This window comes from Ambystoma mexicanum, chromosome 10, assembly GCF_040938575.1.
Source record: "Ambystoma mexicanum isolate Mex_15411 chromosome 10, UKY_AmexF1_1, whole genome shotgun sequence".
NCBI classification, from domain to species: Eukaryota; Metazoa; Chordata; class Amphibia; order Caudata; family Ambystomatidae; genus Ambystoma; species Ambystoma mexicanum.
The window spans coordinates 1,389,890,295-1,389,962,383 of NC_090932.1; positions in this window are offsets into that span (position 1 = coordinate 1,389,890,295).

Consider the following 72,089-nt stretch of genomic DNA (forward strand, 5'->3'; position numbering starts at 1 on the left):
CACGTGGAAACCATGAAGCGGATACGGAAGCCAAGCGTATGGCATCCAAGAGTGAAACAATCATGGACGTGGAGGTGGCACGTACCCATGAAAGGATTATGGTAGCACAAGCCACACCCGAGGCCTACAGGCTCAGCTGAAGGAGCTCCAGGGGGAGGCACCTCAAGAGGAAAAGAATTTATGGAAGCGTCGAGGGTGCTCTTTAAGCCCCTCTGATGGATTGTGGAGGCCTAAAATCTTTGGCAGGAAATAAGAACATATTGATAAAATCTGCCTGCAAAGGGGGAGGAATAGTTGTGATGGATAGACAAGGTTATGAGAGGATGGTTTTTGCATTGATTAACACCAATCACTATTAAAAAATATGTGTGGATCCGACTGACAGACTTATGGGCATGCTACAAGAGCTTTACACCCAAGGAATAGAGGATGGGTTCCTCACATCCGAAGAGGCATGTTTTTTAACACCTAGAGAATGTCGGATACCGACAATATACGCACTGCCAAAAGTGCATAAAGACAGTGTTGATCCACCTGGGAGACCGATTATTTCACTGTGCGGCTCGGTTCTAGAACCAGCAGGGAAATACATTGAAAAAGCGATACATGATTTGGCGGAGGACTGTCCATCTTTTCTAAAAGACACAGGGGCCGAATCATGGAAAAAACGTGTGCCGAAAATCCCAGCGCAAGCAGGCGCAAGGAGGCGCATGCATGAGAAAGCAAGCGCACGTGCAAGCGTGCGATTCAAGGAAGGCGCTGTGCTACTTTCCCACTGGTTGTGCGCCAAATCCATGCATGGCGCACGCTAGCGCACACGTCTCCAAACAGCATGCATTAAGCGCACAGCGAAAGCGCACATAGCACAGCGCACACAACAAAAGTAGGCGGAACAGGGGGCGTAACACGTGGAATGGGGAATAACATGTGAAAAAGAAGGCGTAACGGGGGAAGTACTGCTGGGAACTACACGGAACGCCCAGACGCACGCGAACCACACATATTCATGGAATCGAATAGGGCAAACCCACGCACGGGCAAAGACACAGACAGGCCTGAACACGTCCGCCACACGAAGGCAGGCGGTAGCGTCCCTGCGCATTACAAAAGTGTGCACAAATAAATAGCACGCATATACTGAGTGGGGTACGTGTATTTCAGGGGTGCGCAGGAAGTTTTAAACGCGATTTCGGCAGGGTACGTGTATTTCAGGGGTGCGCTGGAAGTTTCACACGCAATTTCAGCAGGGTATGTGTATTTCAGGGGTGCGCGGGAAGTTTCACACGCGATTGGCCTGGGTACGTGTATTCCTGGGGTTTGCAGGTTTACACGCGATTTCAGCAGGGTACGTGTATTTCAGGGGTGCGCGTGAAGTTTCACACACGATTGGCCTGGGTACGTGTATTCCTGGGGTTCGCGGGAAGTTTTACATGCGATTTCAGCAGGGTACGTGTATTTCAGGGTTGCGCGGGAAGATTCACACGTGATTGGCCTGGGTACGTGTATTTCAGGGGTGCGCAGGAAGTTTCACACACGATTGGCCTGGGTACGTGTATTTCAGGGGTATGCGGGAAGTTTCACACGCGATTTCAGCAGGGTACGTGTATTTCAGGGGTGCGCGTGAAGTTTCACACGCAATTTCAGCAGGGTACTTGTATTTCAGAGGTGCGCGGGAAGTTTCACACGCGATTGGCCTGGGTACGTGTATTTCAGGGGTGCGCGGGAAGTTTCACCCGCGATTTCAGCAGAGTATGTGTATTCCTGGGGTTCACGGGAAGTTGTACACCCAAAAGGGCAACGCCCGGGCGCGATACGTAACAGACGCGCTTATGCGCTAAGGGCCTTTGGTCCAATGAAATCGCTTACGTGTGCTGACGCGCTTATGAGCTAAGGGCCTTTCCTTGAATTACACGCTGACGTGCAATTTTTTCACGTGCCAAATCACTCCGTATCAAGCTGGCCATGTGAAAACACACGGAAGACCACGCTCCTGCCCTGGAGGCCATTTTCCTGCCCCCCACAGAGCCCCGAGCACGCTCCCACCTGCCATCTGCTGCTGCCTAACTGCCTGCTGCCCATGTGCCCTGCTATTTGGTGCCTGCACATCAGCCATCTGCAGGGGTCCAGTTGCTGTGTCCACCCCTGCTGGAACAGAAGACTCCCGACTGGGATACCATCGCTCCACAGCCCAGCCTCAGGACCCAGTTGCCCACCCACGCCTGCCTCAGGGGTCGCCATGTCAGGGCAAACACCATCTGAGACCACTGGCGACCCCCAGCCCGAGGGGCAGAGGGCCACCAGCTTCAGTCAGAAGGAAGTTGGTGTCCTGGTGGAGCATGTCCTGGGGCATTATGATGCCCTTTCGGAACATCACGCGCCAACAAGGAAGGACGGGATAGGATCAGGGACGACTTTGTGGTTGCCATCAACACGGAGGGGGTGGCAACCCGCAACATCAAGCAAGTCAAGAAGCGCTGGGAGGACTTGAGGTCCAGGACCCTCAAAAAGGCCCGCCGCCTCGTGGAGGGGGGCCGGGGCAGCATGAGTACCATCCAAATGAGGGTCCTGGAACGCGTAGGCCCAGCGCTCCACGCCCAGATCCTTCAGAGGCAGATCTGTCTGGAGTTGAGCGGTAAGTGGCCAAGCATTGCTGTGTGAGACAGGGCATGTTGCAGGGTGCTGGTTGTCCGATACTTGCCTGTATGTGTGACATAGGCCATGTACGTATGTGTGTGTGCAGGGACATCATGGTCATGCATGTGAGACCAGTAATGTGTGAACCACATGGTAGGTGCATGTGTTACAATGCAACATGCGGAGCAGCATGCGGAAAGCACACATTAATGCATGCCTGTCTCTGTTATTGGACATGGATGGGGTGTGAGAGATGGGTGCTGCGGTCATGGACATGTATGGTGTCCATGTCTGTGTGTCTGAGTTGCGTGTCTGTGACTTCTAAATGCCATGGATGCATGACACATGTCTGTGACAATGTTCAGATTCACTGATGCAGCCTACTCATCCTTGTATCCACTGGGTCTGGGGTGTACGAGGCCAGACGGATGAAACTACGGTGAAGTGTGTGCATGTGATAGGCATGACCCATGATGCATGTGAGTTTCAAACCAGCATTGTAGGTTTCAAGAGTCCCTTGGACATGTATGCTAATGTTCATTGCATGCGCCATGCCTGTTACTGCATGTGTTCTGCTTGCACTGACCCATGTGTTGTGGAGGGACATGATGGAAGTGATATTTGACAGTACCACTCATCTGCTATTGCTTCCTGTCTAGGGGACCATTGTACAGTACCCTGATGCTTGTGTTCTATGTCTCCCTCTACACAGCGGCAAGTGATGAAGAGGGCGGTGACGGCGCTGTGGAGCAAAGCGGCAGGGATGCCCCCACCGGCCGGCGATGCAAGGCCCAGTCACCCTCCCAGAATTTACCATCGTCCGGGAGTGAGGGGACTGGTGCTGCGTCTGCCACTACAGCTGCAGCGGAAGGGGTGGGTGAGCCCCCACAGGGGCATGCAACGGCGGAAGACGGTGTGGAGCCATCCAGGTTGGTGGTTTCCACAGAGGAGGAGGAGGCCGCTACTGAGCCGCACATGGAGCCTGGTGGTGGTGGTACCACTGGTGCAAGTGGTGCAGTCCAGGGGCAGGAGGCAGCACAGGTCGCCGTGGAGGGGCCTGTGCATGTCACTGTCCCTGACACTGTGACTGCACCACCATGCACCAGCAGGGATGCCCCATCCCAGGCCCGTCCGCAGGTAGGGGGGATGTCCATGTCATCTGACACTCCTCTATCTGCGGACGAGGGGACCCCTGGCCGTATGGAGAAGGTCCTGATTCGTGTAGCGTTGCGCACGCGTGACATTCGTGATGACGTGCATGCTTCCCGGAGGGAGCATGCACATCATCACGAAGAGCAGCGTGCCAACGTGGCCCAGTTGGGAGTGTCCATGGTCAGGGGTTTTGTACATGTGTCGGCCACTCTGGCAGCCCTCTCCTCCTCTGTGGAGACTATGCGCCAGTCGTTCTCCATGCCGTCTTCCGGCCCAGATGCCATCAGGGCCCCCTGTGGACCTGACCTGACCAACGCAGCCAGCTCGGTGGGGATCCAATCCCTGCCACAGTCGGGAGTCAGAGGTCCAGCAGGGGTGGACACCACAGCAACTGCACCCCAGCAGATGGAGGATGTGCCGGCATCATTGGGCAGGGCACGTGCATGACGGCGTCGGTGGATTCCATCAGCCTGGATGCCGTCGTGCTGGCAGAGGCAGTTGTGTCGGAGGCAGCGGCAGGTTCAACGTGGGAGGCATCATGGCTCTGGGCCATCTACATCAGAGGGGCAGGCATCGGCCGGAGGGCAGGAGGACCCTGGAATGGGAGTGTCTTCCGTGTGGCAGCGGTTGGGCCAGCAGATAGGTGCGGAGCGGCGGCGGGTGGAGGAGGCATGGCTCACAATGGTCAGGGCAGAGAACTCCATGCACAGGGCGCTGAGGCGGGCTCAGTGCCTCGAGGGAATTCACAGGGAGTTGAAGGTGGACATGGGGTTATCCCTGCGAGACCTTGGGGCCAGAGAACAGGCCCGCCTCCAAGACATTGAACAGGAGTTCGATGATGCCCTGGCCCATGACATCAACAAGTGAACCGTTGGACTTGCCCGCCGCCATTGTATATAGTTCATTAGTGTTAAGTTTAATTTCTTTTTTCTTTCATTTGGGGCGCATGAACTATGCCCCACATTTTTGTATATAGTTAGTAATTAGGTAGATTTCATTGTAGGTTTCATTTATGTCGTTGGGCTCATGGACCCTGGATATGCTATTTGTACATAGTTTTACAGTGGATTTTTCCCCTTCATCTTTTCTTTTTCTTCACCATGGAGCAATGGATATTACGCTCTTCTTTCCCTTTGGATTTGCTTTGTTGGACGGTGACTTTGGACACATTTTCATTTGGATTAATTTGGATTCTCATTTTATTTATTTATCATTTTTTGGGACATGCTGCATTTTGATTATTATTGGCATTATTGTGTGTTTTGATTTCATTCCCTTCATTTTGACTTTAATACATTTTTGTTTCTTACTTCAATGTGTGGTCTTCTCTCATTGGTTTCATGCATGTCACAATGTGGGTTTTCTCAGTCATGTGTTGCCATTGTGTGGGTCTGACAGACTTGTACTCATGCGCATACTGCTTATTTATGATCTATCATGTAATGGGATTTCAATTTGGTGTGGATGTAAAGCTTGGTTGGGTGTTTGGACTGGGGTGGCGTGGGGTGGGATTTGGGTGGTCATAAGAGCCAGGGATCTAGATTGTGATGACCTGTTGGCTGGGGCACATGTGTCGGGGCCTGCTGGCAGGTGCCCCTCACTGCTGGGGGGTGGGGTGCTGGGGGACATGAGTGGGGGCCTGCTGGCAGGTGCCTGTCAATGCTGGGGGAGTGGGGGTGCAGGGGGAAATGAGTGGGGGCCTGCTGGCAGGTGCCTGTCAATGTTGGGGGGGTGGGGGTGCAGGGGGATATGAGTGGGGGCCTGCTGGCAGGTGCCTGTCAATGCTGGGGGTTGGGGGTGCAGGGGGAAATGAGTGGAGGCCTGCTGGCAGGTGCCTGTCAATGCTGGGGGGGTGGGGTGCAGAGGGACATGAGTGGGGGCCTGCTGGCAGGTGCCCCTCACTGCTGGGGTGGTGGGGCTGCTGGGGGACATGACCAGGGGTGCAGGGTAGTCCCCTGTGGTGTGGGCTGCCTTCAGGGGCCGTGGAGGGGGTAGAGGGGACACCTGGGAGGACCCACACTACCAATTTACGTGTAGGACTCCCCGCGCACCCCCGAAATATGCGTTCCCCGCTCTGACAGCAAAATCGCATGTAAAATTTCCCGCGCACCCCTGAAATACACATACCCTGCTGAAATTGCGTGTAAAACTTCCCACGAACGCCTGAAATACACGTACCCAGGCCAATTGCGTGTAAAAGTTCCCGCGCACCCCTGAAATACACGTACCCAGGCCAATCGCGTGTAAAACTTCCCGCGCACCCCTGAAATACACGTACCCTGCTGAAATCGCGTGTAAAACTTCCCGCGCACACCTGAAATACACGTACCCAGGCCAATCGCATGTAAAACTTCCCGGGCACCCCTGAAATACACGTACCCTGCTGAAATCGCGTGTACAACTTCCCGCGCACCCCTGAAATACACGTACCCTGCTGAAATTGCGTGTGAAACTTCCTGCGCACCCCCGAAATACACGTACCCTGCTGAAATCGCGTGTGAAACTTCACGCAAACCCCAGTAATACACGTACCCCGCTCGCACAGGGCCAATCGCGTGTGAAACTTCCCGCGAACCCCAGTAATACATGTACCCCGCTTTCCATGCTGGTACAGGGTTAGCGCAGCCCTTTGCGCTGGATTGGGGATTTTGATGGCTTTTCCCTGCGCGAGGGGCGTTCTTGGGGGCGTAACTGGCGCTGCTGCAGGGTCGCTGCGCCACTGTGCACCACGGCTGGTTTTGGTAGCTAAAATCCATGAATACGCTGTGCGCGGATATGGATTTTAGCGCACGCGGCTGGCGCAGAGATTCGCACGCGCACACTGTGCGCCAGCCGCGTGCGACACTTGTGCGCTTAATTCTATGAATTACCCCCACAATGCCCACCATTAACCACTATGAGGGACTGAATGTAGGGGGGAGTCAAATGTTGTTGGTAACATTGGACATCACCACCCTTTATACTAACATCCCCCAGGATGAGGCACTAACAATATCGAGGAGAGGCTGAATGGACGTTTGCGACCCCATGGGATACCCACTCACTTTGTACTAAACCTATTGGAAATTGCTTTATGTAACAACTTTTCCCAGTTCCTAGATGATATCTATATTCAGAAACACGGCACTGCAATGGGAGCAGCTTTCGCCCCTGCTTGGCCAATATATATATGGCATTATTTGAAAACCAGTTTGTGCTTAACAACAACCATTTGGGGAGTAATTTTCCCATTGGAAACGATATATCGACGATATATTCTTCATTTGGACTGTCACGCAAGAACAACTGAAGGCCTTTATTTTCTGGCTAAATGAGCAGAAACCGAATTTGACCTTCACAGGACACTGGGATCCAGTGCAGTTACCATTCTTGAACTTAATCGTTGCCCAAAAACAAGGCTGTATATTTACATCTCTATACAGAAAAGAAACCGATCAGAATAGTTTACTGGAATATTCCAGCCAACATCCACACTCCCAAAAGGACAACTTACCTTACGGCCAATTTCTTAGGCTACGACGGATTTGTGCGAATCTGGGGGACTATAAACTTCAGGCCAACCTGTTGGGCTCTAGACTGTTAGAGAGGGGATACCCACGTAAACTCATTAAGAGTTCGGCAAAACGGGCACAGTGGACACCGAGGGAACATCTTTTGAGCCCAAGGGAGAAGAAGACGAACACAGATCGGTTGGTGTGTGTAACAACCTTTTCACCACAAACAACACAGGTAAAAAATCTCATCAAAAAACATTGGAATCTTGTTACTAGCACAGGTTGTACTAGTGGACTACCTCGGTTTGCTTTAAAGCGGTCAAAAAACCTCGGGACCATTTGGTCCACTCGAGGCTGCAAATGATTGGGACCAACTTCGCACAGAACAGCTTAAAAGCCGCTTGTAGTAACAGCAAAGAATTTTGGGTCATTATCCATATGGGAAATGTAGTGTATGGCATCTAACCACAAAAACTACAAAATTCAAACATGGCACATTTAATTGGCAACTCCGTCAATTTACAAACTGTGCATCTAGCAATGTCATCTATGTGATACGGTGCCCCTGTGACCTACTATATGTAGGGATGACAACAAGGAAGGCATCCATCCAGATCAGTGAACACAGGTCACGTATCCACACGAAATGTAGGACCGCACCGTTGGTACAACACTACATAGCAGAAAATCGCACAGAAGAGGACATACAGTGGACAATAATAGACCAACTGTCTCCCGACAATAGCCAATATTCCATGCTACACAGGCTAACTAAGTTGGAGCAGAAATGGATTTATCGTCTTAATACTCATGAAATTGGTCTCAATGAAGAGATTCAGTGGGCACTTCTAATGCAGTAAGAGGGACATTTGCAACTGGGTCACGGAACATTTGTATACGCATGGGCTCCCCTAGAGTGCTTTGGGTGAGCTCTGTCGGATGGGAGAAGATCGTGCCGCAGGTAAATGGTGCTTGGGCACCGCATCAGTATACAAGACAACAAGACAATATGCCAATTTGAATATAATCATCAAAGCGGAACTGGCGTTTCGATTTGTGTCAATAGGTAGTACCTGCCATTTTGAGCAAACACAGCAGGCTCTATAAATGCCCAATGTAAACGAGGTGGCTGACAAACAAACCTGGGCAGTATGCGAGTTTACCTCTTCTTGTCTTGGAAGACTTGACGCTGGATTTAATTACTTATAACTATATTAGATCTGGTCATTTGCAAATTTGTGATTGATATAGTGCACCAACTTAAACAGAATTTGCTATTTTTCCCCGGCTCACCTTTGGGTGAGGACGGGAAAGCTCTCGGTGGAAGGAGCATGTACGCTCTTCCCAGATCTGTTCTGGAAGCCAGCGTCAGCTGAAGAACTCTCTGTGTTCACAAACTAAACGGGCCCTTCAATTCAAACAGAACAGGTTTGATGGAACCTTACAACACAGGAATCTACCCAGAGGTGGCTCTGTGAACCCACCCCCAGAATCAGAGACGCAGCCTATGCAGGGGGACGTGTCGAAAGTAGAACATATTCAAAGCAGCACAACGGACGCCGAGTCTTAGGAACGGAGAACAGCAGACACTGAGGGAGAACACTGCACGCGTGGCAGGGGTGTTTTTTGAACCAGGACTGAGAGGTAAGACAAAGATAATGGCACTCGGTACTCGAACCGAGATGCCATGTTGGGCGAATAGACATCCAGACAAAAATGCATAATTTGGAACACCCAAGCAGCGGGGGCAATGTTAGACACTACCCAGGATTGTGCACCGTGGCTGCAGACCGGATGGGCGCCACCCAGAGGGTAACTACCGGCTTGCTGCCCCGCTGGGAGGTTCTCCTCCAAGATGCCGTCGGTGGCCGGCGGGGAACGGCGGTTGCCATTGGATCTACACGCCACTATGAGAAGGGGGATGGGAACAACTCCTGCTTACCTATTCATTACTAATGCTTTTGCCCCCTCTTTTCCTTTCCTCTTTTCTTTTCTCTTTGTCCTCTTCTTCCGGCTCCCCCTTCTCTTTCTTTTCACTTCTCTTTTTCCCTTTCTCTTTTTTTCTGGCAAGTAAATCTTGGGGACACACGCAATAAGGATCAACAAATACTTGGGAGAGACCCGCTTGGAGGAACACAACGAATGGGCCCAACACCTTATGGAGTCAGCAACCATGCTGAACTAACAATTGTGGCAGGGTGACTCCGTTTTCGAAGAAACAGGCTACTGCCAGAAGGTAAATAATGACGATCAATACATTCAGAAAATGTTTACTGGGAAAGAGGATGGAAAGCACTATAGGGCAACATGAACATGAGGGATACACAGAGAGGAAATGTAATATGGCGATTGTTTTTGATATCAACAGACGGAAATAAATTGTCCAGAGGGCAGTCTCAGCAGGCACTGCCAGCCAACATAGATACATCACACGAAGCACATCTAATTGAGAACGCCTTGGACCCGAGTGTGCTCAGGCTCCTTCCAGCCATTCTCCCTTTTGGGTAAGACGTGGCACTAGGTATTCATTGACATCTTATTTCTGATTAGTGGGATTCGAAACAGGAAGTGATTTTATGGTATACTTCGGGGGAATTTGAGATCTTTTTTGGGTGTGTTGCCTCCGGTAGGGTGGTGAGGGGGCTACCCAGCACAGTTGTTAGCGACATCACCTTTCCAGAAATATAAGGAGAAAATTCAATCTCCCTTGCTCAAATTAGGGTATTGCTACCCAGATTAACCATGCTCACAACGATGGAGAAGAATGGCTTTAGACAAATTGTGGTATGATGTGTTTTTAGACATTTAGCATATAAGTAGCTATGTTAAGATTTTAAAACACTTTAGAAACATGGCCAAGAGTGATTTGTATTTAAATTATTGCTTATGTTTTACTCCTTTGTTTTGGGGTCTCTCTGCCTGTCCCTCTTGTTTGGTTAAAAGGCCTCCACAGAAACACAGGTTGACCTACAGAAGTGTGAAACTCTGTCTGAAAATGGAAAAGAAGTCATATCTTGAACATCTAGATGACACGCATTACATATTGAATTGAATTATGATAATATGAACTGTTTTTTTTGGTATTCTAACAATGTATATGTCCTGATGAGGTGCACCAGATAGAAATATCACATGTCTATTGTGGTGCCCGAAACTCAAGTAGACAACACCATAGAGCCCACTTTGCTAAGTTGGGCCTCTTTGAGTTTCAGTAAAAGATATAGGCAATTGATAACATGTTCATAAGTAAGCTTGTTTGAACATTTGTCCTGTTTAACTTTGTGAAAGGAAAAATTGTCTGCAATTACATAACAACATTGGAGCCCTAATAGTTGGGTGTTCTACTTTTAGAACAGAGTGATTAAAATTGCGGTTCTTTGCTCAGTACGAATGGTGGATGGTATGAATGTGGATGAAAGTGGATGTGAGTAAGAATGGGTGAAATGTGATCACTGTTTTTGATATGATATGTGCTTTTTCTAGATGTGATATGTATATTCTTAAAATTGTTTTTAATATATGAAATGTCACTGTGTTACATGCGGTTTTTCTATAAATGGATGTTTTATAATGAGCTTTGAACAATAAATGTAAGAAATGAACTCCAAACATACTTACTGTGATTTGTCTACAATACATGCCCTTTTGAGTAGGGCGATCCTTTTGGAAAGGATGTTTGTCAGCGTCTTTACGCATGAATTATTTCATAAATGAGTGGAGGGGGTGCACTTATCTATTGATAATTGCAATTTTTGTATAGGATTGTGGAGGCAAGACAGCACTGGTAAACCACTAATGCCTGTCGCCCTACTGAAGGTAGCATTGGAGCAATTACACTACCCTATACATATGACAAAAGAAAATCACGCTGCAACGCTCGCATGAAGACTGGTTTACACCAAATTTAGCAGAGCATGTTGCATTTTTCATGGTGAACTGCATTATCTGCCAGCAATTCAGCGATGGCACACATTAAAAGTAATGAGAGGAGTTGACATGATTCAAGTGTGCAATGGGTACAGGTATTTAATTTTGGTGGTGTGTCCATTCTCTAGATGGATAGAAGCAGGTCCCTGTACACACCCAGACTATACCTGTGCTGCCAAATTTCTGGTGAGGGAAGTGTTCCCTAGATGGGGGGTGTGCGAGGTAATGAGGTCAGATAATGGGGCCCACTTTGTCAATTCAGTGTTCGAGCAAATCAGCTTGTTGCTTGGTATAAAGCACAAGTTCTCGTCGGTGTATCATCCAGAGGGAAATGGCATATGTGAGAGTCTCAACAGCTTGCTAAAAGAGAGGATAGCCAAGTTGAAGCTCACATTAAAAAATGGATGGCTGCACTGTCTACCACTGGCATTGTATGCACTTCGGAAACCAACCCGGTTCCGACCATCATCTCACGCCGCACAAAATAGTCACAGGCAGAAGAATGAGGACCCCTCTTACCCCCCAAGATAGAGCTAGATGTGATGCCCAGCCAACAAAAGAGGTCTTTCGGACAGAGATGCAGGATTACTTGAACTGTATGACATCCAGCATCTCTGTCATTTCAGGCCAACTACAGTGACGGCAAAAAGGGTGCAGCGCAGTACAAAACACAACAGGAAGTGCTGAAACAGACACCGTGCAAAGCCTATGTGTGCCTCTCGTCTTCCCTGGTGATGCTGTACTTATAAGGAACTTTACAAGGAAAAAATGGGACGAACCAAGATTTAATGGTCATCGTGGAAGACTGCACTCCTTCAGCTGTCAAACTCCATGTCAGAAGGGCATGGCTCTTCCTAAATGACATTAAACCATGTGTTGGAGAGAGCCCTCCAACTGCATCTAACCACGAAGAAACCACAGAAGACGGGGAAGAACCACAGCACGTGCAGACAAGATCCATGGCGAGGAAGAAGGACGCATGAGCAGCAAAATAAAGGCAAAAGAACTCTGTTTTAATTGTGGCTTTTAAACAAGACATTTCCTCAAACCAGTGAAAGGTGATTAAGAACAATAATACGAACACTCTGTGCATCACAGGTGCAGGGTAAAGAAGAGAACTACACATACAAAGCCACAACAATGTTGATAAAACAAACTTTTGAAATCACGTCACGCGCAAGTAGTATAAAGAATCAAGACTCTGATAGACTGCAAATAAGACATTTCTGAGAGATTAACACAGCATTGTGAAGCAAATACTGTCGAGACTTTTGTGCACAGAACCTATGGTACCTCCCAGCAGAAATCTCAAGTGGGATGTGCTTACATATTTCCATTTGGTGGTGATATCATAGCCATCACTCGTAGAGAGAGAAACCAGTGTCACTGACTTTATTCAAGATTCTGCCAACAAGAAAGTAATCTGCCAACTGCTGACTGTCATCGTGGAAGCCTTTGCCGAGCTGCCAGAGCACAGCGTAAAGGTCACAAATGCTTCCACCACCGGCAGACATTGAAGAACTCACCTTCACTCTGTTCTTTCGAATATCCACACAACAGGAAAGTGCAGAGACTGTACCAGTCAAAAGAGAGACCTGTAACCCTGAACCCAGCAAGGCAAGACGAATGTCGTTATCACCAGAAGACAGCCAATATGCATACCATGTCTTCTTTCACCTCGTTGAGAACTTTCCAGAGCTAGTGGGAAGACCAGCCAACGTTAGCGTCCTCACGTTCCTCGGAGATCCAGTGAAAAGCACTCAGCTAAACATGCTTTTGCGTGCCATCATAACCCAGATCAAAAACAGTAATGTCCATCGACTTCTACGGAGAGCCTATTTTCGCAGAGGGACAGATCGAGGAAACAGAGAGACAGTGATATATCTTTCCACCATGGGACGGATCGAGGAGATAAAGACACAGTTCATCATCTTTTTGCCGAGGGACAGATTGAGAAGAGCAGAAACGAGAACTACACCATCTTATTTTTCTTTTGCATTTTCTATTTTTTCTTATTTTTTCTTATTTTTCCATGTTTACTTTTATTTTTATTATTTGCTTTTATTTATACGACATTTTATTTTTGTGTGATTTTTAGCAGTTCCATCTTTTCATTCTTTCGCATTGAACAGGTTCCATCATATCCTCAGGACGAAGACAAATTCGAGGTGTGCACTGGGACTTTACCTACTATAGATATGCATAATGAATGTGACGTGCCAAAGATGCTAGCCTAACCTTTTTCCATAGTCTAGCAAAGGAACTGTACTCCGTATCCAGAGACTACTGTCATCACTCGTAAGAGAGGGACACTCGAGAAGCACTCGTCACTTTAGTAATTCATGAACTCTTGAGCAGCAAAATCAGCGTAATAAAAAGAAGTAAACGCTGGAAACAGACTCATGTTCGAGATGGGGGCCCGGAACAGTAATTTGGGTTCACCGCCGACAGAGGGGTGCCCCTGTTGGAAGGAAATGCTGCCAACTGTCCTATAAGTCTATAATGTGTATATGCGTAGTAATTATCATTGTGTTTCTGTCTTTGACTATCAGAATGTCATGACCCTTGCCCAAAACCCCCTCTGGCAAACCCATTGGCCAGGTGGAGTCAGGATTCGGCCCTCTAGAGCCTGGCATCCTCTTCAAAAGCCCTCATAGGGCCAGTCCTGGCGCCTATGGCGCCAGGCTCATACACCATGAAAAACAATGTGCTTGGGAAATACTTTATTGTATTGTCAGCCAACATGGAGGCATCCACATAGCTTGGTTCCTAAGAACCAAGATATGCAGTCTAGTGTTTTGGGTGTGGTAGCCTAGGGACTACTTTACCTGGACTATTTTGTTGGGGCTATTAAAATCACACCTGAGCAAGACAACACGCTTCTCATTACTTTGCAGCTTGCAACGTGACGCTCACCGTGTCCAGCTATTCTCTCGAACCTCGGAGAAGCAGAACCTGCAAGGAGACAAAAGGAATATCATTAGCAGCAGCATCTTACCTGCAGTATTCATCTTTAAACACTTGCAGCTACTGAGAACAGCTTCCTCGAAAATGCACGCCTCCGGGACAGAACGACCTGAAAGAGGAAGATAGAGGCAACATTAAAGAAAGCAGTAGAGACATTTACAAATTACGAACTGCCCAAAAGGCTTACCTGGCTGGTCACCTCTCGGCTGGCACCACTCCAGACATTCCACTCATGCTGAAGAACACTGCGACCTACAAGGAAGGAAAACACAGGTTAGCAAAGGCAAGACTTCGCAGCGCTGCGCATAGCGCTTACTTACTGCATCATAGCTCTCTTAATGCGCCATCATTTACCGGTGGGGCTCAACCAAGCCAGTTTGCCGCGCTAGAGCTCTGCATACCTAAGGGAGAAAAAAGAGACATTTTAAACAAAGAAAGGCATGCAGGATAGCAACAAAACTAAAGAACAGCAATAAGACCTACCTGAACAATATCAAACGGGCTGGCGTCAGTGAAGTAACTGGACCGCACTCACCCATGAAAGACAACGCGCCCCTGCAAAGAAGGCAGGATGGAGAGCACGCCTAATTCTACCACACGGTGAGGAGAGGGTGCCAGAGGGACTGAAATCATACGGGGTGGAGGGAGGATACTTACCACAGTCGGTCAGTCTTGAACACAGTCCTCCTGTATTTTCAGGCAGAACCTTCCCCGCAGACCACATCAGGGCAAAGCTGAGAAGCATACCAGCGAGTAACCATGCTGTGTGGCATCCCTGTGGTTACCAGGTGAGTGTAACAGAACCCGAAGCCTACCATAACAAATCCACCTGGGCGCCATTGAGACATCAGAAATGGACCAATTGGCCCAATTACTAGGAGAGCATCGTGCTGAGGTTCATTCCGCCCGATAAGAGACTAATGCCCTCCAGAGAGACCTAATAGTGACCAAAGAATGCACTGAAGAGATTAGCAGGCAATACTTGCAATCACAGGCAGGACAGACGCCACTACCTGGAAGCAATCCAACGATGCAAAACCCTGCCATACCACCCACTCCGGTACAGATCACGTTACCTGGAACAGTGCCCCTGGCACCACTAGAAAGGTTCTCAGGCGACCCACGGAAGTATGCAGTATTCATCAATCAGTGCCGCCTTTATTTTCTTTGTAGGCCTGGAGCATTTCCAAACGACCAAGCTCGGGTAGCTTTTGTCTTATCATACCTGAGTGGTAGTGCAGCAGATTGGTCGGTGCCGTTGGTAACCCATGACGATCCTCTATTACATGACTTTGGGGGGTTCCAGAGAAAAATGGAAAAACGTTTTTCTCGCCATACCCAGGAACAAGTAGTAGACAATGAACTCTTGTCCCAACGAATGGGGAATCAGTACATTGCTACCTTCAACAGACTGGTTGCCGAAGCTAGGTGGCCAGAAAACAAAAGAACCATGTTATTCCATCGAGGCTTATGAGGCGAATTAAAGGACGTCTTAGCCCAGGTGGTTGATCCACCCAGAGACTGTGCAGAATTCATAAATCTCGTCATGCAGCTAGACCACCGGTTGCAGGACCAAAGCGCAGGCCGGTCTAAGACGGACCCTCGGACCGTGTATGTTCGACCAAGGGAAAACACACCCGTGTACCTGAAAATGCTGTAGAACCCATGCAGATTGGAGGGATACGGCCTCCATTAACAAAACAAGAGCAGGACAAAAGAAGACAACAACAACTTTGTTTGTATTGTGGGAAACCAGGACATTTCCTGAAGGACAGTCCGGTAAAACCCCCAAGAATAACAGTCTGGGCCACAGAGAAGGATGAAGCTAAGGAATTGGAAAACTACCAAGCTCGACAAACATAGATGTCAGTTTGTCGAGTGAGAAGAAAGAGTTGCTGACCTCGCACTTTGCAATACCAGTGATCTTAATTATCCACCAACAGTCATCAAGAATGCATGCCGTTGAAGCATACATCGATAGCGGAGCAGTTGGAAATGATATTGATCAACTATGGGCAAGGTAACCACTGTGGATGGGACAGAAATCGCTTCCGGACCAGTAGCCCAGTGCACAGCCAGGGTAACCTTGCTTGTCCAGGACGGACATCGGGAATCTATTTCATTCGATCTCATCAAGGCACCTCAGTTCAGGCTAATACTTGGGATGCCATGGTTGGTTGCTCACAACCCTTTGATAGACTGGCGGACACGAAAATTAACCTTCTCTGGTGACTGCTCCCCTGCCTGCTATTACCAAGAGGAGAAACCCGACGTCTGTATACCCATGACTCCCGGAGCGACAATATCAACCCTGGGAGCAACTAATACCTTGCCAAGTGAATACCATGATTTCCAGGATGTTTTCCGAAAGGACCAAGCCAATACATTGCCGCTGCACAGGCCCTATGACTGTCAGATCGACCTTGTCCCTGGTGCACAAATCCCTTGCGGCAGGATCTACACTCTCACAGAAAAAGAAAACCTTCATTTGAAATCCTATTTAGACCAGTACCTTGCAAACGGATTTATCCATCCTTTGAAGTCCCCCGCAGCCAGTCCTTTGTTCTTCGTACCGAAAAAGGAAGGAGACTTGAGAACCTGTATTGACTACCGCGCATTGAACCAGATCACCGTGAAGAACCGCTACCCCTTGCCACTATCCCTGAGATGCTAGACCAAGTTAAAGTTGCCCAGATTTATACCAAATTGGACCTTCGAGGAGCGTACCACCTGGTCCGAGTCAGAAAAGGAGATGAATGGAAAACCGCCTTCCGTACTAAGTACGACTTGTTTGAATATCAAGTCATGTCCTTCGAGTTATGCAACGCTCCTGCGGCATTCCAATATTTCATGAATGCCATCTTAAGGGAGTTAATTGATGTGTGTGCCTCAGTGTACATAGACGACATCTTAGTATACTCAGCCTCGGAACAAGATCATGTCAGGAAGGTTCGTTCAGTCCTCACCAAGCTCCGTCAACATCGCTTGTTTGCAAAGCTTGAAAAATGCTTTTTTCACTTCACCGAAGTAGAATTTCTTCGTTTTATCCTTACTCCAGTAGGCATCAGAATGGACGTGCACAAGGTAGATGCCATTCTGAAATGGCCTTCACCGACGTCTCTGAAAGGGGTACAAAGCATGCTGGGCTTTGCGAACATCTACCGCCGGTTCATCCTAGACTTCTCTGAGGTTGTGCACCCAATCACAGTACTATTACGAAAAAACAATAAAAAGTTTGCTTGGACCGAAGAAGCAGAAGAAGCCTTTCAGGAACTTAAACAAAGGTTTACCTCCGCTCCAATCCTGCGACATCCTCGTCCAGACCTCCCTTATGTCGTTGAAACTGATGCGTCCAGTCTCCCAATGGGGGCTGTCCTTTCACAGAGTGACCTGGAAATCGGCCAGCTACATCCTGTGGCCTTCTGGTTGAAAAAGTTCTCAACTCCAGAGATTAATTATGCCATCACGGTCAAGGAACTCCTGGCTATCAAATCCGCCTTTAAAGCCTGTAGGCACTACCTTCTGGGGGCCAGACACACCATTACAGTCGTCACAGACCACCGAAACCTGCAATATCTCAAAACAGCCAAGGCCCAGTCCTCGCGCCAATTACGGTGGGCCCTTTTCTTCGCCGTATATGATTATGTAATCACATTTTGACCAGGAGTCAGAAACGGAAAGACGGATGCCTTATCTCGCATGGGCATAGAGGAAATAGTATATACAACTCCAGACCCAGTACCTATTATACCTGAAGACAAACTCTTGGGTATCACAACAGCCTTAACACAAGCAGAACTACGAAAAGAAATCCAACGGACAATGAATCCTGATGCCTACCTCGCATGGCAAACTCAAGGAGAACAATATACCATCAAGGACCATCTACCCTTTTTAAGGGATCGCCTATATGTACCCAAGAAGGAATTACAACAGCATATTATTTCAAACTATCACGATTCTCTGATCGAAGGGCATCCTGGGATCGCCAAATCCCTAGCTAAGGTGAAAGAGAACGTTTGGTGGCCTACCTAGCGTAAGGACACCATTCAGTATATTCAGTCCTGCGGTGTCTGCGCACAAAATAAATCACAGAAACAAAAAACCATCTATTCCTACAACCATTGGACATTCCTCCAGTTCCATGGCACACTCGTTCCCTTGACTTCATCACTGATCTACCTCCAAGCCAAGGGTTCAACACCATTCTTGTAGTTGTGGACTTATTCTTGAAGATGGCCCATTTTATTCCTCTCAAAGGCCTCCCAGACGCAGCAACTTTAGCAAAAGTGTTCCTGGAGGGCGTGGTTAAGCTACATGGCTTCCCTTCGGTTCTGGTCTCTGATCAAGGCAGCCAGTTTGTTTCAAACTTCTGGAAAAAATGTTGTGCAATGGCGCAGATCAACGTTCGGCTATCTACCAGTCACCATCACCAAACGGACAGCCAAGCCGAGAGAACCAATCAGACACTCGAGCAATATTTACGGTGCATGCTGCACCACGAACAAAGGAATTGGAAAGACCTAGTATCGATAGCCGAATATGCATATAACAATTCTTTGCATTCAAGCACGGGACAAACACGCTTCTATATCCTTTATGACAGACATCCACGTACCTCTGAACAAGACCTTCCAGCCAGCTTGGAAATGCCAGCGGTAAAGACTCTACACAAAACCATTACTCAGGCTTTCAAAAGAGCAAAGGAACACCTTATTCATGCCAAAGAAAAACAAAAGAGATTTGCCGACCAACACCGGAAAAAGGCCCCTGATTATCAAGTAGGAGACAAAGTTTGGTTAGCCGCTAAATTCGTGAACCCGGACCTTTCATCCCAGGTTCATAGGACCCTATACCATTAAGGCAATTATCAACCCAGCAGCCGTGAAAATGGATTTACCACCTAATCTACACATCCACCCGGTATTCCATGTGTCCCTCCTGAAACCAATGCAACCCGGCACACGGATTGGGACACCACCTAGTGTTTTGGGTGTGGTAGCCTAGGAACTACTTTACCTGGACTATTTTGTTGGGGCTATTTAAACCACACCCGAGCAAGACAACACGCTTCGCGGTACTTTGCAGCTTGCAACGTGACGCTCACCGTGTCCAGCTATTCTCTCGAACCTCGGAGAAGCAGAACCTGCAAGGAGACAAAAGGAATATCATTAGCAGCAGCATCTTACCTGCAGTCTTCATCTTTAAACACTTGCAGCTACTGAGAACAGCTTCCTCGAAAATGCACGCCTCCGGGACAGAACGACCTGAAAGAGGAAGATAGAGGCAACATTAAAGAAAGCAGTAGAGACATTTACAAATTACGATCTGCCCAAAAGGCTTACCTGGCTGGTCACCTCTCGGCTGGCACCACTCCAGACATTCCACTCATGCTGAAGAACACCGCGACCTACAAGGAAGGAAAATACAGGTTAGCAAAGGCAAGACTTCGCAGCGCTGCGCATAGCGCTTACTTACTGCATCATAGCTCTCTTAATGCGCCATCATTTACCAGCGGGGCTCAACCAAGCCAGTTTGCCGCACTGAAGCTCTGCATACCTAAGGGAGAAAAAAGAGACATTTTAAACAAAGAAAGGCATCCAGGATAGCAACAAAACTAAAGAACAGCAATAAGACCTACCTGAACAATATCAAACGGGCTGGCGTCAGTGAAGTAACTGGACCGCACTCACCCATGAAAGACAACGCGCCCCTGCAAAGAAGGCAGGATGGAGAGCACGCCTAATTCTACCACAAGGTGAGGAGAGGGTGCCAGAGGGACTGAAATCATACGGGGTTGGAGGGAGGATACTTACCCCAGTCGGTCAGTCTTGAACACAGTCCTCCTGTATTTTCAGGCAGAACCTTCCCCGCAGACCACATCAGGGCAAAGCTGAGAAGCATACCAGCGAGTAACCCTGCTGGGTGGCATCCCTGTGGTTACCAGGTGAGTGTAACAGAACGCGAAGCCTACCATAACAAATCCACCTGGGCGCCATGGAGACATCAGAAATGGACCAATTGGCCCAATTACTAGGAGAGCATCGTGCTGAGGTTCATTCCGCCCGATAAGAGACTAATGCCCTCCAGAGAGACCTAATAGTGACCAAAGAACGCACTGAAGAGATTAGCAGGCAATACTTGCAATCACAGGCAGGACAGACGCCTCTACCTGGAAGCAATCCAACGATGCAAAACCCTGCCATACCACCCACTCCGGTACAGATCACGTTACCTGGAACAGTGCCCCTGGCACCACTAGAAAGGTTCTCAGGCGACCCACGGAAGTATGCAGTATTCATCAATCAGTGCCGCCTTTATTTTCTTTGTAGGCCTGGAGCATTTCCAAACGACAAAGCTCGGGTAGCTTTTGTCTTATCATACCTGAGTGGTAGTGCAGCAGATTGGTCGGTGCCGTTGGTAACCCATGACGATCCTCTATTACATGACTTTGGGGGGTTCCAGAGAAAAATGGAAAAACGTTTTTCTCGCCATACCCAGGAACAAGTCGTAGACAATGAACTCTTGTCCCAACGAATGGGGAATCAGTACATTGCTACCTTCAACAGACTGGTTGCCGAAGCTAGGTGGCCAGAAAACAAAAGAACCACGTTATTCCATCGAGGCTTATGAGGCGAATTAAAGGACGTCTTAGCCCAGGTGGTTGATCCTCCCAGAGACTGTGCAGAATTCATAAATCTCGTCATGCAGCTAGACCACCGGTTGCAGGACCAAAGGGCAGGCCGGTCTAAGACGGACCCTCGGACCGTGTATGTTCGACCAAGGGAAAACACACCCATGTACCTGAAAATGCTGTAGAACCCATGCAGATTGGAGGGATACGGCCTCCATTAACAAAACAAGAGCAGGACAAAAGAAGACAACAACAACTTTGTTTGTATTGTGGGAAACCAGGACATTTCCTGAAGGACTGTCCAGTAAAACCCCCAAGAATAACAGTCTGGGCCACAGAGAAGGATGAAGCTAAGGAATCGGAAAACTACCAAGCTCGACAAACATAGATGTCAGTTTGTCAAGTGAGAAGAAAGAGTTGCTGACCTCGCACTTTGAAATACCAGTGATCTTAATTAACCACCAACAGTCGTCAAGAAGGCATGCCGTTGAAGCATACATCGATAGCGGAGCAGTTGGAAATGATATTGATCAACTATGGACAAGGTATCCACTGTGGATGGGACAGAAATCGCTTCCAGACCAGTAACCCAGTGCACAGCCAGGGTAACCTTGCTTGTCCAGGACGGACATCTTGAGTCTATTTCATTCGATCTCATCAAGGCACCTCAGTTCAGGCTAATACTAGGGATGCCATGGTTGGTTGCTCACAACCCTTTGATAGACTGGCGGGTGAAAATTAACCTTCCCTGGTGACTGCTCCCCTGCCTGCTATTACCAAGAGGAGAAACCCGACGTCTGTATACCCATGACTCCCGGAGCGACAGTATCAACCCTGGGAGCAGCTAATACCTTGCCAAGTGAATACTATGATTTCCAGGATGTTTTCCGAAAGGACCAAGCCAATACATTGCCGCTGCACAGGCCCTATGACTGTCATATCGACCTTGTCCCTGGTGCACAAAACCCTTGCGGCAGGATCTACGCTCTCACAGAACCAGAAAACCTTCATTCGAAATCCTATTTAGACAGTACCTTGCAAACGGATTTATCCATCCTTCGAAGTCCCCCGCAGCCAGTCCTTTGTTCTTCGTACCGAAAAAGGAAGGAGACTTGTGAACCTGTATTGACTACCGCGCATTGAACCAGATCACCGTGAAGAACCGCTACCCCTTGCCACTATCCCTGAGATGCTAGACCAAGTTAAAGTTCCCCAGATTTATACCAAATTGGACTTTCGAGGAGCGTACCACTTGGTCTGAGTCAGAAAAGGAGATGAATGGAAAACCGCCTCCCGTACTAAGTACGACTTGTTTGAATATCAAGTCATGTCCTTCGAGTTATACAACGCTCCTGCTGCATTCCAATATTTCATGAATGACATCTTAAGGGAGTTAATTGATGTGTGTGCCTTAGTGTACATAGACGACATCTTAGTATACTCAGCCTCGGAACAAGATCATGTCAGGCAGGTTCGTTCAGTCCTCACCAAGCTCCGTCAACATCGCTTGTTTGCAAAGCTTGAAAAATGCTTTTTTCACTTCACTGAAGTAGAATTTCTTTGTTTTATCCTTACTCCAGTAGGCATCAGAATGGACGTGCACAAGGTAGATGCCATTCTGAAATGGCCTTCACCGACGTCTCTTAAAGGGGTACGAAGCATGCTGGGCTTTGCGAACATCTACCGCCGGTTCATCCTAGACTTCTCTCAGGTTGTGCACCCAATCACAGTACTATTACGAAAAAACAATAAAAAGTTTGCTTGGACCGAAGAAGCAGAAGAAGCCTTTCACGAACTTAAACGAAGGTTTACCTCCGCTCCAATCCTGCGACATCCTCGTCCAGACCTCCCTTATGTCGTTGAAACTGGTGCGTCCAGTGTCCCAATGGGGGCTGTCCTTTCACAGAGTGACCTGGAAACCGGCCAGCTACATCCTGTGGCCTTCTGGTTGAAAAAGTTCTCAACTCCAGAGATTAATTATGCCATCACGGTCAAGGAACACCTGGCTATCAAATCCGCCTTTAAAGCCTGTAGGCACTACCTTCTGGGGGCCAGACACACCATTACAGTCATCACAGACCACCGAAACCTGCAATATCTCAAAACAGCCAAGGCCCAGTCCTCGCGCCAATTACGGTGGGCCCTTTTCTTCGCCGTATATGATTATGTAATCACATTTTGACCAGGAGTCAGAAACGGAAAGGCGGATGCCTTATCTCGCATGGGCATATAGGAAATAGTATATACAACTCCAGACCCAGTACCTATTATACCTGAAGACAAACTCTTGGGTATCACAACAGCCTTAACACAAGCAGAACTACGAAAAGAAATCCAACGGACAATGAATCCTGATACCTACCTCGCATGGCAAACTCAAGGAGAACAATATACCATCAAGGACCATCTACCCTTTTTTAGGGATCGCCTATATGTACCCAAGAAGGAATTACAACAGCATATTATTTCAAACTATCACGATTCTCTGATCGAACGGCATCCTGGGATCGCCAAATCCCTAGCTAAGGTGAAAGAGAACGTTTGGTGGCCTACCTGGCGTAAGGACACCATTCAGTATATTCAGTCCTGCGGTGTCTGCGCACAAAATAAATCACAGAAACAAAAAACCATCTGGTCTCCTACAACCATTAGACATTCCTCCAGTTCCATGGCGCACTCTTTCCCTTGACTTCATCACTGATCTACCTCCAAGCTAAGGGTTCAACACCATTCTTGTAGTTGTGGACTTATTCTTGAAGATGGCCCATTTTATTCCGCTCAAAGGCCTCCCAGACGCAGCCACTTTAGCAAAAGTGTTCCTTGAGGGCGTGGTTAAGCTACATTGCTTCCCTTCGGTTCTAGTCTCTGATCGAGGCAGCCAGTTTGTTTCAAACTTCTGGAAAAAATTTTGTGCAATGGCGCAGATCAACGTTCGGCTATCTACCAGTCACCATCACCAAACGGACAGCCAAGCCGAGAGAACCAATCAGACACTCGAGCAATATTTACGGTGCATGCTGCACCACGAACAAAGGAATTGGAAAGACCTAGTATCGATAGCCGAATATGCATATAACAATTCTTTGCATTCAAGCACGGGACAAACGCCCTTCTATACCCTTTATGGCAGACATCCACGTACCTCTGAACTAGACCTTCCAGCCAGCTTGGAAATGCCAGCGGTAAAGACTCTACACAAAACCATTACTCAGGCTTTCAAAAGGGCAAAGGAACACCTTATTCATGCCAAAGAAAAACAAAAGAGATTCGCCGACCAACACCGGAAAAAGGCCCCTGATTATCAAGTAGGAGACAAAGTTTGGTTAGCCGCTAAATTCGTACGCATCAAGGGAACCCGGCCCGTTCATCCCAGATTCATAGGATCCTATACCATTAAGGAAATTATCAACCCAGCAGCCGTGAAAATGGATTTACCACCTAATCTACACATCCACCCGGTATTCCATGTGTCCCTCCTGAAACCAATGCAACCCGGCACACGGATTGGGACACCACCTAGTGTTTTGGGTGTGGTAGCCTAGGGACTACTTTACCTGGACTATTTTGTTGGGGCTATTTAAACCACACCCGAGCAAGACAACACGCTTTGCGGTACTTTGCAGCTTGCAACGTGACGCTCACCGTGTCCAGCTATTCTCTCGAACCTCGGAGAAGCAAAACCTGCAAGGAGACAAAAGGAATATCATTAGCAGCAGCATCTTACCTGCAGTCTTCATCTTTAAACACTTGCAGCTACTGAGAACTGCTTCCTCGAAAATGCACGCCTCCGGGACAGAACGACCTGAAAGAGGAAGATAGAGGCAACATTGAAGAAAGCAGCAGAGACATTTACAAATTACGAACTGCCCAAAAGGCTTACCTGGCTGGTCACCTCTCGGCTGGCACCACTCCAGACATTCCACTCATGCTGAAGAACACTGCGACCTACAAGGAAGGAAAACGCAGGTTAGCAAAGGCAAGACTTTGCAGCGCTGCGCATAGCACTTACTTACTGCATCATTGCACTCTTAATGCGCCATCATTTACCAGCGGGGCTCAACCAAGCCAGTTCGCCGCGCTGAAACTCTGCATGACTAAGGGAGAAAAAAGAGACATTTTAAACAAAGAAAGGCATGCAGGATAGCAACAAAACTAAAGAACAGCAATAAGACCTACCTGAACAATATCAAACGGGCTGGCGTCAGTGAAGTAACTGGACCGCACTCACCCATGAAAGACAACACGCCCCTGCAAAGAAGGCAGGATGGAGAGCACGCCTAATTCTACCACAAGGTGAGGAGAGGGTGCCAGAGGGACTGAAATCATACGGGGGTGGAGGGAGGATACTTACCCCAGTCGGTCAGTCTTGAACACAGTCCTCCTGTATTCTCAGGCAGAACCTTCCCCGCAGACCACATCAGGGCAAAGCTGAGAAGCATACCAGCGAGTAACCCTGCTGGGTGGCATCCCTGTGGTTACCAGGTGAGTGTAACAGAATGCGAAGCCTACCATAACAAATCCACCTGGGCGCCATTGAGACATCAGAAATGGACCAATTGGCCCAATTACTAGGAGAGCATCGTGCTGAGGTTCATTCCGCCCGATAAGAGACTAATGCCCTCCAGAGAGACCTAATAGTGACCAAAGAACGCACTGAAGAGATTAGCAGGCAATACTTGCAATCACAGGCAGGACAGACGCCTCTACCTGGAAGCAATCCAACGATGCAAAACCCTGCCATACCACCCACTCCGGTACAGATCACGTTACCTGGAACAGTGCCCCTGGCACCACTAGAAAGGTTCTCAGGTGACCCACGGAAGTATGCAGTATTCATCAATCAGTGCCGCCTTTATTTTCTTTGTAGGCCTGGAGCATTTCCAAACGACCAAGCTCCGGTAGCTTTTGTCTTATCAGACCTGAGTGGTAGTGCAGCAGATTGGTTGGTGCCGTTGGTAACCCATGACGATCCTCTATTACATGACTTTGGGGGGTTCCAGAGAAAAATGGAAAAACGTTTTTCTCGCCATACCCAGGAACAAGTAGTAGACAATGAACTCTTGTCCCAACGAATGGGGAATCAGTACATTGCTACCTTCAACAGACTGGTTGCCGAAGCTAGGTGGCCAGAAAACAAAAGAACCACGTTATTCCATCGAGGCTTATGAGGCGAATTAAAGGACGTCTTAGCCCAGGTGGTTGATCCACCCAGAGACTGTGCAGAATTCATAAATCTCGTCATACAGCTATACCACCGGATGCAGGACCAAAGGGAAGGCCGGTCTAAGACGGACCCTCGGACCGTGTATGTTCGACCAAGGGAAAACACACCCGTGTACCTGAAAATGCTGTAGAACCCATGCAGATTGGAGGGATACGGCCTCCATTAACAAAACAAGAGCAGGACAAAAGAAGACAACAACTTTGTTTGTATTGTGGGAAACCAGGACATTTCCTGAAGGACTGTCCAGTAAAACCCCCAAGAATAACAGTCTGGGCCACAGAGAAGGATGAAGCTAAGGAATCGGAAAACTACCAAGCTCAACAAACATAGATGTCAGTTTGTCGAGTGAGAAGAAAGAGTTGCTGACCTCGCACTTTGAAATACCAGTGATCTTAATTAACCACCAACAGTCATCAAGAATGCATGCCGTTGAAGCATACATCGATAGCGGAGCAGTTGGAAATGATATTGATCAACTATGGACAAGGCAACCACTGTGGATGGGACAGAAATCGCTTCCGGACCAGTAACCCAGTGCACAGCCAGGGTAACCTTGCTTGTCCAGGACGGACATCGGGAATCTATTTCATTCGATCTCATCAAGGCACCTCAGTTCAGGCTAATACTAGGGATGCCATGGTTGGTTGCTCACAACCCTTTGATAGACTGGCGGGCATGAAAATTAACCTTCCCTGGTGACTGCTCCCCTGCCTGCTATTACCAAGAGGAGAAACCCGACGTATGTATACCCATGACTCCCGGAGCGACAGTATCAACCCTGGGAGCAACTAATACCTTGCCAAGTGAATACCATGATTTCCAGGATGTTTTCCGAAAGGACCAAGCCAATACATTGCCGCTGCACAGGCCCTATGACTGTCATATCGACCTTGTCCCTGGTGCACAAATCCCTTGCGGCAGGATCTACGCTCTCACAGAACCAGAAAACCTTCATTTGAAATCCTATTTAGACCAGTACCTTGCAAACGGATTTATCCATCCTTCGAAGTCCCCGGCAGCCAGTCCTTTGTTCTTCGTACCGAAAAAGGAAGGAGACTTGAGAACCTGTATTGACTACCGCGCATTGAACCAGGTCAACGTGAAGAACCGCTACCCCTTGCCACTATCCCTGAGATGCTAGACCAAGTTAAAGTTGCCCAGATTTATACCAAATTGGACCTTCGAGGAGCGTACCACCTGGTCTGAGTCAGAAAAGGAGATGAATGGAAAACCGCCTTCCGTACTAAGTACGACTTGTTTGAATATCAAGTCATGTCCTTCGAGTTATGCAACGCTCCTGTGGCATTCCAATATTTCATGAATGACATCTTAAGGGAGTTAATTGATGTGTGTGCCTTAGTGTACATAGACGACATCTTAGTATACTCAGCCTCGGAACAAGATCATGTCAGGCAGGTTCGTTCAGTCCTCACCAAGCTCTGTCAACATCGCGTGTTTGCAAAGCTTGAAAAATGCTTTTTTCACTTCACCGAAGTAGAATTTCTTTGTTTTATCCTTACTCCAGTAGGCATCAGAATGGACGTGCACAAGGTAGATGCCATTCTCAAATGGCCTTCACCGACGTCTCTGAAAGGGGTACAAAGCATGCTGGGCTTTGCGGACATCTACCGCCGGTTCATCCCAGACTTCTCTCAGGTTGTGCACCCAATCACAGTACTATTACGAAAAAACAATAACAAGTTTGCTTGGACCGAAGAAGCAGAAGAAGCCTTTCACGAACTTAAACGAAGGTTTACCTCCGCTCCAATCCTGCGACATCCTCGTCCAGACCTCCCTTATGTTGTTGAAACTGATGCGTCCAGTCTCCCAATGGGGGCTGTCCTTTCACAGAGTGACCTGGAAACCGGCCAGCTACATCCTGTGGCCTTCTGGTTGAAAAAGTTCTCAACTCCAGAGATTAATTATGCCATCACGGTCAAGGAACTCCTGGCTATCAAATCCGCCTTTAAAGCCTGTAGGCACTACCTTTTGGGGGCCAGACACACCATTACAGTCATCACAGACCACCGAAACCTGCAATATCTCAAAACAGCCAAGGCCCAGTCCTCGCGCCAATTAGGGTGGGCCCTTTTATTCGCCGTATATGATTATGTAATCACATTTTGACCAGGAGTCAGAAACGGAAAGGCGGATGCCTTATCTCGCATGGGCATAGAGGAAATAGTATATACAACTCCAGACCCAGTACCTATTATACCTGAAGACAAACTCTTGGGTATCACAACAGCCTTAACACAAGCAGAACTACGAAAAGAAATCCAACGGACAATGAATCCTGATGCCTACCTCGCATGGCAAACTCAAGGAGAACAATATACCATCAAGGACCATCTACCCTTTTTTAGGGATCGCCTATATGTACCCAAGAAGGAATTACAACAGCATATTATTTCAAATCATCACGATTCTCTGATCGAAGGGCATCCTGGGATCGCCAAATCCCTAGCTAAGGTGAAAGAGAACGTTTGGTGGCCTACCTGGCGTAAGGACACCATTCAGTATATTCAGTCCTGCGGTGTCTGCGCACAAAATAAATCACAGAAACAAAAACCATCTTGTCTCCCACAACCATTGGACATTCCGCCAGTTCCATGGCACACTCTTTCCCTTGACTTCATCACTGATCTACCTCCAAGCCAAGGGTTCAACACCATTCTTGTAGTTGTGGACTTATTCTTGAAGATGGCCCATTTTATTCCTCTCAAAGGCCTCCCAGACGCAGCCACTTTAGCAAAAGTGTTCCTGGAGGGCGTGGTTAAGCTACATGGCTTCCCTTCGGTTCTGGTCTCTGATCGAGGCAGCCAGTTTGTTTCAAACTTCTGGAAAAAATGTTGTGCAATGGCGCAGATCAACGTTCGGCTATCTACCAGTCACCATCACCAAACGGACAGCCAAGCCGATAGAACCAATCAGACACTCGAGCAATATTTACGGTGCATGCTGCACCACGAACAAAGGAATTGGAAAGACCTAGTATCGATAGCCGAATATGCATATAACAATTCTTTGCATTCAAGCACGGGACAAACGCCCTTCTATACCCTTTATGGCAGACATCCACGTACCTCTGAACTAGACCTTCCAGCCAGCTTGGAAATGCCAGCGGTAAAGACTCTACACACAACCATTACTCAGGCTTTCAAAAGGGTAAAGGAACACCTTATTTATGCCAAAGAAAAACAAAAGAGATTCGCCGACCAACACCGGAAAAAGGCCCCTGATTATCAAGTAGGAGACAAAGTTTGGTTAGCCGCTAAATTCGTACGCATCAAGGGAACCCAGACCTTTCATCCCAGATTCAGAGGACCCTATACCATTAAGGAAATTATCAACCCAGCAGCCGTGAAAATGGATTTACCACCTAATCTACACATCCACCCGGTATTCCATGTGTCCCTCCTGAAACCAATGCAACCCAGCACACGGATTGGGACACCACCTAAGCCCATACTTGTTGACGGAGGACCAGAATTGGAAGTCAAAGATATCTTGGACTCTAAATACTCTAGGACCAAGCTATACTATCTCGTTGATTGGAAAGGATTTGGACCACAAGATAGATCCTGGGAGCCCAGTGAGAATATCCACGCATCACGTCTAATCAGGAAATTCCATCAGAACTTCCCAACCAAACCTAGGCAAGACAGAAGGAACACCATGGGAGGGGCTTTAGGGGGAGTGCTGTCACGGCCCTCGCCCAAAGCCCCCTCTGGCAAACCCATTGGCCAGGTGGAGTCAGGATTCGGCCCTCTAGAGCCTGGCATCCTCTTCAAAAGCCCTCATTGGGCCAGTCCTGGCGCCTATGGCGCCAGGCTCATACACCATAAAAAACAATGTGCTTGGGAACTACTTTATTGTATTGTCAGCCAACATGGAGGCATCCACATAGCTTGGTTCCCAAGAACCAAGCTATGCGGTCTAGTGTTTTGGGTGTGGTAGCCTAGGGACTACTTTACCTGGACTATTTTGTTGCGGCTATTTAAACCACACCCGAGCAAGACAACACGCTTCGCGGTACTTTGCAGCTTGCAACGTGACGCTCACCGTGTTCAGCTATTCCCTGGAACTTCAGAGAAGCAGAACCTGCAAGGAGACAAAAGGAACATCATTAGCAGCAGCATCTTACCTGCAGTCTTCATCTTTAAACACTCACAGCTTGTCATGATCTCTGCTTCCAAAAGGTCAGGGTTTTCCCAACTCCTTTGGAAGCAGATCCATAACCCAGATTCCGAGTGCCAACCAGTCCCAATTGGGACCTTTTGGACCCAGTCCTGGCGCCAGTGGCACCAGGCTCATAAATATGCCCAGTCCCAGCGCTGGAAGCGCCGGGCTCATAATGCTTGGGTGGACTTACCTGCAGCAGACCATGCTGCTTACTTGCCTGCCAGTTGAGCCTCTGATCCTCTTCTGTTTGGAACTACTTTTCCTGTTGGGTGGGGCAGGAGCCACTCCCTAGATTCAGAACACTGGAACTCTTCTGGAAAGCAGGAACTCTTTTCTTACCTAGGCGTGGCTGTGGAAGGAGACACCTAAGCACTACAGGAGGCTATTTAAACCACACCCGATGGATGAATCTTGCTTTGCGTTATTCTGCATCCTCTGCAGCAGAACGCTCATCGTGTCTTCTGCATCTGATCCTGGGCCTAAGGAAAAAGGCTTACCATCCTGAATCCAGTCTTCAGCAACACCTATAAAGACAAGAAAGAACAGGTTAGCATTACGGTCTTCAGTGACAGCTCTTCACTTACCTGGTCCATCGGCTGTCACCAACGCCTCGCGCTGCATTTCGGCATCTGAAGGACAAAGGCTTACCTACTCTTCGTGCGCTCCGGAGGTCTTCACACTGCATTCCGGCATCTGAAAGACAAAAGCTTACCAACTCTTCGCACGCTCCGGAGGCCTTCGGCGCTGCATCCCGCATCTGAAAGACAAAACAAGGTGCATTTAAAGACATTGGGGAACTTTAATACTCACGTGCCATTACTCCTTTCCACATCTAACCCAGTGGGTATTCCGGCACCCTGCAGCCGCTCCGAACTTGTACCTGCAAAATAAAAAGACAGTTAGAGCGCATCGTGAAGCAGGCAACAAGCGCTTACTTACGTGCTTCCAGGCGCTTCTATTCATCACACGGGCTCCATCTTCAACTCACTTCAGCCCGTCATCCGCCATCGCCGGAACCCTGCAAAACAAGAAACATCATTACTAAAGACTTTAAAGACATTAGAATTACTCGAAACTTACCGTTCGTGCAGTAAACGACGGACAGCGGTCCTCTGAAGTCAAGAGGCCTGCTCCCCTTATCCAGTGAAGAAACTGGTTACAGCACCCTGCCCCGAGGCAGATGGAGAGCACGGCGTTCACTTACCTAAGGTGAGAGCGTTAAACTTTGGGGTTCTACAGGAGAAGAGAAAGGGAAGAAGAGAGAGACATTCAATAACCCAGTTCCTTAATCCCATATTTTCTATCTGCAGACATCTTACCCTTCAAGTCAGACATACAGTGCACAGAGGTCCAGCCCAAAGAGCCAGCCGTGTGTTACACATCACCTTTGCAGATACGGTATACGCCCAGTCAAGACCGGCGCCTCTTCGGGAATCAGGTGAGCGTTACACAGCTACTGAGAACAGCTTCCTTGAATCTGCACGCCTCCCGGACAGAACGACCTGAAAGAGGAAGATAGAGGCAACATTAAAGAAAGCAGTAGAGACATTTACAAATTACGAACTGCTCAAAAGGCTTACCTGGCTGGTCGCCTCTCGGCTGGCACCACTCCGGACATTCCACTTGCGCTGAAGAACACTGTGACCTACAAGGAAGGAAAACACAGGTTAGCAAAGGCAAGACTTTGCAGCGCTGCGCATAGCGCTTACTTACTGCATCATAGCGCTCTTAATGCGCCATCATTTACCAGCGGGGCTCAACCAAGCCAGTTCGCTGCGCTGAAGCTCCGCATACCTAAGGGAGAAAAAAGAGACATTTTAAACAAAGAAAGGCATGCAGGATAGCAACAAAACTAAAGAACAGCAATAAGACCTACCTGAACAATATCAAACGGGCCGGCATCAGTGAAGTAACTGGACTGCACTCGCCCATGAAAGACGATGCGCCTCTGCAAAGAAGGCAGGACGGAGAGCACGCCTAATTCTACCACAAGGTGAGGAGAGGGCGCCAGAGGGACTGAAATCATATGGTGGTAGAGGGAGGATACTTACCCCAGTCGGTCAGTCTTGAACACAGTCCTCCTGTATTTTCAGGAAGAACCTTCCCCGCAACCACATCAGGGCAAAGCTGAGAAGCATACCAGCGAGCAACCCGCCTGGGTGGCGTCCCTGTGGATGCCAGGTGAGCGTAACACAGAACTGCATTTGTTACCGGGGCGCGAAGCGTCCCAATTTCAGTGCACCTGCCTGATAATGAACATCTGGGTCCCACAAAAGGACCCAGACCCTATATAGTTATCACAGTCCCAAGAACAGTTGATGGTAAAGTTAATGAACTAAAATTGAATGTAATTAGCAGCAGTACATACACACTCGAAGTGAAAAATGAAGAGAAAAGCTGGAGACAGGGTCAGCACGGAGTGAATGAAAATATAGTGCTGACCACTGCACGCACACACACACACAGGAGGCACACAAACCAGGGCAAGTGTCTATGGCAACAGGGCCTCAAACAAGGGCAACAGAAAATGAGAAACTGCCTACTGAGCGAACATCCCCAGAAAATAGTGGAAGTAGCCAAGAGGAGCCAAGTGAGAAACCCAAGAGAGAAGGCATAGCAAAATCCCTCAAAAGAGCAGAAGTAACCACAAAGGAACTCACAGAGAAAACACAATTGCTGATGAATCAGTTGTTCCCGTTCATAATTAGAGCAAAGAAACTACACGTGGAGCTGAGAAATAGAACTACAGAGACTATAGCAGCAAGCACACCAGCTCCAACGCAAGGATTAAGAACCTGGCCTACAACACTTCCACGCGTTGGAAGTTGGTGAGCCAATGGTGGTTAGAGGAAGTCTATAAAAGACTACAAAAGGGAAGGAAAGGACACACAGAACCTTCTCCTACCAAAGCAATACAGCCAAGGCAACCTGCTCCACCGAGACACCCAGAGTGGAAAAGCAGCACAGATGCATTTAGAGACATAGGGCCTCATTACGAGTTGCCCGGCATGCCGGAATGAGCGGGTCCATGCACGTATGAACCCGCTAATAGCGGGTCATTACGAGTGCACGAGCACGCACGTTCCCCCATGCCGGTAGTGGCAATACCGCCATGCCGGTAAAGGGCCTCCAAGCCCCCTATACTGGCATCGCGGGACCCGCCCATTGCGCTACCGCCTCACACTAACCCGTAAATACCGGCACGGTAATACCGTCATGTTATTACCGTGTTCGCAAAAAACAAACCCGGAAATGACGTCATCGCGCAGGAACGGGAAATGGGCCGGCGGCCATCTTTAAAAACACAATCCATTGCCATCCTCCATTACTACCACTACACCCATGTTGTTGAGTGCCAAAACACAACCAGGATGTCAAAGGCCACCGGAAAAAGCACACAAAGGAAGAGGAAGCAGCGCTTTTCAGATGCTGAATTGACAATGCTAGCGGACACCCTACAACAGCATGCTGACATAATCCGAAGCACAGACCTGAAGCATGCGGCCCAAACGCGTAAAAAACAGGTGTGGCAGGAGCTTGCGCAGAGGGTAACAGCAGTGGGGAGCACCCCAAGGAGTGTCCGGGATTGCAGAAAGCGCTGGGACGACCTCCGCCTCCGTGTGCGGAAGATCCTTGCGGAGAACCGGAGGGCCGCAAGGCGAGAGGTGGTGGCACACACTCCCCTGTTAAGCTCACCACATGGGAGGAGATTGCAAGTGGATTAATCGACCCAGAATCCATAGAGGGGATCGGAGAGCAGGAGTTCGGGGCAGCTACTACAACAGAGGAAGGTGAGTGACCATCACATCCACCAATAACAAAACATGATGTGACACAAGAGAGGTGGGAGTCCGATTAGGCAAGGCAATTCCTTTACCCAAGGCAACATCAACTCACCAACAGAATACTGATTGCCACCCCCTGCACCACACGCATGCTGCGTGAAATATGTAAACCCAACCGAGGTGCAACATGACCCATCCATGCCCATGTCCCCCCCACACCTAGACAATCCATTGCCACCAGCCATGCAATCATTGCCAACATGTCCCCTCAGTACACCAAATGCCACACAACAAAAATGAAATCATGCCTGAATGTATCAAGATATTACACTGCAACAAATCACAGCTGCTATTTGGCAATCTCACTGATGACCTGCATCTCTTCTATCCCCCAGGCACCGATGAGAAAGGTGGAACCCAGGACAGGGGGGCAAGCACATCCAGTGCACGCAAGGGGACCAGTGCCACCGCAACCCCCTCCTCCAAAAATTTGCCTGCGACCACTCCCAGTGTGCCACGCAAGGCATCATCTCTGCAGGGTGCACCTGCTGCGATAGTGCCAGCTGTACTGCCGACCACCACGGACGTCGTGTCCACAGAGGTGGTCGAAGAGGCCGAAGAATCTTTGGGATCGCCCAGCCCAACACCCATTGGCAACCCCTCCTCCCCTGCGGAGACAGAGAGCCTGGATGACCCATGTCTCCATGACTCTGACCTAGGAGATTCGGACATCGGCATTTTCGCAGACGACAGTGCCCAGGACGAGGGCCCCAGGCAGGTGCCTGCCACCACCCAGCCTTCCACCACCATGCCTTCCACCACCCTGCCTTCCACCACCCCACCAGCCACCGGTACATCTGCGACAGAAACCCCCTTTGAGGGCCGTCTGTCAAGGATGGAGGCCCGCCAAGACGAGATGCTGCAGATTATGCGGCAACAGGTCGTTGCCGGTAATGAGGCCATGAAGGCCATAGCCACGGCCATTGCTGCAAATACAGCTGCCGTGGAGGCGTCCACGTCTGCATTCAGGCAGTGCATGGGGTCACTGACCGAGGCCCTACTAGCCAACATAAGGCAAGTGCAGCAGCCACACCATGGGTCTGCAAGGGGATTGACAATTGACATCTCCACCACGTCAACACCTTCCACCTCTGTTCAATCAAGCCCTGTGCGCTTAACGCGCAGGAGCGCACAACGCATGGCCATGGCACCCCCAGAACCAAAAGTCGCCAAAAAGTGACTTTCTGAAAAATGGAAAAAATGTGAGGAGTAACATTGGTGAAGGCAACACTGTTTGTTGCACACATGGGGACATTTGGGATCTGTGGGGTGGGTGAGGGAGTTTGTTGGGGGATTGTGGGAGGGGGGAGTGGGCACAGTTTTGCACTTTCATATGATACACAAGTTTTCTGGAGAACAATCCATGGCTGGACATTGTTATTTTTGGTGTGCATCCATTTAATGTGTTACAGTGTTCAGTGTCCAAATTACAACATTCCCTTTGTGCATGTTCACATTGGCCCAGTGTCTGACTGACAAAAGTCATTCATGGTCCCTGTGTCTTAAAAGTATTCGTCAATTAGTGCTTGGCATACAGAATGGCCGTCCCGTGCATCACGTACTGGCAGGGGGGCTCCTTCACCTCCGTCTCCATCCCCTTCATCCTCACCCGGGCCATGCATGTCAATGTCAGGTGGCAGTGGTACATTCCTTCGGACGCACATGTTGTGCAGCATGACACAGGCCATGGTGATTTTTGCCACCTTCTCAGGCCTATATAGGAGTGCCCCACCAGACCTGCTTAGGCAGCGGAACCGCACCTTCAACAGGCCAAAGGTCTGCTCAATCACAACACGGGTACGAGTGTGCACACGATTGTACTCCTCTTCATGGCTGTTCTGCGGGTTCCGCACAGGGGTAAGTAGCCACGGCCTCAAGGGGTATCCTCCATCACCTGCAAGCAGATACAAATAGGTGTGTGTCACTCTGAACTGACACCTTCAGGGAGCACGGTCATGGCAGCAGCTATTAGGTGTGAGCATGCACATGTCCCTGTACGTGTACCAAATAGTCACCTATATGGAATGTACACTGTAAAGAGGTGTGGAACACTGGAATGGGTTGAATAGATGATGCAGGGTGTAATCATGCATGCTGAGGCAGATGTGCTGTGGCAGTGCGACAATGTTTAGCCTCCAATTCATGCTGTATACTCTTTACTATGCATGGTCACACTGGCTGCATTGGCAAAGTTGCCATCCTATTCAGTCATGCATTGCTTGCCATCACCATGGTGCCCCGGTTGTGCCTCTTACTTATTGTCATCCATTTGCATTATTTGTGATATGTGGCCCAGTGATGTGTCATTTTCAGTTTGGCTGTGTCAGGTGAGGAGTGTTTAGCTCTGCATTCATTCTCTACTCACTGGCTATTGCCACCCAGGTGTACTTTTAACCCCCCCTTTCCCACCCTGGTAAACTATCCCCACCATTTCCCACCCTGGTAAACTACCCCCCCCCCATTTCCCATCCAGGTGTACTATATCCCCCCTTCTGCATCCGCACACATGAGTACCCCACAGCATGGCCATGGGCCTGTTGTGCAACTCACCGAGCAGCCAGTCACGTGGTCCAGCATGTCGCTCCATGTGACGGGGTAGTGTGGAGTTGCGCAGTACCATGGCATCATGTGTGGATCCAGGAAATCGGGCGCAACAATGGGTGATGATCTTGCTGGAGTCACATACCATTTGCACATTGATGGAATGGTATTGCTTGCGATTGCGGTACACCGCCTCTATGGCATGGGAGACTACCAATTCCACATGGGTGCAGTCGATGGCACCAACACAATTGGGCATGCCTGCCAGTGCATGGAAGCCTACTTTGATTTCGGCTATCTCTTGGCCAGTCCGTGGTAGGGATATGTGGGTGCTTGCGTGCTTCAGGAGGGCATCCAGCACTTGGTTCAGCATGCGTGAGAATAGTGGTTGTGAAATGCCATGCAGCTGGCCCACTGTGTGTTGGTAGGTGCCTGTGGCCAGGAAGTGTAGCACAGACACCACCTTCAGTAGTGGGAGGATGGCAGTGCATATTTGTATGTGGCTGGCAATGTCGTTCTGTATCATGTCCACTATGGTGGTGATGGTGTCACTGTCCAACCGGTACAGGGTATGGATCTGCTCAGGTGTTAGGTTGAATGGGCTGGGTCTGGTGCGATGGATTGGTGGCTGCCTACGAGGCGCTGGTGGCTGCGCTGGTGGTAATTGCTGGGCCTGTCTCACCCTCCTTCTCCTCCTGCGTCTCCTCTGTGCTGCCTGTTCTTGCTGCTGTAGTTGTTGTTGTTGTTGTTGCTGTTGTTGCTGTAGTTGTGGCAGTATAGGCATGTCCTCCTGCGCCATGATTGCAAATGCTAGTGGTAGCATTTTGGTGTAGGAAGGGGTGTGGTGTGTAGGTGTGCTCCTTTTGTACTGGGCCACTCTTCATTGCCTACACCTGTGGGGGGGGTTGTGGTGTGTGGGTGTGCTCAGTTCATACTGACGCAGCCTCCTTTGACTCCACCTGTGGGGATTGTGTGCACCTGTGGCAGCTGCCTTGTATCTTGGTTGCTGCGGGTGGTCCGCGATGCCTGTTTTTCCGGCATCATGCAGCCCGCTGTTACCGTGTTCGCGATGCCGGTATTTGCATGTTTGCGTGGGTTGTGATTGCCCCCTATTACCGGCATGCCGGTATTTACTACCTGAAGAGGCGCATGTACGCGCCTATGCCACTATTAGTGCCACTGTAAATAACGGTGCCGTTAATACCGGGTTTGCGGGTCAGAATGCTACGGAACGTTAAATGATGCCGGTATTTACATACCGACATCATTTTTCCCTTACCGGCATAACTCGTAATGAGGCCCATAGTCATAGCAAACTACAGAAAAACGCTGAGGATCAAGAGAAGCCCGCATGGAGATAACAACGAACTCAACGATTACCTGGACAGCAATATATGGTACCAGCATATGAAGGAAGTAAGATGAAGGCAATCAGAAGGAGAATGCTTCGTCTGTGCACTCCTACCGTACAGCATGGGAAAATCCAAGATCTTCGTGGCTGTAGAAATTTATGTCCCCACAGCACACTGTATGTAACACGTAGCAATGTGCAACACCAGAGGACAATTTATGGGAAGAGACGCCTCACTGATATGGGCCAACGAAAAGGATTACCCAGATGAAGATGGCTATGTCCAGGACATTAAAACAAGAAACAGGGCGCACACCATGAATCACGTGATCAGGTACGAGAACCCTGGTGTCAAAGGGTCAGGGATAAGATGGGAAATAAACCCGAGACTGAGGTCCTTGGAGCCTGCCAAGAAGCAATAGAGAATTTGCAGAGGTTATGCAAACCTCTATGGCCAAAGTTGGTAAAGCTGCTGACATGGGTCCAAGACAGAAGAGGACCCCTGCAAATAGTACCACTGGAAAGCCCAAAACTATGCTTCATAAGTAATGGCACGAGGAAGATGGGAGAGAATGTAAACTGCGGACGAATCTTTGAGGCCCCAGGAATGACACAAGGAACCGCAGTCATTATGGACCATTACTGGGCATGTGGATCCAAGGCATACATAAGGCTACCGAAGAACTGGGGAGGCATATGCACACTGGTGAACGTCCATGTTCCCGCACTAGTGATCCCAAAAAATGACCTGAATTTGGACAGTTTCCCTAAGGCAGATGCCCATCTCAGAAAAAGGAGATCTGTTGAACTAGTATCCAGGATGAAGAGAGAAAATTACTTTTCTGCCAAATCAGAAGAGGCATTCCATGCGATCCCGGATGAGCACAGGCTGTTCAGCCTCACCTCAACAGTATTCACAACACTACTCCTGCAGCACATCCAAGTTGGAGTGAATGCTAAATGGTTGCAGATAACCAGATGGGAGTTACTGCAGACCATCAACTCTACTATAAAGGGATTTAACGCGATCAAAGAGGAACTAAGAGCCATCCGACTGATGACCGTCCAGAACAGATATGTGCTAGACATCATCACAGCAATGGATGGAGGTGTTTGCGCAAAAATCGGAGAATCATGTTGCACATTTATACCGTCACACGATGAAGAAAATGGAACCCTAACAGAAGCCATAGGTATGTTGACAAACCTAAAGAACCAGATGATCGATGAAAGTGATGAGGTGGACGACGACAGCTGGTTTGGAGCCCTGTTCTCATGGGTCCCACAATGGATGGCGCATATATTCAAGTTTCTGGGAGCCTTACTAGCAATGGTACTATAGGATGTTGTGTTATCAAAATAATCATCACGCAGTGCCAGAAAACTGCGACGAAAGCCATTTTGATGAAAATAATGGTCGATGTCGAGCCAGGATGGAAGCCCAGAGATCAGAGATCTGACTGACGAAGAAATAAGAGACTTTGTGAAGGCCAGTGAATTTGCGTCAGAAGGAACAAAGTGTACATATCCCAGGAAATGAAGAAAGTATGAAGGGAAATGGATCTACTGCAGCCCTAACGGACAATGCCAGCTGATGACATGGAACAAAGATGAACATGTAAAAACAGCGGGAAGTTTGAAGGGTGTGATAAAAATATGGACTCCAAAGACGCACGCATTCACACCATCATGTACAAACCCTGAAGACGATGAACAAGACACTGAAGAATCTAAAGAAATAAATACAAAAGAAGAAGCAGAAGTGGTCGATGAACCGACTAGAGGGGAGAGTGTAGAGGAGGTCCCAGACATGGCCTGCACCCCTTCCCCCCATTTCGAGGTACCAGGACATACTCGCCAAGGTATGTGACTTATGAGGAGCATATGAACAAACAGAGAGCTGCGCTGGGACTCTGCCCAGTGTACATCAGAAGAGCCATACCTGTTGAAGCGCCCATAACCAGACAGCCCTGTGCAGCATGGTACCCTATCAGACAGCCGTACCAGCCACTGAGACGAAATGAAGAGTACCTACAGACGGTCCATGAAGAGACCCAAATAGCCTTAATGGAAAGCCAGTGGAAATGACACAAGGGCCTGGACAAACTCGCAGATGAACGAAAATGGCTAACAAGGATTTCACGCCTGAACGAGCAGCTATGGAAAATAGATGTAATGGACACAGGAAAAGAGACGATGTTAAAATGTAAGGAAACGTTGCTATGAGGCAAGATGGAAGGAGTTAACCAGTTAAACATGTGTAAATAGGCTTAGAACACAAGCTAAGAAAATGATAAGCAATGCTTAGCAGAAGAATAGAGCGCCAACCATATATCTACCTCAATAAGGCACATTATACAAGTGCAACTCCATTTTGTAAGCAGAAGTGTGCCCAGGCGGCCAGAGGCCTACTAGGCCAGGTTTCATATTCCAGCTGAAGCCAGAAGGAAGAGCGGAATCGAAACTCAACAAAGAGTAGCCCATGCCTGGGAAGTTGAGGTCAACCCAAGGAAAGGGGAGAGCAACAGCGCTGGAGAATTGAAACTTCAGAGCATACCAGCCTGCCCCGTGAAGGTCAAGATAAGGGGGGCCCAGGCAGATGGCGAGGCTAAAGAAGAATCAAATACATGAAAAGCTGGGAACTGAAGCAGATTCACAGTGAACAGACATGTGACCAGTCAGAGGCGAAGAATTACCAACGGCTGATGTCACCCAGAGCCAAGGGTGCCATAACTTCTCCAGATAAGAGGCTACAGCTTCGAGGCCATGCCCAGCCAACTAATTGACACATAGCTCAAAAGCCCTGATTGATGGAAGGGAGGCAGGGTGAATCTTGGGACTCTAGGCACCTGGGTGTCCAGTATGCATGCTGCTAATTAAAATGGAGATTTACGTCTAGGGGTGTAACCTGCCCAATCACAATGGACCAAGTTATCTAGGGTCCTATAGATAGTAGTGAAAGGGGCCACTAGGGGTCCCTCGTGCTATGGAAACAAGGCAATAACCATACACGAAAAGATGCGCCAGACACGAGGTTCAAATTCCCAATGCTAGGGTTTATTGCAAGCAAAGAAAAAGTATCAATTGGCCAATTCTGATCTCACGCCCGGCGATGTGAGTTTCCTAGACCTCGAGGGACGCAAGAGAGCGAATTACGTACATCAGTTACATATATACAAAAGGCATATCATACAATCAGCAATGACATGTTTAACACCCCTCTTTATTAAGTTCCTTTGAACTCCGGATGACGATGGACATATCTGACGAGTATGACGATTATGGCACTTTCGATGTCTATTCTAGTAACAATGTGCAATTAGAAAGTGCAGAGGCATCTTTTAGTTGTTGAACAGAACACGGTGGTTCTGTTTTTGGAAGCAAGCTGCACACGGGGGAAGAGCCACATTCCAAGCTTTGCTATCTATGAGGTACTATTCGTGTCCTGGGAGCCGACACGTTCTAAAGGGTTTTGCGAAGGAGGCCGTAGGAAGAGCATAATTCAAGCCTTTAGCTGTTTTATTCTAACATATTCTACCATCGTATGAGACTGGCTGGCAGCTGTGAAGTGATTAAATGCCCTGCAGCTCTCTCCCAAGGCTACAGAGAGGGAGTGTGGGCATTCCTCTCTGGGCTACTCATGAGGAGTTTCAACAAACTCTTCAGTCCCGCGACCTTGTCCTTTCATATTCAGACAACAATGTTAACAGTTGAGCAGAGTAAGCAGAATCCGCAAGAATTGCAAGCTGCAAAGCAGTTTTTAGACAGAAAGCAATGAGCAATGGTTAACAGGAAAAATGGCGATTCTTGCTACATTTAAAATGGTCGCTCGTTGGTCAAGCATAGCAGTTTATATTTCTATAATTCGGTGCATAAGACGGTTGGCCCACAGCCATCAAGTTACGTCTATCATTGAAATGAAGGGTATTCATTTTTCCAGATTGACAAACCCTCCTTTTGGCCGTATGCCAAACGTCTTATTTATTCATTGTATCCTCCTCCAATGAGGATAAGTCTGGAGTATCTATGTCTGAACCATCTTCATCATTAATGTCTATCGCCATGAATTGTTTTACTGTTTTTGTTTCCTCAGTGTCTCTGTTATTTCGGCCATGCGTTTGTTTTCCTCTCGACACCATGTGCATACATCCCTTAGTACATCCATCAGTTATTTCACTGCAGACTATTGGTAAGCATTGTATGCAACAGCAGCATGTTATGAATATCCCAAGTACCATCATTAGTATCGAAATTAACTTCCATCCCCAAGACCGCAATAATCCCCAAAACCAGGATCCTATCCCCCAACCCCCTTTTTCAGTAGAGAGTGTGGAACTTGTGACATGTAATTTCCGGATCGCTTTAAATATCGTGGGGGAGTAGTCATGTATATATACACAGCATGCAGTTTTTACGAGTTTGCAAACTCCCCCACGATCAACTAATATTATATCGAGAGCCATCCTGTTTTGAAGTGCCATTCGTCTTATTCCTTTTTCTTCTAACGTCATATTCAATCAAATATCTGTTGTAGAATCTATTGTTTTTTGTAATATTCCAGACAGTTTTCTTATATTGTAAGAATTTTCTATTTGGGACAAGAACGGTATAAATGATTTGGCTATATCCATTGCTATCATTCCATCCTCGCTACTCCTTTGAGTTCTACCTTTTGTTCGTTTGGCAACTTCTGCTGTCTCCAAGAGGAACACTCCAGGAAACAGTAGACCTAGGTAGCATGTACCTCCCCAGTTCCTAGGTAACCATGGATATGCTTTTTCTCCACATATAAAGTAAACAGGGTCTCCTACGTACACGGGTTCTATTTCGTGTTTTAAAACCACTGTGTTCAGGCAGTTGCTAAACGTTCCTACTTTATAGGAACCCTTTTTCTGTAGACATAGGGGAGCAGTTTTGGGGCTGTGATCCACTGTATAGGCAGGGGGCACAGCATCTTTGTTCCATTCATTCCTCATTCGAAATGTCATTACTGATGTTTTTTCTGCGGGCGGGGTTGGTCTATTTTGCCTATGTAATCTATTTAGTCTTGTTATCTTTCGTGTATTCTTTCTCATGGGTTCTAGTGCAAACACGCGAGATTTTTGCAATATGGAACAACCCACAGGTCTCATGATCACTTCCTCAAATTCATTCATATTGGTCTCATCTAGCTGACCTGTACTACTATTGTTCCATTTCCCAAAGAACATTGCACTTAATGTTACCTCACATGAATAAATCAATGGCAACGGTTGTACATACCAGCCTATCCCTTTCCCACCGTGCTGTGGTAAATGGGCGCAAACCCAGCAATCTTTTTTCTTTAAAACCGCATGGGTCATGTTCATGATGAGCAGCAATGTATTTTTGCCATATCCTTCTCTATGTCTCTCTTCCATTGGGGGCAAAGTACCAGTGATTACATGAACCGGGCTTTCAGTAGCTGCTTTTGGCAAAAGTGTTTCTAATGGGTGTACGTACTCCAGGAACCATAGTGTAATAGCTGTTATTGTTGGTACTATCATACTTAAGAAACACAGGACCAATGTCCAAATCAGTACCTTATTCCTTTTACCATGCTTTTTCCCTAAATTTACAGTCTCTAAATCTATTATCTTTTCAGCAGGGGTGCAGGAGGAGGCTGAAACCGGTCTTGACTTGTTCTTCATCGTCCTTCGTCTTGCTGGCAAAGTTCGTCGCAAATGTCTCTCGTTCTTGATGCCAGAAAAGTTCAACGAAAAATGTCACAGTTCAATTCTGCCAGCCTTTTCACAGCCTAGATCATTTATCCACTCCGAGCAAGATTAGTTGTTCTTTCTCCCACTGCTCAGACGATTTCCAAACAGTTCTTTATTGATAGAGTACTATGTGCAACTTGTCCCGCTCTGGCTTAGGACACATGTACTCTATCACCCTTAGTACCTATGTGCGTCCAGCTTGTCCTGCTCTGGCTCCTGACACATGTACTTTTATAAGCACACTGAGGAGCCGTGAGTCTTGAATTGTCCAACTTGCACAATTCTCACACTTCTCTCCTCTACGCCCCTGGCTCCTACTCCGTCCGTGAGTGGAACCAAAGGCAAAAGAAAAGCACCAAAGATCTGTGGATCACTTTGCCTGTCGAGGCCGCAAATTATACCGATTCACTCCTGGTATTGTATGATCCGTGAATAGTGCTGTTGTATTTCCAGTATCAGGCTCAGTGTCAGCCTGTGGCACAATGATGGGTAGCGATGAGCGCCGTGGCAATGATGTAGTTTCTTTCTTTGGCTTTGGTGCATTTGCAGAATCTGGTGGGTGCCAAAGGGGTACACGCGTTGTTTCTGCTCGTATTTGCAATGCAGGGTTTGTGTCGCTCGGCAGTGATGTTGTTTCTGTTGAGCAACGTTGGGGCACTTTTCGCCCTCTCCCCTTACTGGCAGCCTCCTCAGGCTCTGTTTCGAGTTTCACTTCTCGCTTGCACTTTGTTTCAACTTTCACTTCTCGCTCAGGCTGATGCTGTGGCAATGGACTGGCAACAGTTTCTTTCGTTTCCGAGACCGTTTCCTTTCTCTGGTCGTTGGAAGTTGTCAGCAGTCCTGGGAATCTTTTGGCATGTGTCGCGTGGATCCATGCCTTCCGTCCATCTACTCGGATGGCCGTTTGCGTTGCCAAAAGTACTTGATAGGGGCCACGCCACCTGGGTGCTAATGCTGTCTTCCGTTCGAAGTTTTTAATCAGGACCCAGCTTCCAGGCTCCAGCGAGTGCCCCGGTCCGGTATATCGCACTGGTAACGCCTCCTGCACCTGCTGATGAATCAAACGCAACTTCTGTATTAAAAGCCCACAGTACATGCTTAACATAGGATGCTCGACCTCACATAATTTTTTGGGCTGCGGTACGCACCATACATTTGCTGGTCTCCCCATTATAATCTCATAGGGGGAGAGCCCAGTCTTAGCTTGCACAGACGTGCGCATACACAACAGCGCTAGGGGTAATGCATCCACCCAACTCAACTTGCTCCCAGCGCAGATTTTTGCTATCTTTGACTTCAAGATTCCGTTATGTCTCTCCACAAGCCCGGCAGAACTGGGATGCCTGGAACTGTGGAATCTCTTCTCTAACTGCAGACCTGCACAGATCTGTAGCACTACTGCGCCTACAAAGTGGGGGCCGTTGTCTGACCACAGGACACGGGGCAACCCAAACCGGGAGAAATACTCTTTTAACATTACTTTTGCTGTGGACATGGCAGTACAGTCTTTTAAAGGATATGCCTCCACCCACTTGCTGAATGCACAAATTACCACTAACACATATTTGTAGTTCTGGCACCTTTCCATTTCTATGAAATCAAAATGGACCACCTCAAATGGCATAGAGGGTGGGCCGAAACTACCTGCTGGAGTCACGGTTCCCTTCCCTACATTGTGTTGCAGGCACGTAATACAATTCTGCACTAGTCTTTCTGCATTCTTTTTTATGTGCTCATTCTTCCATACTGTGGATAAATGCTGTACCATCTTCTTCGCGCAAATGTGGGTAGGGCTATGCGCCATTATAACCATTGCAGTCATGTAACAATTTGGCAACATCCAGTTCTTTGTTTTCTTGTCCACCCAACATCCTTCCAAATCTAGCTCAGCAGAGCCCTCAGCCCACCCCTGAATCTCTTTGGTCGTGGCCTCAGCCTGCATTTCTTTGACTGTGGCAACTCCATTCTCTACAATACAAGGTACTTCCTCAGTCTGTACTGTCATAATTTTATTCCCCAAATCTGTGGCTGTTTGCTTCGCAATCCTGTCTGCAAATGCGTTTCCCTCTCCCACTCTACATGTTACTTTCTTATGCACCTCGCACTTCACTATAGCTAGGCGCTTTGGAAACGTGAGTGAAGACAACAATCGCACACAATCAAAGGGCCATGCTGAATCCTGGCCCCATGTGATGTCAAGAAACCCCTCTCAGCCCAAAGTCGGCCAAAGTTGTGAACCACGCCATAGGCGTACTGGCTGTCAGTATAAATATTCACGTTCAAATTCTCAGAGAGTTCACAGGCTTGGGTCAGTGCTATTATTTCTGCGGCTTGCGCCGAATTGTAGGGGATTCTTCTGCTTTCTACAACACTCTTTAGGGTAGTAATTGCATATGCGGCCGTTGATGTGCCATCAGGTAATTTAAAACAAGAGCCATCACAAAATAACTCCCCATCTGGCTCTTTCTGTGGGATATCGCTCAAATCAATCCTTCCCTTGTTTCTTCTTCAGTGATCATTAAACAATTATGGGGTGGTGATTCGTTGTCACCAATTTCTGCTATGGGCAGTGGCATTAATTCTGCAGGATTCAATGCGCTACACCTCATAATTTGGATGTGGGGTGCAAACAAGATGAGCTCATATCTTGTCAGTCTAGCTGAGGTGAGGTGTTGCGTCTGTGTCCTATTTAATAGAACGTCTATAGCATGTGGCACCATCAGAATTAAAGTGTGCCCCAATAACATTCCTTCCGTTTGTTTCACTGACGCAGCAGCTGCTGCAACAGATCGCAAACATCGTGGTAGTGCGCACGCGACAGGGTCCAACGCGCAAGAAAAATAGCCGCACGGCCTATTTCTTCCACCTTGTTCCTGTGTCAAAACCGCCAATGCACATCCTTCACTCTCACTCACAAATAGTCTAAAGATCTTTTTATAGTTAGGAGTGCCTAAAACTGGCGCAGCACACAATGCAGCTTTCAATTGTTCAAACGCTTTCTGACATTCATCATCCCACTGTAAAGGCATCTCTGCATCCTTTTTAGTCAACTTTATCATTGGCTTCACAATCAACGCAAAATTACTGATCCACTGCCGACAATAAGAGGCCATGCCTATTACAGCTCTCACTGCTTTTTGAATTTTTGGAATAGGCATACTAGAAATACTTTCTATGCGTTCTGATGTTAATCTTCTCCCTTCTTTCGAAAGTAGGTAACCCAAATAAGACACCGCCATCTGATTATACTGGAATTTCTTCAAACTTGCCTTATGACCATGGGTCGCTAAGTGTGTCAATAGTAATATAGTACTTTCTTTGCAGCTCTCTTTCGTGTCAGCAGCTAATAACAAGTCATCTATGTACTGCAAGAGTACGCAACCTTCGGGTAATTCTAGCATGTCTAGCTGCTCTTTTAGCGCTCTGCTGTAAATGCTCGGGCTTTCTGTGTATCCTTGTGGAATACGTGTGAATGTGAATGATCGACCTCCTAGAGCGAACGTGAACAGATATCTACTGCTTTTATCCACTGGAATGCTAAAGAATGCGTTCTTCAAATCGACTACACTAAAGTATTCTGCAGTGGCCGGTATCATTGTCAGTATTGTTGTGACATCTGGGACCAAAGGGAATTGTGGGTCTACCACTTTGTTTAATGCACACAGATCAATTATGAAACAATAGGGTACCTCATTGCCTCCTTTCTTGTAAACTGGAAGAATCGGGCTGCTGCACGTGCTACCTGCAATTTCCTCAACCACCCCCAATCTCACCAGGTCAGTAACAATGTTTTTCAATCCCTTCTCACCTTCAACAGAAATTTTGTACTGGGGAATTCATGGTAGTGTGACACCTTCTTTCAAAGTTATTTTTGCTGGCTCTATTTTTAAGCATCCTACATCGTTATCATGCATTGCCCACAGACAGGTTGGTACTCTACTTAGCTCTTCTGGCAACTCTTTTGACATAAACTCCGTCACCGGTGCATCGTGAGGCCACATCGTGAGGAACACCCCGTCTGCCGTACAATGTATGACTGCCCCCAATTTTCTCAACACATTTAATCCTAGCAAGTTCTCTCCACAATTTTCTATCAAAAGAAATGGACACAGTTCCGTAAATGGTCCTATTGTAATTGGGACAGCTTCGGACATGGGGTTAATTACTGGTGTACCTGCGAACCCTACAGAAACATTCTTCTGTCCCGACAGTGGTATCTCCGGAACCAAGTGGTGGTCTATCGAGCACTTCTGTGCCCCTGTATCTACAAGGAAACGGTGCTCCTTATTCCCGACTCTCATTTCTACATAGGGTCCTCTCTGATTCACGGGAATAGACACTGGTTCCGACCCCTGCCGTGGGCTGTCCTATCGGGAAAATAACACATCGTCCGATGTGTAGTCACCGCTACTGCTATAATACGTGTTTGGTTGTGTATCAAAAATATTCCCATTTCCCCCTCGATGTCCTCCACTCTGATCATTTCTCTGTTGGCCCTGCCTGCCCTGATTTTGGTTCGAAACACTTTGGTTCAATGCCTGGTTCTGTTGCGCTTGGTTTTGACCATAGGATTGGGTTTGAGTACCTCCATTGGTGTATCCCTGCTGCTGCTGCATGTTATTTCTGCTTGGGCCATTTGACCCCTGATGTCCTCAATGAGGCCTTCTCTGACCAAGCCCACCTCTATTCTGTAGGTGCGGGCATTGCGCTCGCCAGTGTCCTTCCTCCTTACAATACGCACATTGATTTAATCCCAATGACACCCCATGTATATTATTCAAATTTCCTCTGCCTTGTACATTTCCTCTACATCTATTGTATCCAATGACCTGCTGCAGTAACACCCTTGTTTTTAAATTTACTCTATCCTTCACCTCTCTTTTTTTCACCGCATTTACCCTGTTCTCGTAATACTGGGCTATGTGTAATATCTCACTCACCGGTACTGCTGCCCAGGAACTTTCCGACGTCATTAACATATCTTGAATTGGTGATATTAGTCCCCTCACATATTTATCAACAAATAGCATTTTCCCTGACTCCGTGCTCACATCCTGCCCACTGAAGTCTGTGAATACTCCTTCAAATCTATTGAAATAATCTGTTACTGGCTCATCCTTGCCCTGTACACATGTAGTTAATTTGTCCCACTGAATCCTTTTTTCTGGAATTATTTCCCTCAATCTCCGCATTATCCGTTCTGGTAGGTCTGCCATGCGGGTTCCCGGATTTTCCCCTACTTTCCTATTTTTGTCCTCCAATAGTAACACCGCCCATGTGGCGCCAAAAGCCCCCGCGTCATCTACCGTCCTCATCTGTTTCCATATATCTGCTGGCAAAATGACTGGGAAAATCAAATCTATATCGCTCATAGTAAGCACTGCTGATCTCAGGGTGGACTCTACTTCCTTGTAGAAACCTGCTGGATTCTTTCTTAAATCGGGAATCGTCTGTTTTATAGTATTCACCTCTTGCCTGGAAAAGGGGACATGCACATACTGGGCGGTGAAATGGGCTGGTGTTACCTGCGCTCCTACTGTACCTGTCGCAGGGATCTCTACTTTTGGTACAAACGTGGGCGGGACCTCTCTCATTGGAAATGCCCCACTCACGATCCCTCCCCCTTCTCTTAGGTTCAATAGTATTCCTAAGTCCAGTGATAAACCCGTTTCTCCTGTACTTCGCTCGAATGCTCTCCTGTATACCGCTAGTATCTCAGGTGGGCTAGCCTTATTATTTTTTATATCCTTCTCCATCAAATGTTCAGCCATCGATTGCAGTGCTTTTCTTTTCATTGGCATGGAATATTCGTCAAATATATCATGTATGACCATCGTTGGAATACTAGGATTTAATACCCATTTTACCGCTTCTCGCATACGACGTTGAATGTCTCCGCTCTATGTATCTATGTATGATTCTACCGTCCCTCTCCCTTCTCTTCTAATATCCCAACCCCTGTACCCAGGTGCAGCAAACATTTCGGCATATTCATTATCCAACTCATTTTTAAGATCAAAAAGTCTATTCACATGTTCCTTCACTTCTTCATCTTTTATTCTACAACATGCTAATTGGTTCAAATCTAACAATTGTTGTGGTGGTAATTTGTCAAGTAACTTTTTCCATTCTCCCACCAAAAATGTCCCCATGCATTCCAACACTACCTGTCTCTCGTTGCTTCTTTGGTACCCATACAATGAGGCCAATGCTGCCGTCTCATCATTTCCTTCTATGTACATTTCTGCCTCTTGCCGTAATTCAATCTTTCTTTCTTTGCTGATCGCACTTCGAGTTACTCGTCCAAATCCTGTTCCTTCAGCCCCGCCTCTCGCCTCCCCGGTCTCAATTTCGACTTCGAGAGGGGCGGATGGTGCTGAATCTGTCTCTGGAGCGGGAGGTGCGGATGGGACAAGTGACACAGGTGGCATCTGTGAAGGGCCTTCCTGGATGCTGGGCAATTGTGTGTCCACGGTCTGCACTTGTGGGAGTGCTCGCGCTGTGGGTGGGTCTTGGGTTAACGCTTGTGTGAGGGGAAGTGCTTGGCTACGGGAGGGGGTATGAGAGCTACTGGTTGGGCCTGCGCAGTCACTGCTGGCGTGTTTGGTTTCGATTCTGGTTTTGGGCCTCGACCCGTGTTAGTTAACAAATGTTCCATTAATTCGTCTGCTATGTGTAGTTCCCGCTGCGGGTATATTCTTTCTATGTTCCTCTGGTCACGTCTCCCTTCCCGTCTTAGACTTGCCGTCCACTCCTCCTCTTCCTTTTCTTCTGCTACCTCAAGCTTCGTTTTGTGCCTACGCGCATGCTTCTCTCTACTCCTAAGTCAGAGCATTGCTTCCCTCCTCCAATATTTGACAGTCTCAAAAGCTGCAGGTCGCGCTTTCTTTCTAATTAGCACCCTTTCTAGGTTATCTATCCTCCTAATCTCAAAACTACCATTAATCGGCCACTGATTGTTGGGTTGCTTTCTAGTTTGCCTATGCCAAATTTCACAAAATATTATCGCACCCACACCATATTTTGCATACATACCCTAGGCGGTGCACTTTGGCCATATTCCAAGGACTGTCTACCGCAGCTGAAAAGCCATGCTAAAGTGGACAGTACTCCAGGCATGTTTCTTTAACCTTCCCCTTTGGTTAGCCAACTTTTACCTGGACGTTTGAGTTTGCAAAATCAACACTCTACCAAAAATCAGGTTTCTCTTTGAATCGGGGAATGACTCACCTGATAAAACAAGTCGCCTGTCCTAACGCAACATCTCCCAACGTCGTGTCTACGCTTCTCTGGCTTCTGCCTCATCTCGGGACCCTCGCCTCCTTTGCCCTCTGGCCCGGTACATCGATCAGGGATCAGATGTGTGCAGATCTGCGGAAGGAATCTCTCCTCACTTCTACAGGGCGCCCCGTACACTTCTTGATCCCGGCTCGACCGTCCCGTCCTCGCCGTTCTTCCGCCTTTACTCCGTTACAACGTATACGATGAGGCAAGGGGGGGAGGGTCCCTATTCGGACGCCATCTTGAAAGGGGCCCCTAGGGGTCCCTCGTGCTATGGAAACAAGGCAATAACCATACACGAAAAGATGCGCCAGACACGAGGTTCAAATTCCCAATGCTAGGGTTTATTGCAAGCAAAAAAAAAGTATCAATTGGCCAATTCTGATCTCACGCCCCGCGACGTGAGTTTCCTAGACCTCGAGGGACGCAAGAGAACGAATTACGTACATCAGTTACATATATACAAAAGGCATATCATACAATCAGCAATGTCATGTTTAACACCCCTCTTTATTAAGTTCCTTTGAACTCGGGATGACGATGGACATATCCGACGAGTATGATGATTATGACACTTTCGATGTCTATTCTAGTAACAATGTGCAATTAGAAAGTGCGGAAGCATCTTTTAGTTGTTGAACAGAACACAGTGGTTCTGTTCTTGGAAGCAAGCTGCACACGGGGGAAGAGACACATTCCAAGCTTTGCTATCTATGAGGTACTATTCGTGTCCTGGGAGCCGACACGTTCTAAAGGGTTTTGCGAAGGGGGGCCGTAGGAAGAGCATAATTCAAGCCTTTAGCTGTTTTATTCTAACATATTCTACCATCGTACGAGACTGGCTGGCAGCTGTGAAGTGATTAAATGCCCTCAAGTTTTACGTGAGCTACAATAATCCTCTTTTTAGGGGCTGAGTGGGTGATGATAATGAAACACAAATTAAAGAAAATCCCACAAATCAGCTTCCTTCCCTTGCCGCTCAGAGTGAGCCTACCTAGATGTATGTGTACTTAATTCTTTGCATTCTTTAACCCAAACAAAGGGCACTTCACCATGTGATTATCGAAAAATACACATATTTTAATATTTATCACAACATGTTATCAATTCAAATGTACAATGTTAAAACTCCACATCAATTTGTTCCAAACACATACTCAACCACATATCTTTGTGTGTACATATTTCTTCATTTCAACTGAAAGCATAGAAAAATATGCTTAGAAAACCTTTTCTATGCCTTTCTATGGTGTATTCTCCTCTTAGAACCACCACTCTTATTTATGCCCTTCCCACTTTCTCCGGGCAAAACGGACTGTGCCAACACTTTCATAAGAATGTGTCTTGGAGTGTTTTTGGCTCTTTTCATAGATCTGCGTAATTGGGCACGACTTTGTTTAGGAAGGCTACAGATAAAAACACCTTGTTATTGTTTGAAAGCTTCCACCCTCAATCTTTGCGGCAAAATGTACCATTTGGACAGTTCCTACGTGTTAGGAGGAACTGTACCCATAAAGAAGATTATGAGACTCACAGCAAAGATTTAACAACTAGATTGAGGGCAAGAGGCTATCCACCATTCATAGTACGCAGATCCATGAAAAGAGCCAAAAACACTCCAAGACATAGGTGCCTGACACCACAACCACGAGTCACAGAGGAAAAGATTACTTGTGTTTCCACATTCTCTCCGATGTGTAACGATTTGCGGAGATGCATATTGAAGAATTGGAATATTATTAACACTGAAGACTTCTCAATTAGTAAACCTCGCTTTGCGTTTCGACGCATGCCTAACTTGAGAGACAAACTCGTACATACATACAAACCACTGTCCGAGGATAGGCCCACCAATCAACTGACACTGTGGAATTTACCCCCGGTGGTCGGCCACTTCAGATGTGGTAAATGCTCCGTGTGTGAATTAACATCGAACATGAAACATGTAGACCTTAAAGGGAGAAAATGGGAATTGAAGTATTTTAGGAATTGTAACTCTAAGTGGGTAGTTTATGGCATTAAATGCCCATGCGGCTTGGCAAAACTAAGAGACCCATCCGCCAGAGAATCTGTGAACACAGATCCTGTGTGAAGAACCAGGTACCTGAAAAACCTTTAGTGGCTCATTTTCAAAGTGCCCATCATGGAGTACATGATATTCATTGGTTCATTATAGAAGTGATAATTGCGCAACCTAGAGGTGGCAACAGAGACCTAAAGCTGAGACAAACAGAACAGAAATGGATATACTCCCTAGACACTGTAAGAAACGGATTAAATGTTTCCATTGAGTGGTCCCTTTTTATTCATCACAAAAAGTGAACAAGACATAGGGGCTGTAAGTATTCTCTCAAAACATGAACTCTGTGAAAAACGGAATACTCTTTTAAGGATATTTTGTGGGAATGAGTGAGCAGCACATACAGTAATTATGGCAACAATAGACTGTTGGTTGACATGCCCACTGTAAGATGGCAGTGGGTCACGTGTGGATCAGACACGCGAGCGCATTGCGCACCTCTTGACAACAAAATGACAATTTTTCTTGGAATCATTCAATGTATAACAATTGTAACTATACATCTATGCTGCATTTGAACGGTAGCAACACTCAAACAGGAAAGATATAGCTTTAAGAAGTTGGTCGCGTATCACGTAACATTACGACACGTGGGTACGTGCGCATATCATGTGACATCATCACCCCTGCTACTTAAGACGGATTAACGTGACAGTAGGCTCGTAGCACTGCCGAGTAGCAGTTGTTCATCGCGAGCGGGACGACCGGTTGCAGATACATCGCGAGCGGTACTACAGGTTACAGACATATCTGTGAGGTGAGATAGAGGTACGATAGAGGTACGATGTATATATTTAACAATGAGGCGTCCATCATAAAGGGGAACCTAATCTTGTTCCCTTTCATTGTTACCTCTTTTTAATTAGACCACGCCTTGGGCGGTTAGACGAACGGTGATGAAAGATGAAGTTCCCCCTATATAAATTAAGGAAACTCCAAGGCAGTAGAGATTACCTCATTGGTAAGCTTCATTTCAATACAAGAGAATGTTGAGGTGACTATTGTCAATGCTTTGACAAGTAATAGAGGCCTATTTCTTCTGTTATAGATTAAGGCTGTAAACTAGTAGGGAGACGGCCCTTACCCGTGATATAGAGAACACAATCGGGAAGCAACAGTGCCCGAACGGTGTTAACACGAGTCAGCTCGATCGGGGAAAAAGATTGAATTACCCAGTAAGAGGTGAGCATTCAGTCGACTCGGCTTAGAAATGGGTGATAAGTAAACATAGAGGGACATTTGATGGAAAGATGACATCAAAAGTGCCCCCTTTAGAAATAGTCAAACAACGAGTCTTCTCTGTCAGGCGACTGTCAGCTTAATGAAATAGAGCTTCCAAAGGGCAAATGTGTAATTGTAGACACATGAAACGAAGAGAGTAAATCATGCTTAATACTAGGGAAAGTGTGAAAGTGGATAATAATTAGACCACCTAAGTATTAATACATCCCTGCGGTCCATATTGGTAATAGAGTTGAAGTTGTTACAGATGTTTTGAAGTACTTTCTTTGCACAAAAAATGTTTTAATTACCATGTTTTAAAGTTTAAATGTTTGTTTGTTTTTTAGAAAGATTACAAATTATGGCATACCATTAAGTGTGTGAAAACCAGAATATGAACGAAGCCCGAGTGCCCTGAAGACAGTAGCAACAGGATACGCAATAGGGATTATTTGCCTCGCCTATTCTTAAAGATATAATTCAATGTTGGTTCTAGAAACACATTCTTATGAAAGTGTTGGCACAGTCCGTTTTGCCCGGAGAAAGTGGGAAGGGCATAAATAAGAGTGGTGGTTCTAAGAGGAGAATACACCATAGAAAGGCATAGAAAAGGTTTTCTAAGCATATGTTTCTATGCTTTCAGTTGAAATGAAGAAATATGTACACACAAAGATATGTGGTTGAGTATGTGTTTGGAACAAATTGATGTGGAGTTTTAACATTGTACATTTGAATTGATGACATGTTGTGATAAATATTAAAATATGTGTATTTTTCGATAATCACATGGTGAAGTGCCCTTTGTTTGGGTTAAAGAATGCAAAGAATTAAGTACACATACATCTAGTTCGGCTCACTCTGAGCGGCAAGGGAAGGAAGCTGATTTGTGGGATTTTCTTTAATTTGTGATTAAATGCCCTGCAGCTCTCTCCCAAGGCTACAGAGAGGGAGCGTGGGCATTCCTCTCTGGGCTACTCATGAGGAGTTTCAACAAACTCTTCAGTCCCGCGACCTTGTCCTTTCATATTCAGACAACAATGTTAACAGTTGAGCAGAGTAAGCAGAATCCGTAAGAATTGCAAGCTGCAAAGCAGTTTTTAGACAGAAAGCAATGAGCAATGGTTAACAAGCAAAATGGCGATTCTTGCTACATTTAAAATGGCCGCTCGTTGGTCAAGCCTAGCAGTTTATATTTCTATAATTGGGTGCATACGACGGTTGGCCCCCGGCCATCAAGTTACGTCTATCATTCATTTTTCCAGATTGACAGTAGAACCAATGGGACGTCGTAGTTCTAGTGACGTCTATCACGCGTGATGTAGAGGGTTGGGTGTAGACGCCCACCCGATAAGAGTTATCCAATCCGCATGCTCTGTAACCATATACAGATATTGCACCTATACTTAAGTTACCTTTCCTAACCAATTATATTGCATGACGAATTTGTAGAGTTAGACATCAGTGATGACGAGTTTTATGTATAAAAGTTACTGTTCAACTGAAGTTTGAGGAAGTTGGAGCGAGACAGGTGATCGCCACAATGCTGATTTCCAATTGTTTCCCTGTTTGATGTACTTGTCATTAAACAGACTTCCCTTTGCCAAATTAGTCCTCATTATTGAGTCATGTTGGAGTAAGTGAATCCTGCACCCCCATCCCTCACATGGTGCAGCTATCTTGTCTTACAGGTACTAGAGGGTGAGCACTGACCTATGGGCCCGTCAGTGAAAACACCGCCATTCTGTACAAAAGGAAGAGCACACAGTGGTGAGAACAGATGTATCAGGAGGAGCAACAAAAGAAAGAAGAAAGGACAGAGGAGCAAAGGAAGTATGACAAACGACAGAGAGCAATAGAAGAACGGGATGAGCAAGAAAGGAAGAGCGAAGAGGAGGAAGCGCAAAAATTAAGAGATAGAAGAATACAAAGACGAGAATGGAAGCAAGTAAGCAAAGAGAAGTAGATGAAGAATTAGAATGAAAGAGGAGACAGCGGGAACGCAATATTGATCGCATTCAAAAGGAATTAATGGAGCCAAGTCCAGTAATACAATGGAGCATTATAGACGATTTCCTCCCATTACAAGGAGCAACGTCAGCGCCATCCAGAGTAACCCTAGAAGAGAACTTTGATATAGGGAGCATCAGAGATAGTATCGATAAAGCCTATCAGGACTTAAGAGAAGGTGGCAAATCGGGAAGCTGAGGGAAGGGAGAGCAAACCCTAGCCCTCCAATCATGAGGCAAAGAGAATAATCCATTCACTCTTGAGCATAGTCTTGTCTTTAAGTAAACTTACCTTAGATAAGGGTGAAGGGGACGCGAGCCATACTAGTTGGGGACTAGATATGTCAGTCGAAGATAGAGAATTCTTCCATGGGGAAGATCGAGGAAGTGCATGCGCCCCTGAGGGAGGCCTGCAGACAGAGAAGTAAGATAGTCTGATCTAGAGCAACCTAAAGAAAGAACGCCAGATACTATAGCATATCAGATCACCCTAAAGCACAAACGTATAGCGAGAAGGGGGAATCACTGCCATATGTTAACAGATTAAGGTCATTGCCAGCAAGAAGACGATCAGGAACTATTGTCCCTACTATGGATAGGCAGACAATGGGAATCGATTGCGAATTGAGATCTACACAGTTTCACCTTTTGTGAAAAGGGGGGTGCAAGGCCACAGTATACTCCATGGCCACAGATGGATAAGGATAATTTAAGGTGCAAACTCCCCATTTTAACGGCGGTGTGGGAAAATGGATTTATGAGTTAGAAAAAATGATGGGAGGAAATACCTTGACAATAGGGGATATAAAGGGTCTCCTAGCAGCCATTATTGGGGAAAGATCTGATGACATTTGGGTGAGAGCAGCATATTCTGCACAGAACATGGTGCACGATTGAGCACCATTTAATAATTGTAGGGCGGATGTTTGGAGAGCTTTCAAAGTACAATATCCCGATGTATCAGACATGGGTGCAATTATGACAAGTAAGATGAAAGATGACGAGGATCTGCTTGCTTAAATTCAGGACATTCAGGAACGCTGGACTCTTGGAAACACACGAGCCATGGGGAAATACAGTGGCAGTATTTTACCACATTTTATGTCTGGGGTTGCCTGAGCAGGTACAGAGGCAACTTAAAAAGCAATTGGGAATGGAAGAGAAACTATGGCCTGACATACAGTTGACTATAGTGCATCACTGTCGGATGTTGCAGGGGAAAGACAGGAAGAAAGACGATGTTAGAAAACTTGAGGAAGCCAAGTTAGTCCAGAAGTAATTGTCAAAGTATGCCATAGAAGGGGCGGTATTGACGAGCAGAGAAGGGTTAGGAGCACAGCAAGCAGTGGGTACACCGCAGGTGAATAATCAGCACCCGATGGACAGAGGAGGGAATGTGTTTGTAACAAAGGGTAGAGGCTTGCGCTACAGAGGAAGGGGTGGATTTCAGAATACTCAAAATGGGCTTCAGAATGTGCAGAATGAGAATCAGAATGCGCAAGGAGGATTCAACCAAAGGGGACTAGACAGACGAGGTCCTCTTATATGTTGGACATGTGGGATGACAGGGCACATTGCTCGGGTATGCGGAAGTCAAGGGTATAGACAAAATGAGGAGGGGACTGCTTATCCTCCAGCATATAGCTCACAAGTAGGGAAGGATTCACCCAAGATCAGACAGTGTATCAGGCACAAGCGCCGCAAGTACAGCTGGTACAGCAACCACAGCAATCACAACAAGCACCATTGAATCCACCGCAAGGGCAGTTGCAGCATGCCCCCATGCAGATACAGCAAAATGTGGTGGGTGGGAATCCTTTAGCAGGTACAGGGGTATGTATCCACAATAGGACAGCTCACAGGGCCCCCAAGAAGAACCAAGGGTTGAGGTGACGATAGGAGGCAAATATTTTTAGTTTTTAGTAGACACTGGTGAAACTTGTTCATGGATACGAGAGGGAAATAGCTAATGTCGGGAAATGCCATAGCTGATCCTACTTATCCAGCTAACTGTCGCCCAATTTCCATTACTCCCTTTTTGGTAAACTCCTTGAAAAGCTGGCCATCTCTCAGCTAAACCTTCATTCTGATTCTGTTGGTTCTCTCCATGACCATCAGTCTGGCTTCAGAGCTGCCAGAAGCACGGAAACTGCTCTCCTGAACATCATTGAAGATCTGCTCTCCAACTGTGACTCTAATATTCCCTCTGGACTCATCCTACTCGATCTCTCTTCTGCCTTCGACACGGTCAACCATATCAGCCTGCTCAACCCTCCGAGGTCCAACTTGGGTCCTTCGAATCATCTATCTCCCTCTCTCCCTGTGGTGTTCCCCAGTGGTCTAACCTCTTGCCATGGCTTTTTAACCAATACTCGGCAAATCTCACCCACTGCATTGCCATTTTCTGCTCAAATTCCCGGTGCTACGCTGACGACACTCAACTCAGCTTCAGACTGCCCTCAGCCACCTCCTCTCCTTCCCTCATCTCTGATTACCTAACTGCCATTCAAAATTGGTGTGCCGCCAGCGATCTTTGTCTAAATGCCAACAAGACTGAGATCCTCCTCATCGGTACACCATCACCATGCTTCCCCTTACTCTCTGGCCAGCCTCCATTGACCCTCCTCCTACCCCTACCTGCGAGGCTAAGAAACTCAGAGTCATCTTTGACTCCACACTTTCCTTCTCCGTCCACATCTCTGATGTCTCTAAAAAGTCAAACATCCTTCTGCACATCCTCAGAGGTACTCTGCCCTTCCTCTCAATCCCCCAGATGCTCAATGGCTCCCAGGCTCTTGTTCTCTCTAGACTGGACTATTGTAGCAGTCGCTTTCTAAATCTACCTGCCTCTACTCTCTGCCTTTTACATCTAATCCAGAACAGGACTGCAAGACTTGTCCTTGGCCTCAAGCCCCGGAATCATATCTCTCCAGCTCTGAAATCCCTTCATTGGCTCCCAGTGGATGCAAGGATTACATTCAAAACCCTTTGCATTGTCCACAAGGCTTTCTGGGGCCTGGGTTCAAAATACCTTCAACTATCCCTCCATAAATACCTCCCCTCTCGAGCTATTCGCTCCTCTACCTCAAACTCCCTCAGGATCAGTCATTTTTCAAAGAGACGAGCTGGGGGTAGATCTCTGTGTTCGGTTGGGGCCTCCCTCTGGAACAGCCTCCCTGCCATTCTGAAACTTGAGGAGAACCATCTCTGGTTCCGGAAGCACCTCAAGACCTTTCTCTTTGCTTCGGCCTTTGCCCCACTTCTCCCCTCCTGATCTGTTTTTCTCTCTGCACTGTGCACCTGGCCACTCTATGTCCATTGGGCCCAGGTACCTGCTCTCTCTGCCACCCTCCTGCAATGCCTCCAGGCCCCCGCTTTCACTGGGGTCTGTATCTGTACCCATACAGTCTCCCATCCCTTGTCTGTTCTTCCGCACTTATCGGACATACCCTGTCGGCTATACTCAGCACTTGCTACTTGCTGGCTGCACTACCCCGTTTATTGACATTAATATTTATTTATTTTATTTATTATTATTTATCTGTTTCTTTTCTGCTCCACACTTTCCACTTCTCCCCCTTGCATGCACTTTCCCATGCACTTGCACATTCTCAATGTCACTGGGCATAGTAAGATCATTGTTTTGTTCTCCCCTGTTCTCCTCCCTTGCCTTGTCACCCTCTGAAACACTTGGGTATGAGCGCGATATAAATAAAATATCAATACAATTAAATTCAATATTGATTTGAAAAGCACAGTGATACATTACGCAGATGACATTTTGATTTGTAGCATAACAGAAGATGAGTGTAGATAAGACTTGATTCAATTAATGACTATTCTAGCACAAGGGATACAAAGTAGACAAAGAGAAGCTAAAGTATTGTCAAGAAGAAGTGTTGTATGTAGGCCAGTTGATCGCACATGAAGGAAAGAAGGTAACACCTGAAAGAGCTGGAGTGATTATGAACACTGAAAAACAGCACACAGTGAAGCAAATGCAAAGGTTCTTGGAATTGTGTAATTATGTTAGAGCATGGGTGTTTGATTATAGTTCGTACACAAGATCCCTTTTACAGGCTTTAAAGAAAGCACAGGTGAATAAGGAGAACGTAGTATGGACTGAAGAAATGGAGGTAGGGTTTGAAGAATTGAAGAAAGCAATTTGTAGAGCTCCTGTTTTAGGAATTCCCAAGTATGCTGAGGAGTTTTTCTTGTTTTCACATGCAAATTGGACAGTTATGACAGCAGTTCGTACACACAGGATTACATTAGGATACAAACCTCTGGCATATTACAGTAGGATTTTAGACCCGGTTATGAAAGGGCATTTTCCTTGCAAACAGTTATTGGCAGCAGCCACGTTCTCAATTGAGAAATCTACAAGTATTGTGATGGGTTGCTCTAAGGCGCTTTTTGTGGAGCATGCTTTGTTTGCCATTTTAGAGAAAAGTAAGCATACATTGACATCTCAGGTAACTTCTGTATATGAAGTGATCATATCAAATCCAGCGATGAAAATTGTCAGGTGTAAAATAGTGAATCCTGCCACCTTCTTAGCAGAACCAGTTGCAGAAGGAGAGCATGTGCATGACTGCGTGAACTATGAGGAGTTCTATGATGACATACCGCGTGTTAAAGAAAATACACTGTCAGGAGGGGAGATTCTCTTTATTGATGGTTCTTCAAAAATTGATCTGACAAGTGGAGAAAGGCATTCTGGCGCAGCTGTAGTAAGGCACAGAGCACACAGTGAATTTGAGGTTGTGGCAAGTGCAAGACTACATCTCACTTTTCAGTGCAAGCAGCAGAATTGGTAGCGCTTATGCCAACCGTACACGTAGGGCTAGCACGTTGGAAAAGGAGGGGCTACCACCGAGCAGATGGCACTGTGCAGCACACATCCTTATTGGTTAGGCTTAATAAGGCACTACAACCACTAGTAGCCATAGTTACAGTTAAATGTGCAGCGCACACTAAGCAAACTGACTTTATTTCTTGCGGGAATTAAGCCACAGACATAGAGGCCATAAGGGTTGCATATTCACCAGATATTTCAAGTTTTGACACTCCAAATCTTAAAGAGAAAGTAGTTATGATTATGGTAGTGAATGAAGGATTTAATCATTTACTAAAACTCAGTATATGTAGGTTCAAGGCAGTCCACCACAGGAAGAGCAGGAGTTATGGAAATGAAGGGGTGATCTTTATCCCCACAGAAGCATTATGGCGACAAGACAATACTGGGAAGCCAGTGATGCCAGTAGCATTGTTAAAGGTGGTGCTTGAACAACTGCACTACCCCACGCATGTAACTAGGGAGAAGAGTCTCACTATAACAATTCTAGAAAACTGGTTCATACCGAACTTGTTAGAACATGTTGCATTTTATGTATTAAATGGTATTGTGTGTCAAAAGTCTACCGCTGGGCATACACTGCAAACAATTAGAGGAGTAATTCCTCGACTGAATGGTCCATTTCAGCATTTACGTATCGATTATGTTGACATGCTGCAAGTATGTAATGGATACAGGTATCAGGTCCTTGTACACACCCTGATGCCACTTGCACAGTGAAGTTTTTGGTGCGAGGAGTCTTTCTCAGATGGAGAGTGTGTGAGGTGCTGAGATCCGATAATCGGCCATATTTTGGTAATGAAGTATTTGAACTTCTGCTTATCACCCGCAAGCGAACTGGTTATGTGAGAGACTCAACGGCCTCCTGAAGGAAAGAGTCGCCAAGTTTAAATTGACACTGAAGAAGGATGACTATATTGCCTACGCCTAGCTCTTTATGCCCTAAGGAATCAGCCCAGGTCAGAACACCACCTCACACCCCATGAGTTAGTGACAGGAAGATGAATGAGAATGCCTTTGACTCCTCCATGGAGGAGTAGACGTGATGCCCAGAGCATTGCAAAATTACTAGGAAATGAATTAAATGAATATTTGACATGTATGACAGCTAGTATCTCTGTCATTTCAGATCAACTCAAGTGACAGGGGGGTCTGTCTCAGAACGCAGATGAAAACCATTCAGCAACCAGACTTTCAAAATGATTTCAGCACCTAAACCGTTTCCTGGAGATACAGTGCTGATCCGTAACTTTAGTAGAAAGTGGCATGAGCCGCAATTTGTTGGACCTTATTATGTGGAGGACATCACTCCCTCAGCAGTAAACATTCAAGACAAACGAGCTTGGATTCATCTCAACGACATACAACTTTATACAGGTGACACCGTCGCACCCCAAATGATCGATCCAGAAGCAAGTCAAGAAGATGAATTTCAGCGTGCGCAGACTCGAACAATGATGAGTAAGAAGGACGATAAACCAACAGAGTGATTAATAAATGCCGATTTGCATTTGGACTGTGGCTTTCACTAGACACTCCTCATAGATATTATAGCAGGCGTGCAAATTCATTTCTTAAAGCCACAGACTTCTTTGAAAATGGACTTTAGAAAGTTGTTGATGCATCATAATTATGCCTGAGTTAGATTTTGAATTTGGCTTTGACAATTGGAAGAGGGAACAGTACCCCAATGTGTTGCCTACTGAATACTTTTCTGACCGGTTATCCCTGAGAGTAATGTGCATTTAATCATGCTTGCTATTTTTGTGTCTATTCTCTGAGCTTATACTGCACTTGTTAGAAGAGATGTGGATATCCACACGTTTTTAAAGTATCCTAAAAACAGCCCTATAATAAGGAGGCTGCTTATAGCAATCGAAGAGGAGTTATTGCAGTTACCAAATATACTGCAATTGCCGGAGTAGTGCTATTCCTGCCTTAAAAAAGTAAGTGCAAAATGAGGAATCATGAAAATGGCACGATTTCAGAGAATGAGCAAGCTCAAGAGGTGCTAGAGTAGCACAAATGCTGGGGTTACTATATTGCTTCGGAATATACGTATGCACAGTTATGCTTTGTGTTTTTTTGTTTCTCCTGATTCACCTCTTTTACACTTTTGATCCAAAAGAGGCAGAAGTTCCCTTGATTCTTCCCACTCTAGGAACTGGTGTAGATTTTCTCATTACTGATGAGCCTAGGACTTGAGTGCTTTCTGCTCAGAACAGAGCTGCTGTAAAGCTGTTTCGGTGGGCTGCAACCATTTTGTTGGGAAGACACCGTAGAAGCACAGAGGAAGATGATAATGGGATTAACACATATTTAGACAGTGCAGCACACTTGGGTAATGGCATGTGGTATACCCACATGAAAAAGGTGTGAGAGAGCACTTCCAAGGAGGGTTGCTATGTTTGTGCTCTCATAGCTTATGCTATGGGGACTTCCAAGATATTCATAGCTACAGAAATAACAATACAGAAAGCTCATTGCCTAATGCATCTCGCACTCTGCCAGAAACAAGGACAGTTCCAGGGTCGAACAGCATCCTTGATATGGCTGACTGGGAAGAAATCTTCAAGAGAACATAATTATGTACATGATTTAAAGACAAGAGTGAAGTCAGAAACTCGGAATCTAGTGATAAAATATGAACAGCCTGGAATAAATGGAGCAGGAATCAGAAGAGAAGAAAACAAGATGTTAAATTGCCAAGGCAAGAATAAAGAAGAAATACGGAGATGCAAGGAAAGGGGCCAATAGCAAATCAAGGGAACAGTGCTGACTCCAGAAAGATGGGCATAAGGCCTCATTGTGTGCAAAGCATCAGCACTAACAGGATATAATGAGCCAGTTATAGATAATGCAGAGAATGAATGCAAGCACCACTGGCTGAAAATTGTGAAGGTGCTGACATTGATCGATGATAAAGGAGGACCATTGCAGATTTGCAGATAGTACCTCCAGCCAGCACAGCTTTATGTTTCAGAAACAATGGCACGAGGAAAGTTGGAGTAAATCATCAGTGTGGCCGAATTATTGATGTACCAGGCATGAAGGATGGGACAGTAGTTCTAATGGATCACTACTGGGCCTGTGGGTCCAGAGCCTACATAAAGCTGCGCAACGATTGGGGAGGGATGTGTTCCATAGTGCTTATCCATGTTCCAGCGTTAGTTATTTCCCAGAGTGACTTGAACATTGGAGAGTTTCCAAAAGCAGATGCCCATTTGAGGATAGGAGGTCACTTGAATTCCTCAATCGAACCAGGAGGGAGAATTATTTCTCTGCTAAGTAAATAGAAGCCTTCAATGCTATTCCATATGTGCATAGGCTGTTCAGCAAGACTGCCTCAATCTTCACAACGATTTTCATGTCAGGGATACAGATGATGGCCAATGCGAAATGGTTACAGATTACCAGATGGGAGCTCCTGAAGACGATCAACACTATTATAAAGGGATTCAATGCGATTAAGGAGGAATTGAGGGCGATAAGGCTGATAATCCTCCAGAAGAGATATGTCCTTGATATGATTACAGCAATGGATGGAGGTGTTTGGACCAAAATTGGAGAATCATGTTGCACGTTCATACCTTCTCATGATGATGAGAATGGGACCTTGACAGAGGTAATAACGTTACTAACGAAGTTGCACAACAAGATGGAAGATGAGACAGAGATGTTGAAGATAACGGCTGGTTCATGTGTATCTTCTCATGGGTTTCACAATGGATGGAGAATATCTTCAAATTCCTGGGAACAATATTGGTGATGGTGATGTTTGGATTCTGTGTGATCAGGATAATAATCACACAGTGTAAAAAGATGGCAAAAAAGGCAGTAGGAATGAAGATCATGATCAATGTCGAATCAGGGTTTGGACCCAAGGAGGTGACAGATGAAGAAATCAGAAAGTATATTGAGGCCAGCATCTTAGCACCAGAGGGAACGTAGTTCCTCTATGCAAGGAATCACAGGAAGTATGTGGGATGATGGATATACTGTAATCTGAATGGACAATGCAGCCGTATGACCTGGAGCATTGACAAACATGTAAAATCAACAGGATCCCTGAGGGGAGTAGTGAAAATCTGTACTCCAAAGAAGCACTTTTTCAAGAAAGAATACCAAGATGTGGAGACTGGTGAAGGTGTGGTTGATACCAGAGGGGGAATGCAGAGGAGCAGTCGAACGCCGCGGCAGGAATTCCCACCCCTATTTTGACAATATGTTGGAAACCAGGAATTGTTAAATTTGTAACGCCAGAAATGGTACATATACCATGAAGAGCCTTTGAGACAAGGTATCCACTGAGAACACCCTACATGATGTATCCCCGAAAGGATGACGGTCTCCTGAGGGAGATCACAGAAGAAGTGTGACCATTAAATGCTACAAAATCGTTCGATTCACAGTCTCTGATCATGTGAGTCCAAAATGGAAATAGATGTGGGCATGAATGCCTGTACCTTGATAAGAATGTGTCACACTCCCTTATGTTCCCAGAGATGAGAAGCTACTACAAGGCCAAGTTCAAAGACAATCTGAATGGCAGACGGCATGAATGATGAGAGATGATGGGCTAATAGGGTGGGGAAGTACGGTCAAGTCCAGCCCCCAGCACCTGGGGTACCAGCTTACATGCTGTTAGAGAATTGAATGTTCCAGAAGGGTATAAGCGTGCCAACCAATTGTAGAAGGCCATAAAATGAAGGGCCTTGTAGGAGCCAATGATATATCGGTTTTCTAATCAATGTCGAAGATGACTTGCACTAAGGGAGGGCATGAGTTGCCCATCTGACTATAGAGACCCAATCACAATCCTATCCCATATAGAAAGTATACTTAGATGTTCCTCTTGAGCCAACCACGATCCCCCGTAGGGTTTGGAGTTTGCCACATAGTATTACATCATATATGACAGGTTTTTGCTATAAAAGTGTAATTATGCGTGAAATTCATTGAGATCATGCTGTGCGAGGTCGTTGATGTCTGTTGTACTCCCTGTTTTAGACAATTGATATTAAAACAGACATTTTGCCAACTTCCTGAGTCGGTCTTAGTGTGAGAGTTATTCTCCATCCCATCCATCGTACGATGTGTTACCTTAATTAAAAGGACCATACAAGTTCAAAAGGGTTGTTAGTGGCCTCTTAACTGTGCTGGTAGGGAGCGGTCCTAGGTGGAGAACAAATGACAGCATTAAACGACTACTATTAAACTTAAAGGCAGCCTGGGTAGTTGACAGGTGTAGACTGGCTGAAGAATTTGGAGACGATCTCTGAGAAACCACAGTGGCGACTTTGCTGTCCAACATAACAAATGCACCAGTAGGCATTCAAACATGCAGCAGAGGATGTGCTTCCAACTATGTTGGTCTCCTGAGAAGAGAAGGAAACTGGGCCTGGCAGATAATGCTTGGTGCTGAAGGTGCAAGAAAGGAATAGGGAAACAGATTTGTATTGGAAGACTGGAATTGCGATTCTATGGGAAGAGTTTTTAAGTGACCTGAAATGATATATGTGCACACCCTGACAGCCGATGGTCTGCTGATTTTCTTCAAAGATCTATCCAATCCCAGAGAGTTCAGAAAGTCTGTCAAGATATGGATATTGGGAGCACTATTAATAGGGTAGAAGTCCTAATACATTTGAAAGAGGAGACTAGGCTGCAGATAGAAACATGGTTGGAAGTTATGTCCTAGCTGGCCTTGCTGTTGGAGAGAGGACTGATAGATCTGTTTGAGGAGGCATAGGATGTCAGTTCCTGGAGCTCTATGAATGCAGGCAGTGTCTCTGAACAGGAAGTGCATTGGATAAGGTAAAATGACTAACTTATGTGATTGATGCTGGACTATTGAAACATGCAACATACAGGGGTACAATGCAATTGACCCCATGCCTGTGCCTCGCAGCGTCTTCTAACCGACTTGACTAACCGACTTGACCGGTTATCAGTGCACATCATGAATGTTACCCCAAAGATGCATCGCCAAAGTGGCTGGATAGCGACAGCTAGATTTGGTTGTTGCCGTAGCCTTTCCCACATGCACTGACTCAACCTGTTATTTGAATGCAGGCATTTGTTTTACTGGTTTTTGGCTCCAGTTGAGTTCAAACATAGGAGAACAATTAAAAACACCTCCTTCCTTCATCATGTGTTGTCCTGAAGAGGGCTGGTTCCAGCTTGTGCCAGAGACCGGTTAAAGCCTGAAACTCGAACATTTCCCTATTTCACAGTCAATAGGTTGCATTATGTACTATGTCACTTTCTTGTAACACATTGCAATTTCTATAATCTACCAGCAAGACCCTCTCATTTACCTGGGAAATCGTGTACAGGCCTAGGCTTGATGATGGAAGTAGAATATCTTTGTATTTTTTACCCATATTGGGGTATTTAGTCCATTTCTTTACTTTTGATTTTCTTTTTAGTTTGTTGATTATGTTTGGAGTGAATGTGATGTGATTGCTATACATATGTTAGGCTTTGCGATGCAGTCCTTTTTTCTCTTAGGTTGGTTCTCATGTGAAGTCATTCTTGTGTCCTCACTATGAGAACGTATAGTTTAGGTTTTATTTCTTTTTTTTGCTGATACAGGTGGCAACATGAAGCACTGCGATCACCTTTGCCATGTATTGATGTTTTGCGATGGTTTTCTTTGATATTTTCAATTTTTGTTTTCCTAAAAATGAATACAATCTGGATATCAAATTGACTTTTTTAAATGGCTTTCTTCCTGCTTCCACCCTGTTGGGCCCAGGTTTCCTCAAATAAATTCTGCGACTTTCAGACTGGGGCATTATTTTGTGTGTGTCTGCTTGAGAAGCCTTAGACCCTCGTCTGAATACATTTAACTCTGGCTTGAGCAACCTTTTTTGCTTGTTATCCCGTGCTGTTTACTGTCATTAATAACTTCATTTAACAAAGCCTAAAGAACTCTGTTCTGGGATGTGATCCAAGAGCAATCCCTCTGTCTCCGTGAGACTGTTCGTCTCTCTGTGGGTCCTTGCAATGGCATGGCTGGCAGTACAGAGTAAATGCTTGGGCTGGGAACTGTGTGAGTTTGTTTATGGAGGGCCCGGGATTTGGAGAGAGGAATTAAAATAGGAATCATGGGACGAACTGAAGTGTCCTGAGCCTAGGAACGTACCAATTCAAAGCGTATTGATTGGGCCTCTTGCTTATTGCTGACTCTTAAAAAAAAGTGCCTAGGAAATATTGAATGGTTTATAGGATCCTAACGGATATTTTGATTTGTTGCCACTTCACTACTTTCTATACATGTGCTTGTCGCTGAAAACTATAATTAACATAGTAAAAAGGTTCTAAAAAGAAAGTCTGTGATGAACAAGACTGGTCATGAGGAAGATGCAGAAAGGGACTGATGGCCTTTAAAGGAGATGTGGGTACAATGCATCCCCATTCTTACATGTATCGAAGTTGTTTGTTTTTCAAGATCTGTTTAAAAAGAAGGTTGTCTGTTTCTGTAGACTTGTCATTGATTGATATTTTAATGTAGGAAGAAACACAAATTTAACCTGAAAAAATTGTACATCGTTTTAATTTTTCTTTAATCAACAAGCACAATGGCCCTCATTAGGACCCTGGCGTTAAGGGGTTAACGGCGACGTAAAAGGTGTTGGCGCCGTTAAACCCTTAACGCCTTACTACGAGGTCCCTTTACGGGACCCGACTTAACGGCCGGTCTAGACCAGCTGTTAAAGTAGGGGCCCGCAAAGGGACTCTCGAGGTAAGTACGGTCCCGCAATTTGCGGTACCGTACTTACCGCCTTCCCCATTCCCATTATGCCCTATGGGGCAAAAATGGGAATGGGGAAAGGCCATGGTGGCATGGGGAATTACCACCCCGCCAACCTTGGAATGGGGTGGTAATTCCCCATTCCGCCATGGCGGCCTCCGGCATCGACCATGGTGCTAATAGCACCATGGTTTTCCGCCGGAGTCCTAATGAGGGCCAATGTGTTGAATGTATAGCATGTTAAGATCCGATTGGCATTAGCTTACCTAGGTACATGCCCAATGTGCCCCCAGTTGATATGCACATTCAGACATCTTGAGTAGAGGCATAAACCAAAAGAAATGTAGATTAGGAATTGATGACCAGTTGAACAGTAACATTCATCTGGATTTCAGCCTGCAAATCAAACATGCAGATATTCGCCACTGAAACTCATCGTAACAATCCTCCTAATACTTATTATATATGGGAATCTCTAAACCATGCCTGGATTTTAAAATTTGATAACATGTGCCCAGCTCTTTGGGAAGGTTTTAAGCATTTGCAGCCCTTGCCGTAAGATTCTTGCTTGGTGAAGGTAAAGGGGCTGTCCACTAAATTGCATGGGTGGATCTTACTTAACCTAAATGATTTGGCTTATTTGAGTGTTTTTGCAATGGCAAACACAACACAGGACCTTTTATGAGGGTCCGTGAAGAAGTGGTGTAAAGAAATGTGAAGACTGAGTTGGAATCTCCCCAAAGGGAGTGCCTCGAGATACTTATATTCTGTGGCCAATGCAAGTGAAGAGCCAAGCATTCCTTAGCACCTGCATAATTACAACGGCTGACAACATTAGTCTGCATTTGTAAGAGCCATATACTGAGCACACCAACCACCTTAACCCCTTCCTGCACAGGATCCAGAGGTTGAAATCCAGTATTTATTAAATCGAAATAAGTCTAAAATAGCTGTACACGCCTTATCATGTACAAATATAGCATTCTCTCTCTGTCTGTCTGTCTCTTTGTCTCTGTCTCTGTCTCTGTCTCTCTCTCTCTCTCTCTCTCTCTCCCTCTCTCTCTCTCTCTCTCACACTCTCTTTATGTCTCTCTCTCTCTCTCTCTCAGGGCATGCCGGGTTGGTTGTGTACAGGCCCAGTCCCCTAATGCACATGCATCCTTAGAGAAGCACATTTATAGGATAATGGATCTTCATGTAGCCTGACAGCCTATACAATCACATGTGATATTCTTTTGGGCTCATCTTGGTTGAACTATGGCCCTATGCATTAGTAAATAAATTGATTTTGCGTGGATATTTTTTCTAGATGTATTTTTAAGTTATTTATATTTGGACAATGTAGAGCGCAAACTGCTATGATCACGGTGGAGACAAAGAGTTCTCTGATTTGTGGAAAGTGATAGGCCTTCAGGGCACATTAATAATGATGTGCTATTTATATAGCACTTTCATACAAATCTCTTTACAGACAACATATTTTTACAATTCTTTATTACCCAATCGAAATTGGTACTCACTGCTGAGGTGCAGTTAGCAGCAGGACTTGTTGGACGCTGTGGGTTCAGAGGCGGAGCGAAGCCGACCCGTGAATAGAGGAGCGTGACTTCAAAGAACCCTGAAATTGACTTACCAGCCATGACGTCGTCCTTGCTTAACACGCCTCCTAACTTTACAGATGGTCAAATAAGTGTTTCTGTAGCTTCAGACTCCGTATTGAATGAAATATACATGGAAGGGTTTTTCCACAGACCCAACACAGCGGGCACGAAGGATGAGCCCTCGTAGTTGTCCATTCATGTGGTATTCTCATCTTTTGTGAAACTTTGTGATATCATTCAACAGGAATTGAGAGGGAAGACTCTTCACTTCAGTAGCATTTCCTCTCAACTGGACGCATTTGAGGAGGGTTGGAGGCGGGATAATGGGCCATTGATTACAGCTATTTCGGCTCCTGTGACCTCTAGGGCAGCACTAAGTGAGCAAGAGTCTCACATGGGGCATTATACGGCCTGTCGAGAAGGAGAGAAATGTCCCAGAGCCCTCTAAGGAAAGCCGTATTGAAGGTAACCCCATTAAGGAAAGAGAAGATACCATGAAGACGGCGAGGATGGTACAAAAAAACAAAAAACAAAAAACGGAAAGAGGACCCGGTACAAATTATCCAGAAACTTCCTCCGTACAGTGAGTTTTATGGAGCAACCATTACATTCAGCCACTCAGATAAATCAGAAGACTAAAGCAATCGTAATGAAAGCAAACAGATGGAAGAGAACCTTGGGTCCAAGGATATTGGTTCAATATTAAGAATTGGGGACATAACAAATGGAGAGATCTCGAAAGAGCTGGTCTCGAATTCCTCCACCCCTGGTGGATGAGCATTGGACTAAACAAGGCAAATATTACCTTAGCGTGGTCTCATGGGATGGGCGCCAGCTGAAGGAAATGTTTGCCAAGGTTACGGATGATCCAGACTCTCACATCAACTCTGTGTCCACGCTTGATGCAGAGACTCAGACGGTTATTCCATTGTGGACTCTGAGTATGTCCCTGGGGAGGTGCCCGTCTTCATTTGCACCAAAGTCTCAACAAGAGACTCAGACCAATACCCCATTGATGCCTCAATGCTCGCCTAAGGCTAGGCCATTGATCTCAAAAGTATCGAGCCTGCCTCAGATGAAAGCTTCATCTGATCTAAAGAACAACACTGATGCATTATGGGCAATTACAAAAGGAGATGGGCAAGGAAAACAGGGGTTGTAGGGTCCCCCTAAGTTTCTTTTGGAATACATATTTGAAACGAGGTGGGGGGAATTTTGAATAGATCGGCTGCATTGGCATTATTTTATGACCAGCCCAGCTTTAGGTATTTTATGACTAAATGTATTGAGCTGGTAGAGTTAATTGACCCAGTAAGAGACGATCGAGGTACATTAGCCATTGCCCCTAGGATTGTATATGAGGTATTGCTGAAAGAAACAAATAGTTTATGGCAGTTGGGCTATGATCTAGTGCCATACACCCCTCAGAAAGAGCCTTATGAAGTGGTCCACTCTGGGAATTACATGGCAGGCAATTATCATAGGGGAGCAGAGGGGGCTACTCATCAATCAGTAGGTTTTAATGAGGGTGAGGGATGGCAGCCAATAGTTTACTGATACTATTGGGAGTGAATGGAGATGGCTAGCAGTG